General features: G+C 31.4%; 6 protein-coding genes and 1 pseudogene across 19 annotated transcripts; 3 read left to right on the top strand and 4 right to left on the bottom strand.

Annotated features, from left to right (window-relative positions):
* Nucleotides 1–2,208: 2,208 nt before the first annotated feature.
* On the bottom strand, nt 2,209–3,150 carry LOC137832563 (ethylene-responsive transcription factor 12). Its single transcript, XM_068640783.1, has one exon. The coding sequence runs from the start codon at nt 2,965–2,967 to the stop codon at nt 2,461–2,463; it is 507 nt and encodes a 168-aa protein (XP_068496884.1). The 5' UTR covers nt 2,968–3,150; the 3' UTR covers nt 2,209–2,460.
* Nucleotides 3,151–5,641: 2,491 nt separating this feature from the next.
* On the bottom strand, nt 5,642–12,611 carry LOC137832564 (receptor-like protein 4). Of its 4 annotated transcripts, none has more exons than XR_011084591.1 (11): nt 12,248–12,611; nt 10,261–11,316; nt 9,625–9,772; nt 9,034–9,105; nt 8,689–8,760; nt 8,059–8,130; nt 7,904–7,981; nt 7,594–7,775; nt 6,815–6,983; nt 6,286–6,390; nt 5,642–6,003 (listed from the first exon to the last, which is right to left on the bottom strand). XR_011084591.1 is itself a non-coding variant. In XM_068640786.1 (10 exons), exons 1-9 carry the CDS (start codon nt 12,330–12,332, stop codon nt 6,841–6,843), a joined length of 1,908 nt encoding a protein of 635 aa, XP_068496887.1. In that variant the 5' UTR covers nt 12,333–12,611; the 3' UTR covers nt 6,414–6,727; nt 6,826–6,840. The 4 variants fall into 4 exon arrangements, 2 of the variants coding, with proteins under 2 accessions (XP_068496887.1, XP_068496885.1); XR_011084590.1 differs by having other exon boundaries at nt 5,642–6,056; XM_068640786.1 differs by lacking the exons at nt 5,642–6,003; nt 6,286–6,390 and adding an exon at nt 6,414–6,727 and having other exon boundaries at nt 6,826–6,983.
* Nucleotides 12,612–18,016: 5,405 nt separating this feature from the next.
* On the top strand, nt 18,017–32,665 carry LOC137832571 (uncharacterized). 10 transcript variants are annotated; one of them, XR_011084597.1, is made up of 9 exons: nt 18,017–18,251; nt 18,360–19,066; nt 22,261–22,801; nt 22,970–23,175; nt 23,261–23,292; nt 23,377–23,584; nt 23,734–24,593; nt 24,707–24,834; nt 31,792–32,665. XR_011084597.1 is itself a non-coding variant. In XM_068640799.1 (8 exons), the coding sequence occupies exons 2-8, from the start codon at nt 18,409–18,411 to the stop codon at nt 24,734–24,736; spliced, it is 2,535 nt and encodes an 844-aa protein (XP_068496900.1). In that variant the 5' UTR covers nt 18,017–18,251; nt 18,360–18,408; the 3' UTR covers nt 24,737–25,003. The 10 variants fall into 10 exon arrangements, 4 of the variants coding, with proteins under 4 accessions (XP_068496900.1, XP_068496898.1, XP_068496897.1 ...); XM_068640799.1 differs by lacking the exon at nt 31,792–32,665 and having other exon boundaries at nt 24,707–25,003; XM_068640797.1 differs by lacking the exon at nt 31,792–32,665 and having other exon boundaries at nt 18,030–18,251; nt 22,967–23,175; nt 24,707–25,003.
* LOC137832573 (uncharacterized) lies at nt 31,505–32,079 on the bottom strand (annotated as a pseudogene).
* Nucleotides 32,666–35,242: 2,577 nt separating the features above from the next.
* Nucleotides 35,243–36,708, top strand: LOC137832574 (dormancy-associated protein 1-like). Its single transcript, XM_068640800.1, has 3 exons — nt 35,243–35,614; nt 35,724–35,940; nt 36,355–36,708. Exons 1-3 carry the CDS (start codon nt 35,518–35,520, stop codon nt 36,389–36,391), a joined length of 351 nt encoding a protein of 116 aa, XP_068496901.1. The 5' UTR covers nt 35,243–35,517; the 3' UTR covers nt 36,392–36,708.
* Nucleotides 36,709–41,388: 4,680 nt separating this feature from the next.
* LOC137832565 (glyoxysomal processing protease, glyoxysomal) lies at nt 41,389–48,666 on the top strand. The gene is made up of 13 exons (XM_068640787.1): nt 41,389–41,542; nt 41,625–41,671; nt 41,779–41,953; nt 42,181–42,291; nt 42,527–42,670; nt 44,477–44,569; nt 44,714–44,817; nt 45,072–45,157; nt 45,242–45,336; nt 45,425–46,169; nt 47,158–47,362; nt 47,877–47,968; nt 48,183–48,666. The coding sequence occupies exons 1-13, from the start codon at nt 41,477–41,479 to the stop codon at nt 48,428–48,430; spliced, it is 2,211 nt and encodes a 736-aa protein (XP_068496888.1). The 5' UTR covers nt 41,389–41,476; the 3' UTR covers nt 48,431–48,666.
* A 5,449-nt stretch (nt 48,667–54,115) lies between these two features.
* On the bottom strand, nt 54,116–56,055 carry LOC137832566 (squamosa promoter-binding protein 1-like). 2 transcript variants are annotated; one of them, XM_068640789.1, is made up of 2 exons: nt 55,545–56,055; nt 54,116–54,458 (listed from the first exon to the last, which is right to left on the bottom strand). In XM_068640789.1, the coding sequence occupies exons 1-2, from the start codon at nt 55,853–55,855 to the stop codon at nt 54,353–54,355; spliced, it is 417 nt and encodes a 138-aa protein (XP_068496890.1). In that variant the 5' UTR covers nt 55,856–56,055; the 3' UTR covers nt 54,116–54,352. The 2 variants fall into 2 exon arrangements, with proteins under 2 accessions (XP_068496890.1, XP_068496889.1); XM_068640788.1 differs by having other exon boundaries at nt 55,549–55,951.
* Nucleotides 56,056–72,089: the final 16,034 nt, after the last annotated feature.

Below are 72,089 nucleotides of genomic sequence, written 5' to 3' on the forward strand. Positions count from 1 at the left end.
AGGAAAAACATGCTTACGTTGGTTTTGGTTTTGGAAATCATAACATGAAAGGACAAAGTATGATTTGTATATCTATAGCTTTAGATGCTATAGGAGTATAAACACTTGTTGTGCATAGAGAAAAATATTCAATCCCTTGTGAGAGTGAAAGTTCAAAGTCACATTAATTTATTTATTTTTAAAGTTATGATAATAAGGGTTTGTAAGGATTTTGTCACAAGGTGTAGATTCTTAATGTTCACTTCAAAAGACATTTGCAAAAATGTGGGGAAGTCACACATAGAAAGAGTAAGTGGTCACACATAGAAATAGACATATCTAACAATATTAAGAGTTAATTAGTCCAATATTAATAGTTAACAGTTAATTATTGAACTAACAAACTACTAACAAACTACAGAGATAAAGTATTCATATAATTTTATGTTGTTATAAGACCAAGATGATCCTGGTAAAATCATGTGATACGTTGCTCACTGGTCTTGGGTCTTTAAAAGTCTTTGGTCTTCTTTGACTGATATCATTTTTTGTTATGGAGGAATGTTGTGTCAGTCAGTAAAGACATTAGTAATAAATGAATGAAATAAATATTTTCAATTAATTATCTATTCATATTATTATTAATTAGTCTTGACCTATGAGGATATCAGGGATAGAATATGACATTTTTAACCTTGCTTTAATTGTTCTTTAGGTATGATGATTAGTTAAGTAAACATTATACATAAGTGTGTTTAGATATTTTCCACCTTTTGATATTTGAGTTCATGTAATATATTAGTGTATACCAAAATTCGGTTTATAAGGTCATATAATGAGTTGTCCTAAACCTTCTCAAATTATAAGGTCGTACCGTACATTAACTTCAGACAGTGTAATACGACAACTTAAAAAAATATCTTTAAAAAAATGTTATCAAATCTTATAGTACATTTTATTTCATTATTCGTGGTCTATAATTGCTCTTCCATTTGTCATTTACCTTGAAAAATACTTTCCTATTCTAATTATAACTAAATTCATAGAAATTTCTTATAATATAGTAATTGAACATAATTTTTTTTCAGGTTTTTGTTTGATGTTAGCTCCATCAAAATGACAGCAGTGGGAGAGACAGAAGGGTTAGAGGGAAGTTGTGCATACGATGAATACTTGATAAAAGAAGGAAAATGTAAAAGGTGAAAGAAGTATGAACCTTTATCTAAGAAGTGATGAATGAAAATGTGGGGTGATTTGATAACACAGAGAACGAGAAAATAAGTTTAAAAAGCCGGCATATTAACAGTGCGGTGGTGCCTGATTCCTCAAAAAATGCAGTACTCACCATTTCCTCATAAACTATTTCCATTAATCACGTAATACTGTTTCCTTCTTGTGCTATGCCAAGTATCCAAGACACAAAAGTTAAAATGCACACTGTGTTAGCTTTTCATCAACATCCTATGCAGAGTGGGCAAAACCCCAACAACACTAACACACTTTCGCTTTCACTGCTTCAAACCATTTCCTGTTCACCAAAAACAAAACATAATCATTCTTTTAAAATATTATTATGTATTATATTATAAGAATTCTTGGTCTGATAAATTTGATGTATTGTTTAGCAAAAAAACTAGTATTTTTTGTATATTGGGTATAATTCTTCATGAAAATTAGCACTACTATATAAATGCATAATTTGCGTTAATAGTAATTTGGACGGCTGAAAAAGAAAAAAGTAGTTGTTTTAAAATTTGGTTAGAGTAGGTTTGATGTGGAAATAGAAGTACATAAAAGGAATATTAATGAAGGAGGGGAGGTGCGTGAATGGTACGCGCTTTGGATAGCGAATGGGTCTAAGGGTTGGGGAAAATATACGCTGCAAAAATGATAGGAAGCAGAGGTCTGACTAGAAAGGGAATGCCATCATGCTGATACCCACACGCTCGCTTCGCAGTTCCCGCTCCCCACAGAGAAAGCACTCACGCGCGTGGGAAGAGACACGCGCGTGCTTTGTGTTTCGCAGGTGGTCCCAGGCGCATCAACGGTTGGCAATCCCTCCTGGCTTGTCTACTACGCCGCCCAACATTCCAAAAGCGCCAAAGCTGAATAATAAAGTAAGGAGAGTAGCACCAACACAACCAAAAAATGCTTTCAATCATGGAAAAACGGTGAATATTTTCTACTAACAACATAAACCACTTTAACTGGATCCGCGAATCAACAAAGTAGTACAAAATTCGTAGAGTCATTGATAAGGAAAATAAATGTATATACAATATGATATCATATCATAGCGTTTTTCTTCCATTAACCTAATGTTAGATAGACTCACATGGACAGATAGATACGACTCCTCCACCATGAACGTACAAGGCTAATAGGTGAGGCAAAATTTAAAAACATAGTAGATAAATTAGATGCTACGGAACGCAAAACGACGACATGAAAAAAAACCTAGTCAGAACTTCCACCAACAACTCAAAGCCACACCGGTGGAGGCTCGTTCAAGTCGATGGGGATCCCGCGCCGAACCAGTCCCAAAAACGACGCCGTCTGGGAGCTGTCCACCACCTGAACACTGCCACCGAGAGGAACAGAAACGTCGGCGCGGCGGAGAGCGGGGGAGGCGGGAGGGAGAGGCTGCGGCGGTTCGATGTCTTTGAGAACGGCGGTGTGGAGGAACTCGGTGAGGACGAGGGTGCGGGAGGGGACGTTGGGCCAGCGGTGATCGGAAGAGGGGGCGTTGAGGTCGAGACAGAGGGCGGGCGCCGGGGGAAAGTTGGTCTTGGCCTTGGCGCCGCGGAGGGAGCGTGCGGCGCCGTCGTAGGCGAGGGCGGCCTCCTCGGGAGTATCGAATGTGCCCAACCAGACACGTGTTTTCTTCCAGGGGTCACGTATTTCGGCGGCGTAGCGTCCCCAGGGTCGCTTCCTCACGCCTCTGTAGTGCCCCTCGCGAGAAGCCGAAGAAGAAGAAGACGCCATCATGAAACCAAACCAAAGTACCAAGTCGAACTCAAACTCAAAAAACGTTAATGAAAAGGGAACAAACACAACAAATGACTATGTGTGCATATAAAAGTGGAGGGACCCACACAACCTCCCGTAATTGTCGGCTGGCCGGCACCACCACACTTCCCTTCTCTCTTTCTCTTTCTTTGCTTTGCTTTGCCTTTTGGTTTATATATACACGTACACACGCACACAGTCGCAAATATGGATAAAATGGGCACTTTAAACTGGAGCCGTTGATGTTGATCAGGAAGGGGGTGTAGAATCGGACGGTTGTTGATTGAGATTGTGGAGCCGCCGCCTGATGAGACGTGTGGGAAGGAGGAGTGACGTAAGCCCTACTGGGGTGTACGGCGTTTGCTGAGCGGCGCCTGACATTATTTAGAGTTAATTAATAAATTAGTGTAGTAATAATGATGGTAATGGTAAGAGTGTGTTTTTTGGGATTGAGATTGTGAATGAATGAATTGTGGGGGAAGAGGGTGTGGAGTTTGGGAATTTGAGTTGACGTAATGAAAGGGAAAGGGAAAGAGAAAGAGAAAAGGATGGGTGGTGAGGTGAGGTGAGGTGGGAGAGTGGGATTGGGAAGAGAGAGTGTGGGGTTGGGGTTGGTGCAGTGACAGAGACTCCCACGTGGAAGAGTGTCTGAGTTGCAGGGAACAGGTGGTGTTGGGCCACTCTCTCTCTCTCTCTCTCTCTCTCTCTTTCTCTCTTTCTCTTTCTCTTTCTCTCTCAATATGGGCTTCTCTGATCTATTTGTCGTGTTTGACTCTGTTGGGCTCTGTCCTTTCTCTCACTTTAAGAACATACATAACACCAATCTCTTTTTCTTTACTATTTTCTTCAATATTACTACTACTACTGTAAAACAAATAATAAATAAATAATAAATATAAAAAGTGTGAGTGGTGAATGACAGGGGTGGGGGTTGCAGACTTCAGACTCACTGCACCAAGCAGACGGGCACAGTTTATATGCCTACACATACAGATACGGATGTAATAATGTGATAATGTTCACGTGAATCCTTTTCTATTTACTTTCTCCTTTTCCTTTCTTTTATCACACTACTCCTAAATTTCTACACTTTCACACCCTCTATTTAGATCAAAATTACCTTCTAATTAACCTCACCCTATGTCCTATTTCTCTACAAATGAAGAAGTAATTTTATAAAGAAAATGGGGAATGGAGTTATCTGCACACATTTTCGGTGGACTATCTTCGGATGATTCTCTCTCTGCCCCAGGACAACTGGTTTTACATCATTTTTTTTATTCTTACTTTAAAATTTTGCCTTTTGGTTTCACTTTGTATACTCACTCCATGACCGTGATGATGATGATGATGAGATGATAGGACGGCAACTTTTTTATTTCTTCCTTTTTGTGTGCTCCGTGGGATGTTTTCTCATTACCCTTCACTTTCTTCTGTCTATCAAACCACTTTCCCTGCGTCTGTTTGCTTGTAAACCCACTTTCAAGGGACACAACACCTAATGCTGTAACGGCGTAATATACAGATTTACTCAAATGCGATGAAAAAAAACTATAATTTAATCCATAAAAATTGTCAAAATAAAATTTATTAGCATGTAATATATTATAAGTGGATAATATAATACCAGTAATATACTTTAGGTCAAGTTTGGACCGGTGGACCTAAGATAGGGATAGGACATGCAGAGCTGGTAGGTTCAAGAGTCTTCCAAGACAAAAATAACTAACACAACTAAACCAGACTCCTAATAATTAGACTCACCTCACTAAGATAAACGTTGTATCACAAATCGAACAATCATATCTAATGTTGTTAAAATCTCTATAAATAGTTTTTTTTTTACACGTCTAACTAAGATCTCAAGAGTGAAATGAACCAATGAACACCTACATAACGTAAAATTCTCAACAATATTTAAGGTCATTTGTTAATAATGCATGGTTTTTTATTAAATAAGGTTTTGTTAAAGAAAAGAGAATTGAACCATCCGTGGCTGTCTCCAAAATTAGGATTGGAGAAAAAGTGATTCCAAAAGTTTGAGAATCAGGTTGACTGAAATTTGAAATGACCGTACTGCTGTTGCAGAGTCCATGCGCACAATTTAATAAAATGAAACGTGGTACGTACTCCTACGTCTACACTCCTGTACACAATACTGATGCAAGTCCTTTAAATTTCTCTTTCTATTATTTTCTAAATTTCATTACTTATTTTATCATCAAACTGTAGAAAAACAAAATCAGTTCAAAACGACGCCATTTGTAAAATCTGTGAGAAAACATTTTTAAAAAAATGAAATGTATCGTGTTATCATGGACTAAAATGTGTAAGATAAAATATTTAAATGATTTTTTTTATCGGCAAAAAATATTTAAATGATAAATTCGTAAATTATAATAGTGGATCATAAAATGTTCAACTAAACCTTCTTCTTAAATTAGTTATTAATATTAAATGTATAAATCATTTATACTGTTTTATAAAATTATTCTTGGTATTTTAAAATTAATCAACTTTCTCTTTTTACTTAATTGTCTTAATTAATTAATGTTCAAAGAAAAAATAAGGGTAACCTATTTATAATTATTCATTATCTTCCAGCGTAAGTAGAGGGGAAAATTTTATCCCATTAATTTTCAACATTGATTAGTTTTTACTAAAAGAATAGTAAGTAGTTAAGAATATTTTAAGGAAAATAATCATTGTCCATACAATCAGAAAAAAATCTTATAAAAAAGGATAGATAATTTTTTTTAAGTCATACAAATAAAAATGGGAATGGTATTTATATATTACCTATAAAATTCAGATAACCAGAATTAGTATACTGAGTCATCTCTTTATGTTCTCTTGCATTCTATTCTACTGTTTTGGTCAGGGGTACTGTTTATTGGACCTCTCTGGTTTATAGTCTCTTGGGCTTTTGGCCTTTACTTCTGTTGTAATGCTGCCAAAGGAATGCCCCCACCACGCCCGAATCATTTCGGCTAGCTTGCTTCATGTTTCTAAATACTGAACCATGTATATGTTAACAAAGTTATCTCCATGAGTAAAATAAATTTAATCTGCAAAGTCAAATATATTAAAATCATTATAAAGTTATTTAATTTATATAATATAATCTTAACATATGATAATGTGTAATAATCTCACAAAATATTCTCAATAAATATTCTTTATATGTGTATGTGCTCATGCTCACATTTAAACCTAATCATGGACCATGGATCAAGAGATCTAGACCAGACTGGGATAGGTGTGGGTTTGATTTGGTAGAGTGACTTTTTTTCTTACCAACTTCAATTCAGAAACAATCTTCAGCTTATGCAAAATTGGCAATTTGGGGGGTTTTCTTTTCCTTATCAACGCATAAACAACCATACCGCCCATTAAAATGATCTGCAGATAACATAAATAGGATATAAATGAAAACTGTAGAGGCATTATGTAAATTAGACTTTGCTTTTCCTACATTCATAGAACATTATGATTTCTATTTGTACCTGGACTTTTAAAATGTTACAAATCCTCTACTAAAAAATAGAAAAAAGAAAAAAAAATGTATAGAAGTTCAAACAAATGGGAAACTAAAAAGTAAACATGATGTACAAATTTCTGATTTACAAAATTAAGAGGGTTCCCAGCTTGTAAGAAGTTATTCAAGAGGCTCAAAAAACTGTTGTCAATATTTGGAGAAGCACGCTATGGGAAACGGCCATCAGAAGATCGGATTACTCTGCCAGTAGTGCCACATAAATAGGACTATTAATTAAAAGAAGCAATTTAAGATAGGAAACAGAAAAAATGCTACGATTGCACTTACAAGATAGATACCAGAACAATTGGATATTATCGTGAAAGCAAGATAGGCCCAGTCTCCACAGCAGTGTGAGCATTGCCATAATTATTATTATTAGTATTATTATTATGCCTTGCCATCTGGATGTCACGTGAAAACTGGGTCCTTGCTTTCGCATATGGAGCGGCCCTTCCTACAAAAGAAAAGAGTATAAATTTTTCATTCAATGTCAGCATATGAAGCGAACACATTTCCCTCAAATTCAAAGTTCTTTTTTACTAGAAAACTACTGTAAAAAGTAACGTGTCTGTTTGTAAAAATTAAGATTGCATATAGTAAGAGGAAAACTCGGACAAAAATAACACCACATTGTTTTTCCAAGGACAACGTTTAGAAAATTAAAATTAGAAGTGTGACATTATTCATAAATTTATTTGTAGAAAAAAAATATTTATTATTTTTTTATCCATTGCCATTTAGGAGGAAATGATCAGCAAAACATATTACTAAATTTAATAATGGTTTCGTAGTGTTTATTTCAAACTCTCACTCTGTAACCCGTTCTCTGTGCAAATTTTCAGTTAGAAAACTTCAGAACAGACAATAAGACACTGGCCTTACACTCGTTTATATTAGTATCAGTTTTCAAAGCTCAATCTGGGCAAGATTATTGGTCCAGTAAATCTTAAAAATCTGACAATTTCAGAACCAGTAAAGAATCGATCATGAACTGCCGTAACACACACGCTCAACCCAGTGACATTTTATTAAGACAACTATAACCCACAAAATAACATTTTTACCTGCTATTTGCTGAACTCGGAGGATATTCTGCCGCCTTTTCCACCAGCAAACTGAACCAATAATAAGAAGTAGAAAAGTAAAAGAAGCACCTAAGCCAATACCAACTTTAGCACCGGCCGAAAGGTGAGGTCCACAAGTGGGTAATCCAGGTATGCCACATAGACCTGCATTATCAGTAAAACTGCAGCCATCCACAAGTGCAGATTAGCAACCTTAATCACAGAGAAAGTGGAGGAATGGCATATAGATATGCCTCTTCTCCCATTGCATACAAATATTCGTTATACTGTTTAACATTTGACAACATACTTAAAGCTTGCTCCATGTAGAAGTCTTCCTCCTAGAGTCGCTGGTACCCTTCCAGACAGGAAGTTGCCATTTAGGTTCCTGCATGAAGACTTCTTAATAATGATTTATCATTTATTATTTCTCATATGGTCAAGCTAGATACTGAGAAATCTTACAGTCTCTGTAATGATGTCAATTGTCCAAGGCTTTCAGGAATCGATCCATTGAAGAAGTTGTAGGATAGGTCACTGCACGAGTACATGCATTCAGAAATCATATCACCATGATACTCGAGCAAAGATTCAAACCTTCCCATAATTTAACAGTGAAGCTAAGTAGCAAATCTCCTAGAGGTTTAAATCAAAGCATGAAGAGGCCGAGTCACAAAAACTACATAAGAGGAACAGTTTCCTTTTCACTTTCTGTTTGTTATTTATTTTAGATGCTTTAGCTTCATGCATAGTTTTGGAACAACACATGCCTCGGTCTAAGTAAGAAATCCCAATAGTGAGTAGGAATTATGGAGAATAGGAGGGAACTACAAATGTATGTTGCCAAAAAAGTATAAATACAAGTCAGTACTTCATGCTAAGTATATCTTGTCCCACACGTCTTACTGTGCCTCGCCACTAGTGCCTCTAAGGCTTAACTCACAGAAAACGTTAAGATAATAGAAGCTGAAACGCTCTTAATACAACTGTCCTGAAGATGAAAATCCATATTGGCTTGTACCATATATAGAATGACCTAAGAAATAATGATAAAGAAATCCATAACTAAGCTAAGAAGAACAAGAAATCACTCACAGCACTTGCAAGCTAGTTATTGTTCCAAGTGGGGATGGAATAGCCCCACGAATGCCGTTTCCACTCAAGTTTCTGCCATTCACAAGTACAATAACATAAGGAATATGAAAATGAACATCCTCAATGTTAGTATATCTTGAGGAATAGTGAAATAAATTATTCATTGTCATCATATCAGAACTTCTCAAGCAACGTGTTATTTAACAATCAGAGCTTTATTGTGCTATTTAACAATCAGCTTTATTGTGTTATCAACTACCGAGCATAATTCATACATATATGCAATGCCAAATACCATGATACAAGAAATAATATTTTCATGAAAGGAAACTATTTCAAACTCACAGGATTTGTAGATTATGCAGTCTGGAAATGTCATTGGGCAAAAAGCCCTTCAGACCTTGATTGCCAAGACCGCTGTTCATTAAAGATACAGCACCAAGTCAGTAACATATTGAGATTAAATATTCAATACAGCTTTCAAAGAGAAATGCAATGGTTTTGTACCCCAGTGGTACCAATATCTTGGACGAAGCAGAATGGAGTTGTAAGTACATTTGGACTAATGAATACAATCAGGGCAAAAAGAAATTTAATAGAGGGGAGGGCGGGAGGGTCAATGTAAGGGTCACCCCTCAAATAAGGAAACATAAAAAGAATTATTCTTCTATGTGTGTGTATTAGTCTTCGAATATCAGTTGTCATAGTGCACAACGACATACTTATAAAGAAAGTCTTCTATTTTTTTTTATGAGATTCATACTTAGAAGCTCCGATGCTGAAGTAATGGTTTTTATTCTTGCTTTTGTTACAAAAATAAAGAAGTAACGAGAAAGAAAAAAAAAGGTAAAGAATTAACATGAGGAAGATGGAATTAGATGCTACCGCACAACCAAATATACAATAAAAGCCTAAGAATGAGGACAAAGAAATTACAGTCCATCAATGACCCATTTGCTGCTACTTTTGTCTAATCTGCAATCTGCTCCAGTCCACGGGTGTTGTTGGGGAACACATGGATCACCATTCCACCCAAACCTGGGAGGAAGCCCCAAAGCCTTCTTCAACGTTTGTAAAGCCATAACTAGAGTAAAAGAACAACAATCAACAAGACAAAAATTATATGCATTTGTATTAACAGAAATCACATTTACTACCATTACATAAATTAGACAACAACTAAATGTAGCAGTATCATAAAGCAACAAATCAATACTAGGCTTGAATTTCATCCTTAAGAGGAAGAGGAAGAGGAAGTAAGAACAACAGCACAAATTGGTTAAGGACAAATATGACAAGACAAGGCAACATAAGAAGTGTGATAATGCATCTAACATATACCATGGTCAAAGTCTAAACAAATTTCATGTTGTATTCATAATGCCCCAAAGACCCAAATAATTGAGTATCATGAAGAGTGTTAAGTAATAGACCAGAAAATGTACAATTCTATCACAGATAAGTTTATAAGAATGTAATCATTATGTCATCGCTTGTCTTAAACCTGAACAAAATCCAGATTGTGTGGTTATTATAAAAGTTCATGTTGAAAAAATAGGGCACTGCATGTACCTTCATCTGATAATGTTTTTGACTCAGCCGTTATAACCTCCAATATCTCAATGGCACTGATTATGGCAAAACTACCTTTTATTGGGCTCAAAGTTACGGTCAAAGTTCTCCCATTAACAGGAACAGTTTTATTGAGCACAAGGGCAGTATAACGATCCCCACTCAATTTCACAATGTCAACATTTCTAAAAGCAACATCTCCATTTATCATAATGTCAAAGACTCTTTGTCCAGCAGCAGTCACTGAGTTCTCAATCTCAGCAAAATGTAACCAAACAGAATAGTTTTTGTTGGGATCAACATCCAATGTATATGTTAAATCAAGCTGGTTACTAGTACTAACAAGTGCTGATCGATAAAGAGTTTCGGGATAAAAGTTAGGTGGATGCGAAGCCTGTTTGATTCTAGTTTCAACAGATCTTGGCCGATCAGAATCCTCGCCAAAAGTTTTAATACGCTGCCAATATCTGTCCCCTCCCCGGGGATCTGCACCATAATCCACATCAAATTTTGACTGCCCAAACCCACAACTCAATCTTTTGACTGTTCTAAGTATTACCCCTTGACTCCAATCCGGTCCAAAATAATAAGCGTTATTATCAATTTGAAGAATCTCAATTGAAAGAATGGCTGGATCTCCATGACCTGTGCCATGGAAACAGATTGAGACTGAACCATCCTTAAGAAATACTTGGGCTTCAGTAAATGCTTGATCATCCCGACTGGTCCAACCTGATTTCAAAGAATATATTTGAGTTCCTTGAATCGAGATGTCAAATAGAGGTTCGTCGGTAACTCTAGTCTGTGCAACAAGTCCAAAAAAGATCCTGATTGAGTAGCGCCCTTTTGGCACTCTATTGATGTTGTAGCAATTTGAAAGACCTTCAGACAAGGGGAAATAGCGAAGAGTCTTCAGAGGAGGTGCAATGTAACTTGTGGTAGATGCATTGGAGGGAATACCTCCTGTATATCCAAAGTCTTTATACCAAAGAGTAGTGGTTGGTTTTGTTTGAACATCATGACGAGCCCCACAGCTTATGTGCATGCCATATGGCCCTGCAACGAATACAAGGTCACCGAAATTTAAATCAACTCAAAGGGGATAAACTTCTAAAACTAACAAAATCATAATCCTCTGGAATGTGCAGGCTATCATACTGGTTTTGTTGCCACTGAAATTCACCAGCAGCAATTAACAGTGCAATCTAGCAACTACGTATTGATTTAAGTCATTTTGTAGTTTGTAAATAGATTACATGCACACACGCACAAAAGCATAATTTGATCATATCCCTGAGATGTTGCTCGATTAAATACAACATTTCTGCATCATACAACCCCAATAAGAATCTTCAGGAACCATGATAAATTATTAAACTGGCAGAGAGCAAACCGAAGGGAAATGCTCAGTTTCCCCAAAAGCACAGAGAGCACCAGTTCCTGCTGTGAATAGAACATAACATAACAAAAAATGCGTTAAATAAACTTAGCTAGTTCTAAAGTTTGGAAATGCTCAGTTTTTATGTTTTTAAAAGCACTAAACGGAGAAATGTGTGTCGTGACTCGTGCACCATTCTAACTTGACTAACCCATCCGGCCTTTACTGCAGCAAAATAGTAAGTTGCGGAGACTAATTTGATCATGCCATTGAATCTTCCCATTTCCCCCACTTTTAAATCATTCAGCCTTGCCTACTGGCTTTGTCTCGTACTATGACTTAAACCCAAAAGCACTTCAAAAAAACATAACAAGATGAGGGAAACTGCGTCATTTTGCCTTTCTCTAATCCATGAGCAATTTCTTGCGCACCAGATGAAGTCAAAATGTACCCCTACACTGCTCAGATTCAAGCATCAATTACACTACACACACGCGCATTTTCACCTCAATAACTTAATCCAGCAAACCAAAACGAAATTCAAACACATCCAACCCAAAATCCTTATCAACTCAGCGCTCAACTTCAATGAAAAATAGAGAATCTCACCTCGTTGAGCTGCAGGCGAGACAAAAGCAAAGCAGAGGAAGAGCGTCCACAGCAGAAGGAATCCAAACGTTGCTATGTTCGCCATCGTCACTTTTATTCTTCTTTTCTCTCTCTCTCACATCCCAGCTTTTCTAGAGAGAGAGAGAGAGCTCACGAACGTGTCTGCACCTCGCAGCAACACTGCACACACGGTTGGAAATGGAAATTCACAAATTCACATTCACTCGCCACTACTTCGTCTAGTTGACTCGTGAACGAATGAAGGAACAGCTGTAACGGTGGTACTGAGCCTTATCACGATTAATGCAGGCGCGAACCATCTCAACGGTTTTAATGGTCATTTAATGGTTCAGTATTAATTGACGTGTGTGAAAGGTATGGTAGGTCTGAGCTATACGTGGTTACTCATTGTGGGTCCCACTTTTGACGGCTAGATTTGAGTTTAGGGGGAGTGGGTGTAGCGTTGTCCTTTGATTAATGTGCAGTTAACTTTTGCAGTTGCATGTGAGTCCCACTTATTTTATTTTCAATCGGACGGTGGAGAAGAGTTGGATGGTGTGGACTTTGGAATGTTTGGGAATGGAATAGGGCGCAATCACAGGAGGACATAACCCCCAGCGGAAGCAGCGCATTCGATGAAGGGTCAAATTTCAAATGAATTTTTACATGATCCCATCATCATCTTCATGTCACTTTTCTCCACTGGGTCTTCATTTTTTCATTTCGTAACCAGTCAAAATTAATCTTTATTATTTAGACTAGTGTACGTGTATATTCTTCTTTATATTAATTGAATATGATTTGAGTTAATTTAGATAGGTTATTTGGATTATATATTTATATTAGATCAACTTTTTTTAAAAGGAAAACTTTTATTTTGCTTTTAAATAAATAAAATAAATATACTAACTCTAAAAAATAACATATGTGATTTTAATAATTAATTTCATAAATAATTATGCTTTTATATAATCTAACTATTATTATATATTTTAACCAACTTTATTTATCTAATATTACTCATTCACCCGATCCAAATACGACCTACGTCCAAATTTGTTTCAGATTTTTTCTAGTACGGTGGGATGCGTTTCATTCTCTCAAACTTAATTCCGACAATCTATAATATACATGATTTTTTCATGAGGAGTGTTGGAATGAATCCAACATTTTTTTATATTAAATATGAATTAATATATTAATAATAAGTGTAAGGTCTAGAAAATAACCCTAGATTAGAAGATATATTTTAAATAATACCTGAATATTTTATTATTAAAATGAGAATGATATATAAAGAGAAAATTCAGTTATTAAATTTTATTTTAAAATAACCACCGTCTCTCTAAAAGTTTCTCTTTTCTTTTCTCTCCCTTCTCTCTAAGATTTTGATCTCCTTGCTGCTTATCAGTTTGGCGATCGGAGTCTGTCATTTGACTCTTGGCAGCGAAGACTACAAGACTGCCCGATCAGAATCAAATTCAGTTTTCTTTTTCCTTTTCTCTCCCTTCTCTCTGAGATGTTGATCTCCTTGCTTATCAGTTTGACGATCGGAGTCTGTCATTGGACTCCTGGCAGTGAATCCTATAAGATTGCCCGATCAGAATCTCTGATAAAGTAAATGTAAGGGAAGCTAGTTTAAAATCTTTAATAAAACCTTAGGTTAGAAGATTTGAATGTGAGTGTGACGGGGTCACCAATTCCAGATTTTGTTGCAAGATTTCTTGTTCTGAGTAAATTGTAGTTTGATTGAAATTGAAAGTGTTGTGATTGAGAATTGGTTGTTTGATTTAAATGGTTTTGGAATTAGAAATCATATATATATATATATATATATATATATATATATATATGTATAAATGGACATAATATCTCAATGACAATGAGAATGATTGTATCATGCTAAACCGGAACTGTCAATGTAATGTGTAAATTTATAATTTATGAATTAAATGAGATATTGATTTATAATCTAATAGGTATATTAAGTTATGCATAATTTTTCTGCACATTTCACTCAAGCTAGCAAGTGCTAACTCAAGCTAAAAATTATGGGTGCTCTCTGGAGGATTTTAGCCCAAGCTAAAAATTTTGGATGTTATCCGAAGGATTTTAGCTCAAGTTAAAATTTTGGGTGCTCTCTGGTGGATTTTAGCTCAAGCTAGTGAATTCTAGCTCAAGCTAGTGAATTCTAGCTCAAGCTAAAGTAAAATAAAAATAAAAATATTAAACTAATTTTTATTTGCTTTTAAAAGATTGATTTATTTATTCCTATATAGTTTTTCTTATAAAGTATGTAAACTTATATTTCATGTATAGTTAATTGAAAATCTCTTTAATTAGACATTTATATGATTAATCAATGAATTGGTGTGTATTTTGGAAATTCTAAACATTGGTATGATTTGATTGTTTGATGGTGGATATTAAGAGGTTCAAAATATGAATTCTAATTGAGACATAGTATTTTCAGGAAAGAAAATACCGTGTTAAGATTGTTTAGGATGTGCATTGACTAGGGATTCGTCTAGAAGGAGATATCTTGACTCTCCTGAGATAATGAAATCATATAGATGAAGTTATTCAGGTGGTGAGGGTCGAAGGATGTTCATATTACTGGGTAAGTTGTTTGAAAGATAATTAACTTGACCTGTTATATGAATTAACCCTGTCATACTAGGAGAGAGATGATACTGAGATGATACTGAGATGATAATGAGATGATACTGAGATGATACTGAGATGATAATGAGATGATACTGAGATGATACTGATACTAGGAGAGAGATGATACTGTGTGGATGAATGCACGAGTCTTCCGGAAGTAGAGTCAAGTGTTTATGTGTTATGAGTCAGTAGAAATCTGACATGTGAAAAGATGAATTATGAAATTTAATAGACACTTGATGATTTGAGAAATTGTATGAGACTTGATGAATTATGTTGATTAATTTGACATGAAATTATATAGAAAAGTTTATATAGCTAGTTTACCTGTTATTTGTTTGTGTTTGTTTCTTATCTGTGATGATTGTGTTTTACACGGAAACAGATGAGATTGCAGGTAATAGAGTTCAGTGAGGCAACTGGAGTATTTGATAGATTTAGCTTCGTTTCTTTTGTTTTTTTTTCTTTTGATGTATATATTAACCCCCTATGAAGAGAGATATATTTTTGAGATACAAATATGATAACCTAATATATGTTTACATGTTAATTAGATATTGCATGCATAATATATTAACAAATTGGGAAAAAAAACAGGGATGTAACAACAAGTTCTTAGATATCACAATAGTTGTGTCAATAAATGTTAAATATTATATTTTCAACCCATGTCCAAATATTTTATTTTTATTAATTTTGAAAAAATTTATTCTTGTTATTTTTATTGTCCAAAATATTTTCAAAACGTTTTATTTTTGGGAATATTAACGTATTTTTAATTGATTTATTGTTTAATTTTTTAAACAGTGGTCTCTCATATTTTTAAGTTATGAATATAAAATGTTATGATTAGATACAAATTACATCATTTATTTTTAAGTGGTCTGTTTATGATGGGTTTTTTTTTCTCATTCATTATTCGTAAATTAAATTATTCTCTAAACTATCACGTTCGAAGTTTGTTGTTTTTAGAACTTCTCAAACTCAATGAATTTGTTTATGTTGGACGATGGTTAGAAATACACTTTACGAATATTAGTTTTTATTAGATAATGATTACAAACTTAGTATCAAATTCCAAAGGTCAACAAATCGTATTGTCATTTTCTAAATTCATGATCATCGTTTGTTTTAAGGATCGACTCTTCAATGTAATTTTATTAACAATATTAATCTTTCGTGTGGATTTCTTTGCTAAGGAGTACTTTATAAAGTTCCATAAAAAATCAATTCAAAATATAAATATTTTTTTCATCATCTTAGTTTTTTCCAAGTGCTCTCAGAATATTCATAAAACCAACACTTTTACTCGCACAATAACTTTCACAGTTGTTGTTATACTTGTATATGATAGGGTTTAAATATTTTTTTTATCAACAATAAATAATAAATAAATATGAATCACTTTATGAGTGATTTAATCCTTATACAATAATTCATCCATAATCTTCATCACAAAACTTACTCCAAAATTATGTTTTAACAGAATTTTCATAGCTAATCTAGAGGAAGACATTTAGAGGAAACAATCAAACAGCTTGAATAAATCATCCTCATACAAACCAATAGATCTATGTATCAATCGTGTATGTCTTACATGATTCTAGATAATTTAAAAAAAAGTTTGGATGAATAGGTTTAATAGATTATGAATTATACGGGTAGGTAGAAATGATGTGATTTGATAAAAATACATGTTTATCAAACATTAATAAAGAGTTCTATATCCAAATGAATACGATCTTTAAATTTTTATTAGTTATTATTAATCAAACATTGTTTATTAATTTTCCATTAATAACTTGATCTACTATTTTATTTGCCTTGTGTATTTTATTAATTTAGTTACATATTTATTTTTTCTTACTTTAAGCACATAATAAATAAATTCCATACGAATAACTACATTTCAAAAATTTGAGCACATTCTCATGCTAATCTTTAATAAGTGTATCAAATAAGAAAAAATTAGAAAATATATTAATAATGTTTAATTAATAATAACTAATAAAAAATTAAAGATTGCACTTTAAACATATTGCATTCTGCCATTAATATTTGATATACAAGTGGTTTTGACAAATAACACCATCCCGCACTTATAATTCATAAACCCATTAAATCATATATATATATAATATAAAAAAATTACCTGGATTATTTTTGCATTATATCAAAACCAAGTGTAAATAAAGGAGCGTGCTTACAACTTTTATGTTTGATTTATTTTGTTCTTTTGAGTATTATATAGTTTACCTGTGGTTAAAACCCTGCTATTTACGTTATCAATGTTTAGGTAAAATTAAGAATGCAATTAGTTAAAGTTGAAAAGTTAAGTAAAACACGTTAACATATAAATATGCCATTTTATCTAAATGGCGGTTCAAAAGTTAAGTAAAACATATTAATAACTGATTATGCAATCTCCACAAATTAAGTAAAACATGCTAACAATTAAATATTTCATTTCATCTTGTGAAATTAATAGTAACGAAAAGGTTAAGCAGAAAATATTTATAACTAATTACGTAATCTCCAAAAATTAGGTAAAAGACACCAACAACTAACTATATTATTTCATCTTATTTTAACAATGGATTAAAAAAAGTTTGACATATTAACAACATGGGTGACATGTGATTAGGGCAGCTAGTACATTTTACCATTCCCATTTAAACTAGAAAAAAAGAAGTGATCTATATAATAAATTATGCATTTAATCTTTGTGTAAAATGATAAAAATACTTTGAATATCAAAATACATTATGATATTTCTTTTAGGAATTCGTTTCTATAATTTAGATTTCTGAAATACTTGTTTAGATTTTGGATTTTTTTTATAATATGTTTCCAGATTTTATCTTTTGGATTTTTTTTAAAAGGTATTTTTTATTTATTTCGAAATTACTTTCAGAATTGAGATTTTCAAAGTTCCAATTCTATTTCAGAATTTAATTTCTGAAACAGAAAATTTTATTTTGAATTTGTTTTTCTGAAATGTATTTTTTTTAATTCAAGATTCGAATGAAGGAAAATTTTAAATTTTTTAAAGTACATGTGAAGGTCACAATTGATAAGGGTGGTGGTCATAATTTATAAGTTGCAGAAAGAATTTGCCCCAAAGTTTTTAGTGGTGTAATGTTTGTGGTGTGTTAGGCCCAAAACTTGTTGAGAAAGGTAGATACGCCTGCATTGATATGAAATAGGGCGAAAGAGAGGGATTAGGTTTATCGGAGCGACACGTCGGAGAAAAGACGTGGCGGTGAGTGGGATCCACCTCTGGAAACAGGATTCTGACGTGCACGCCAGCGGAGCATTCCTGAATCATTGTGGTGTTGTGAGTGTTCCTTACCGTTTGTATTGTGTTGTCACATATCATCATGAGTTTGGGTTTCTAATGTGTATCTCTGCGCCCTTTCTTGATTCCCGATTCGAATCGAATTAGGGGTTTTCTTCTCATTAACCTCTCTCTCTGCACGTTCAAATCGAATCCAATGTCTCTCCCTGATTCTCCTGTGCCCGATGATACCGAAACCGATCCATCCGAAGACGAAGAGCAAGTCGAAGAAGAAACAGAGGAGGAGGAGGAGGAAGAGGAGGAGGAAGCTGAGGAAGAAGTAGAAGAGGAAGTAGAAGAAGAAGAGGGGGAGGAGGAAGAGGTTGAGGAAGTAGATGAGGAAGAAGAGGTCGAGGAAGTAGAGGAGGAAGAGGAAGAAGTAGAGGAAGTGGAGGTAGAAGAAGAAGAAGTTGAGGTAGATGAAGAGGAAGAGGTAGAACAAGAAGTAAAAGGAGAGGAAGAAGTCAAAGAGGAGGAAGGAGAAGAAGAAACATTGGAGGATAAGAAAGAAAGGCAAGAACAGAAACAAAAAGAAGCAGTGGAGGAGGAGAAGGAAGGTCAACCACAACAACAAGAAAAAGCAGTGGAGGAGCAGAAGAAAGAGCAACAACGACAAGAAGAAGCAGTGGAGGAGAAGGAGAAAGAGCAACAGCAGCAACAAAACGAAGCAGTAGAGGAGAAGAAGAAAGCGCAACAACAGCAACACGAAAAAACTGTGGAGGAGAAGAAGAAAGAGCAACAATTGCAACAGGAAGAAGCAATGGAGAAGGAGGGACGACAAAAAGAAGAAGTGGGGGAGGACAAGGGTCGAAAAGGTTTTTCAATTCATAAATTAATCGTGATTTTCATTCTTAATTTTGTCCGCTTCACACATGAACTTACATGCTTCTTTTTTCCCTAATAATGATTTCTGTAACTTCGTTTGATGCCGTGTTGCTGATTGCTCTCTCTGGTACTGTTTCACATGTTGCCATTGAGTTTATGTAGTTTTTGACTTTTTGTGTGTTTACATATCAAATGCCATATTGATGTTTTTCTTTTACTTTGTTATTCCATTCTTATTGAACTGTTTGCTTGGGGATGGGGAGAGGAGGATAGCACGTGATAGGATAGAAGCGCATTGCAGCCTACCCTAAAACTTATGTAATAGGATAGCACGTAGGATGGCTGCGATTCTGAAATTTTGTACGTAGTATAGAGACATAATTTCTTAAAACTTCGAAGAATTACTAAAATTCAGAACTGGAGAAATATTGGTGGGTGGCACTGGAAATACTGCTGAATGTGGGTAGGTGTGGGTGACAGCGTGGGTGTCACCACGTATAGAAGTGTGGTAAACTCATAGTAGTCAATCCCAAATAGAGGAGTGGCTGACATGTTATAGTGTGAGGGCCACTATTTTGAACCCTAATGTATGTTTGTAAAACAGTTCAGTCTCAGTTCAACGAGATGGGCCTTCGTAATTGAACAGGAAAAATCAAGAACCAAGTCTGGACCCTGGAAACTGGTCAGAAAAGAGCTATAAAGTGTTGTGTAATTGTATGAGGTGCGGGAAACTCGTGGAGGGGTGAGTGTGGACAAGGGACTCTGGGTAAACAACATCCCATATGCCTTTTGAAAAGAAAGGAGGAGGGAAATATCAAATTTTGTCCTAAAAGAACCTTCCAAATTAATGCTGTTTTTTGATGGTAAAAATTGTGTTTTCCAAAATGCCTTACTCGATCACTGTGAACACAATGTCTGTTATTAACAAAACACTGCTATTCAAACTTTGTGGTGGCCATGGTTGCTCCATGTCGCCATGTTGTTTGTGAATGCGTGGGAAAATGGAAACCCTAGGAGTATGAACTTAGTAGAAGAGTTGTGCTTTATCTTTCAGGGAAGCAATTTGATATGGATATATTGGTATGAGAAGTAACATAGAATTTTAGACCAATCATGGAGCTAGTAATCATACATATGGGTTTGGAGTAAAAATTAAGTTTACATAAAATTCTTCTGCATTAAAATTCATACCGTTTCATAATTAACCTCTACGTACTAATTATCTTTTTTCTTTACCTTTTTATAAAACCATATTGTACTTTTAAGATAATTTGAAGGAACTTGAGGCCATACAGACACATAAAAAGCAATCTGTTGAAATCCAATCTTTGTCAAACTGAGATTTTGCGCATACCTGTATATTCTATAAACTTTTCTTGAATATGAAATACGAGATTGTATTTTTAAAATATAACGTGCTTATGTTTAATATATCAGTAAAGTCATGGAAAAATTTAACATAGATCTCTAACATGTAATCAAATTGGTCCACTTGTATAATTTTTTATGTAAGGTGAATAATAACGATAAATTTTTACAGTCCTTTGGTGAACCTAGACGTAGAATATGTTCACATCTTTGAGGATATATATCTGCTACTAATTTACCATCGAATATGATTTTGTTGGTTTTTGGTTGGTTTTTGGTTTCTTTATGGTGTTCTGCCCATGGCTGCTTCAAAAGAGTTGTCATTCTAAATGTATAAACAATTGGCTAGCCACACTCCTTTTTGTTCCCTGCCACAAGACCTATTTATCACTATTATCAGAAGCTCGTGAATTAAGAATGACTAGATTAGCTAGTGAATTATCTTCTTGAAGATGTTTTGTTGGTAAAAGGCTACTTTCATATTTAGGACTTCTAAGTATCAATTGGATTGACACAGACTGATTACCATTGATGCAATGTTGTCAGAGCCTCATAGGCATTAAGTGGAGCAACAAGGTCCAAAATTGGTGGTATTGAAGCATGTTGTCAATTTGGGATGAAAAAAAAGAGGATATTAGGCACACTCATACACCAAAAAATTGAGAACTCACAGAGGAAGCAAAAAGAAACAATGTACTTTCCATTTTATAGAAGAACATGGATAGAGAGTGTGATAGTGTCATAGAGTAGTAGTTCTAGGATTGATTTCCATATCTCCCTATTAGCTCATGGTTTGTTTCCTTATTTAGTTAGGGATAAGTTATTGTATTTAGTATAAATAAGGTTAGTGCTTTATGTTTTTGATCATTGTAACACTTCACATCAAATCAAGCCAATATCAATCTCAATGTTTTTAGTCTTATTCCCTTTTCCTCCCTCTATACCTAAAACCCTATAATATTAACATGGTGTCAGAACATAACATAACCATTCTCCGTTATCTATGTTGTCACTACTTTGTTTCGAAGTAACCTAAAATCCAGAGGTCAACTTCCATGATTCTTTTTCTTTCTTCAAATTAGTTATCTCTTGTATGCTTTGTTTGGTAGAGAGGAGAACCACGTTTTGGTGCAAGGCTGCAAGGTGCTCATAATGGGTTTGCCACACACCACTTCAGGAAATTCTTTTCAACAACTCAGTTTTCAGTTTTTCTCAGTCATTGTCTTGGACATGCTCTTCCTCAAGTATTTGAACCAGTGCACTAATGCTTCGTCAATACACAAAATCTAGCGGCACTTTCAATTCTGGTTTGGTATTTGGGTTTTTAAAAAATTTATCAACCATACCCAACCATCCAATGGGATAATTCCCATCAAAATTAGTCAGTTCCACTAATAGGAATCCTGAAACAACTAAGATCTATGCATGATAAAGAAAGAAAAAAAGCTGCAATGCAGGGATCATGTCCGAGAGAGAGAGATGTAGTAACTAATGGCTCAGTTGTCATTGGGTAGAATAAAAGAGGGGATTCTGTTGTATTGATTTTATCGCCTTTTTAGAAAAGAGCACAGGGTGGATAGGGCTGGGATTTTTGGGAGAGAAGAGCACTCTTAAATTGCCCAGAATATTTCCTCTCTTTTCTTTTTCTTTATGCCTTCATATTCTTGATTTAATTTTTATCTTCCAATATGCAGTGTGAATTGGGCTGGGATTTTTGGGAGTCCTGGCACTCTTAAATTGTTTAGTATATTTATTTCCTCCCTTTTCCTGTATGCATTTTTCGTATTCTTGATTTAATTTTTATCTTCCATTCTAGATTTGAGCCTACATATGGAGTCTAAGGAGCAAGACAAAAACTTGGGGCCAGATTCTTCTGTGGCTGAAAACTCTGATGTAATTCCATCATCTAGTGTGCATTGCATGGAAGAGAATGATAACATGCTCAAAATATCTGTTCCTTCATGTGAGATACTGACATCGAAAAAGGAAGAGTTTCACCAGAAATATGACATTTCAAGTCATTCGAAATCAAGAGAAAATCTGACTTCTGTTGAAAATAGCAGAAGTAAAGGATTAGAAGTTGACGGTGAAAATGCTGGATCCCTTCTCCAGAAGGAAACACACAGGGGATACAGTGAGTTAGGTTGCAATAGCAAAGCTAATTTATGTGATGATAATGATATTGATTCTGGGGCCAGGGCTTCCAAACCATCTAGTGATACTGGACAAGATATGGTCATTGGCCTCTTTCCCAAAGATTGTCTTGTTGAGGATGCTAATGGTGGTCAGAATTCTAGGAACAATATCACACAGTTAGAGATGGAGTCAAGGGATGATATGAAGCAAATGCTGACAAGGTCTGGTCATTTTAGTTCAGTATGTTCTTTTACATTGTAATATTACCAAAGTTCAATTCATACTGCATGCTGTCTCTTCTAGAAGTAGTTTTCTGTCTTTTATCAGTGTGTTTAAATTGGTTCATATGCTAACCATTAGGTTTTACTGATAACTCCTCCGAATAGTAGGACTAGAAGTCTGTCTCCCAGTGCTGAGAATAAAAACAGAAACAAACGACCAAAAATTATATGTGATTTTTTTGCTAAGGGATGGTGTATCAGAGGTAGTTCTTGTAGCTTTCTTCATATTAAAGATAGTGTGGATAAGACAGATCAGGAGGTTGAAGCTGACTTAGCTACTGTTCATCAGAAGAGAAAATTGAAAGTGGAAGAAGGTATACCATATAACTTGTTTGGTCATGTTATTCAGGAAATTTGTTCTGTAATCATATTTCTAATGAAGATATTGTTCTGTAACAGGTGTTAGGGAAAATGTTCAGAGAATAAGGATGGTTAGTACTCTAGATTCATTTAATGCTTAGCTTTAAAGCATATATTTGCATTCTTCTGAGTTTCCTTTAAATATGAGCACACAGAATGAGCAAGAAGAAACCCCTAGTTGGCATCCATCTCAAGAAAAACAGAACTTTAAGCTGAGGGACAACTTGTTTCCAGAGAATAGATTTGCATTTAGTTCAACAAGCAATTATTTCAGCCCGAAGCAGGATGGAATGGCCACTCTTCGGAACCAACATATGTACAAAGGATATGCTTCCACTTTTTTGAGCCATTCACCAAATTCAAGTATGTCACTCTCTCTCATCGAATTTCTGCTCAATCGGGATGTTCATTGTCTTTAAGTTCATCTTTGGGGGCTGGTAATCTGAACTCTCAAAAGCTTTTGAGCACTAATAAAGAATATCTCACATCTAAGTCCACTTTCTCTGGTACAGGGCAGGAAGATTTTCCTCTAGTTAGTTCGTCCAGGGCTCCATCTTATCCCACTGGATATAAATCAAAAATCTGTTCTTATGATTGGGAACCTTCTGTGCCCTTCCGGCCATCCTTTTTTATTACTTCCATGAATGTATCATCTCCTGGAGATCTTTATGACCCTCTTCGAGATAGCATTGAGATACCTAATATAGGGGATGGGTCTTTGAAGGCTTCCCTTTTAATTCAAGGATCTAACAGACAGACTTCAACACAGGCTCCGATATATGGTGATTCTGCTGTAGTTGGGAAACACATGTCCAGTCTTAATGATGACAAAAGTTCTGTATCTTCTCATAATAAAGTTTATGAAACTGAGACAAACAAAAATTCTGTTCCTCATGAAAAAGATTATCTTCCTACTGAAACAGAGATAACATCGGGAACTTATGTAAACTATCAAAATGGTAAAATTGGCACAGGACAAAATACCTTTGGTGTTGCAGATAATACAAAAAAAGAGGGAGACATGACTGAGCATGATACTAGACATCACAGCGAAGGATCAGGGCACAAAAAAAAGAGAGGAGACAGGGATAAGAAAAATCATGAAATGGATGTTGACTTTCCTATGGATGGCAGCATGCAGAAGGAAGTGAAGGCACTAAAAATGTTACGTGCAGCTCTTGTTGATCATGTAAAAGAGTTGTTAAAACCAGTTTGGCATGAGGGTCGTCTCAGCAAGGATGAATATATTATGATAGTCAGAAAATCTGTTGACAAGGTTGTTAGCAGCATAGAGCCCCATCAGATTCCGACCATAGATACTGCCAAGCAATATGTTTCTTCAAGTCGGGTGAAAATTGCAAAGCTGGTCAATGTAAGTCTCTTTTTTTCATTTCTAGCAGTTATAGTGATTTTCCAATATGTAAGTACATGGATATTGTTTGATTGTGATGTCCTTCATTTAATAGAAATATCTTTGATTTGCAGGGATATGTCAACAAATATGGCAAATCTTGATATGCAAGCCAGAACACCTTTCTTGTACAGTTTCTGATCAATTGCCTGATCCTAGTTCGTGAAAAATTCTGTCTGAGGCTCTTTTTTTCATAAAGAAGGTTGATTTGGAATGTTTTGGTTTTGAATTTTCTTTCAAAGTATTTACTTATCTTTTTATATGTGCCTTCTTTTGTTTGTTCCATTCTAGAGTAAACTTGCATGAATTGCATGGTTTATGAGGATATCTTATTTTTCCTTAATTTACATGATTACATTTAATTGTTTAAATAGCAGTTGGTCTAATTTTCAAGCGTTTGAAGATCTTTGGCAGCTACCTGGAAAGACTGATGGGATGCATTCTGTTTTTTGTTTTCATGTGTCCGAAATCTGGAAATTATTGTAAATGTATTGATGTTCAATACTTTTTATAGTTCAGTGCTTTAAAACCCGGATGACGGTGGGTATTGCCGGCTCCAAAAACGATATAGCAGGATAGCGAAATAACCGCTATATTGAAATATTTATGCAGTTTATATAAAATATACTGTGTACATAAGTCTTAAAATGATAAAAGTTATAGAAAATTCATGACATTCATCATAGCAAATGCTTCCCATAATGGCTATTGATTTTGTTCCTTATATAATTAGAATAATTAGTCCTAGAGCAAATATATTTTGTTCATTATAATTAGAATACTCACATGTACAGGATATACAATTACAAACAATCCTTTGAATACGTTTTCCAAGTGGTACCATCTTCCTGTTGATTCTTTTTCTTTAGAAGCATTTGCTCTAACATTGTCACCCCAACTTCTTCTCTTGGTTAAACAACACCCATTGCTACATTTTTGCTCTATGGCAGTTGTCATGCTCTTATTTGCTCTTTGGTAGTCATCAAGCTCTCATTACTTTTGCTCTTTGGTAGTCGTTGTGCTCTTTGAGCATTTTTGCACTCCAGTGTGGTCTTCAAGCATTTTTGCTCTTTAATAACAACTATTGTACCCTTAAACATTTTTTCTCTTTAACAACCGTTATGCCCTTAAACATTTTCGCTCTTTAACAATCATTATGCCCTTAAACATTTTTGCTCTTTGGTGGTACTCCAACCTATGAGCCAACCTTGTGATCAAGGTTCCCTTCTTTGTATCCACTATGTTGCTTGGCTCATGGCCAACTGTTACCATGTGCTTCAATTTCTATGCGTGTCACGCATTTGCATCCAATTGATACTTGAAGCTTTGCTAGTCCCTTGACATGACATCTTCACACACATACACCAAGTCAATGTGTGAAACTTTCTCATTGTTTTGTCAACTTTAACAACCAACTAACTAAAATGTTCATGAAGTCACTCAAGGTGACACTTGCAGACATGCAATATCGTTTAGTGTCTTGTGAATAACATTGATACCCTTTGTGAAGACAAGAATATCCTAACTTGCAGACATGTAATATCGTTTAGTGTCTAGTGAATAACATTGATACCCTTTGTGAAGACAAGAATATCCTAAAAGGATATGTTTGATAGACGGGGCTGAAAGTTTATCCAAACTGGGACACACATCATGTACAAAACACATACAACCAAAAACTTGAGGAGAAATGTGAAACAGAGGTTCATTTGGAAACACAATATAGTATGGAACTTTATTGCCCAAAGAAGAAGAGGACATTTTATTAATAACATAATAGACAGTAGGAATTGCATCACCTCAATGATGGGCGGGTGTATTGGCACCAAACAAGTTACGAGCAATTTCAACGGTGTCCATTCTTTCTCTTAGCAATACCATTTTGCTAAGGTGTATGAGGACAAGTGGACTGGTGTAAAATGCTATGTGAGTTTAAAATAGTGATAAAACCTGAAGAAAAGTATTCCTTGGCATTTTCACTCCTTAAGATCTTGGTTACTTAGTAAACTCAAGTACACTAAGAATATCATCAATAAAAGTGACAAAATAATGAAACTCGACTTGGATCCCAAATATCAGAATGAATTATAGAAAAGACAGAGTAACATCTTGATCCAATTATATATTGTAATTGTCTTATAACTAGTTGATGTGAAATATCCAACAACATCCTTTGTATCATGGAGATCTTTCAAACTACTCCATTGTCATGCTATGTCAAGATTGTCATCAGTGGTGTAACCAATCCACAAGAAGTAACGGATGCTAGCAAAGCCTTCTTTTTTTAGAGGATCATTCTAGGTATGAGAAGAAAAAAGGCAATGGTCATTGAATTGAGAAATTGATCAAGGTCCATTAGAGAGAATAGAGAAGAGTATCTAGACAAAGTTGTTAGAAACTCTATTGACCACATGCTTGATGCTTTTGTCGAAGAGAAGAGAAATTAGATGTAGGAATTAATCTTTGTCAGCCGTCAAATAAACCAAAAACCACTATATGGAGAATAGAAAACAAAGGCAGAGAAGGTAGTTGTTCGATAAGACAAAGCAAAAACAAGTTTGTTGGATTAAGAGATATCATACACCTCAACAAGGGTTGGATTGAGAGAGAATTTTGGAAATTGAAATTCCAAAAAGCTCCCCCAAGAAGCCCTAGTGTCAGTCTTCAAATTTTTTAATGAGCACACAACACTACTATACCTATGCTACAATCATTCTTGTTCATGATGGGCACTACATTAAATTGCAATGCTACAATGGTCACACTATAGTTGCCTAGTGCAACTCCACCACATCACTATAGCAATTTATATAAAACCTTTATGTAGTTTAACAAATTCTTAGCATTTCAAGATACTAGAGTTTAGAAGCTGCAATTTGTAGAAAAGGTCTTTTAAAGTCACATTTGTTAATATTAACATTCAAAGTCACATTTGTTAATATTAACATTCATTTTTCTTTTGCTTCATCAAGGTTTTTTGTTATACTTATCATTGACTATAGAGAAAATTTTGGTAATAACTGCTGGTTTAAGTCCCCTACTAATCTGATGTATTGTTCTTTTATTTTGTTTATCATAGTTTAGTTGTTGATTTAAGCTTATTTTCTTTATGGATGACATATTTTTGTTACTCTTCAACCATGGATTAGCTAATGTTAAGAGAAATTATGAACTTTATCAGTAAGGTAATCATCTCATTTTGCTTAATCATCGATAATTCTTTGTTCCATCATTTAAACCTATGCCTTTGTGAATGTCATTATTTAATTTAAGACATGGGTCAATATTTTCTTATAGTTTGTGGCATGTGCAAGGGTTTTCTCATTCCTTCTATCTGCTATGTTTCTCTTAGTCATTGGCAAGGTTGATTTTTGTTAAAAGTACCTAGTTATTTTATTAGATTTTATGAAAATGTATGTAATGTAGGCTACTCACTATTGCATTTATATTTGCATGAGTGGGGTACAATAATGAGTTCTTATAAAGTCCTAATGATATGTTACATGTGTTGAAAACTAGTTAAACATGGGATGTTTGTATTGCGTAGTCTCCCTCAAGTTAGAAATATATGCATCCTTGCAACCCTTGAGGAAGTTGGTGAGGATATGACCTTTTCACTTAATTGATGGACTCAATTGTAATTTCACTTGCAGGGACCTTTTTTTTTTCACTAAATAACAATTGATTTCTCTATATTTAGTTCTCTTGCGAAAGATTGGATTCAAAGCAACACAAAGAACCCTTGGATATTACAAATCAAATTCATCATTGGCATACCCTAACTTTAATGGTTAAAGTAATTGTCAAAGTCACATTAGTCACATGTTGTGGCTTCCATAGCCTTATAATTAGTCTTTGCTCTAAATCTAGTAACTACATTTTATTTATTGCCTCTGATGAGATTAAGTTTCCTCTATGAAGAACACAATAGCTTTAATATACGAATGACTGCATTTCAATGATCAAAACATTGGGAATTAAGGAATTGACTCACCACACTAACTGCAAATGAAATATTAGAACGAGTAACAATAAGGTATTTCAATTTTTAACTAATCTTTTTTACTTCTCAGGATCTGAGAGAGACTCTCTCTGATTAGGTATGAGTCTGACGGTAGGATCCACATGTGTGTCAACAGGATTTGAACTCATTAATCCAGTTTCCTCCAAAATATCCAAAGCATACTTCCTTTGAGAGATAACAATAACATTGTTGGATTGTGCTACTTCAATCCCCACAAAATATTTAAGTTTGTCAAGATCTTCTGAAAGTGGTGACAAATATGTTGTTTTATTTCAGAGATGTCATGGTGATGATTACCTGTAAGAACAATGTCATCAACATATACTACTGGATAGATACACCCAACACTTGAGTGACGGTAAAAAAAATGAATGATCTGCCTCAATGCGACAAAACCAATAGGTTGCTCCATATAATTTTTTTTCTTCAAAACCCCATTAAGAAAAACATTTTTGACATCCAGTTGATAAAGAGGTTATGGCTACAAATAAGACAATCAAAATCTTTTTGTAAAATAAATAACACAATCAAGGGAATAAGTTAGACGACTAATGGATAATAAGTTGAAGGGATACCTAGAAACATAAAGAACATTATCAATAGATAAAGAAGGAAGGGAATGAATAGTTCCAACACCATGGGATAAGACCCTAGAGCCATTAGTTGTGGTAACAAATGGTAAACAACTGGAGGTAGACATAGAAAAGAAAAAATATTTATTACCAATAATGTGATTTGTAGTACCTGAGTCTAGAACCCAAGGACCAAGAGAAATGGAGCGGGTGAGGCCATCAAAAGATGTACTTGAATGTGCAACAGAAACAGTGGAACCAAAGTTCTGACGATCCTCATACCATTTAAGAAATTCATTCAAAATTGTAGGCTGGCCTAAGGTATCGGATGAAGATGAAGTAAGGTCCACGGTAGAAGGTTGCACAAGAGCCATTTGGAAAATTGTACCTAATCTAGAAGGACGGCCATGTAAGGCATAACACCTGTCGGTTTTATGGTCAAGCTTGCCACAATGGTCACACTTGTGACGCCCTTTGCCTGACTTGTGAGGGCAAGTGCAATCATTATGCTGAGAGACTAAACTAGAAGAGTCATCCGCAAGAGGAGGTATATCAGTAGTGTGTTTACCTGACACCCATAGAACAAATGGAAGTAAAATTGGGAAAAACTAGAGATCCCAAAATCTAATCACGGACATAAGAATAATCATCATGAAGGTCATGTAAGCCAAATAACATGAAGAACTTGGACCTTTGTTCTAGTTCTTGAGAAGGAGTGGTGGAGGCAGGAGGTAGGAGGCAATAACTCATTAAAATCATGAAGAGCATGAAGTTTATCCAGATATTCAACCATTGTACCTTCCAAGACGTTTGGAAGCAACAACGGTGAGGAGATTTTGACACACACCATAAAGACGTCGAGTATCATTGGTGTATAATAATTTTCGCCTATTCCCAAACTTTTGAACACGTCTCATAAGCATGAAAAATTTGTTTTAAAGATGAGTGAATGATAGATTTGATAACCTTGCATAATTGAGCATTAATTTTCAACCAACGGGAAACCACACATTTTCAACAACATTGGGAACACACTAGGTAAGATGATCAACATAACCTTGACTCTTAAGCCATAATTTAGTATCCGAGGCCCGGGACCCAAGTGTCATAATTAGTTCCATCCAATTTTTCAATGAAAAGATAAACAGTGACTTAATTAGTATAAATAGACGAATCATGTATAGTGACGGCAAAAGAAGCCATAGATGACAAGGGCAGATCTAGTCGCCAACCCAATCAATGGCGACGACAGAGCAGCAGAGGCGGAGGAGCAGCAACGATGGCACGGGAAAACATCGATGAACAGTGGGTTCACCAGAAAAAGTTGAACCCTAACCCTATGCTCTAGGGTTGTTTATTTATAAATGGAAATAATAATAACTGAATAACCGAAAATATGGGCTAAGCCTGTTACATTCAACAATTAGCATTGTTATCTTATGCTACATTTACTTCGTGAGTCTTTATATTTCCTGTATTCAGTTTTTACATTTTACATAAACAATCAATTGCACTCTAAGAATGAAATTTGGATGAACTTACACATAATCATGAATTTTGTATCAAAATGCATGCACACCTTATTTATGCATCTGAAAATTTTAGAAGCATAGAAATCTTAAGCATTTATTCTATACCTAGCCATGCAATGTGAATACTGCAGTTGCTTAACCATTTTTATGCTCCAGTGTCATCAGCTATCATTCTGATTTCTGAGTTTTATTGGTCAACTTCTACAATTCACCTTTCAAAAAATGAGCATCCTTGCACCAGGCTTTAGTAGCCGTTGCTTATGCATGATAATTTAAATATCACTATTATCAGTAGTTAAGATAGTAGGCACATCCCCGCATCTTAAGTAGGAAGAGATTTTCTTTCTTTAGAGGCTCGAGATGCCAAAGTGCTGGAGCTTTTCTTAGTAATGCTCAACATGTAGATACTTAAACCTGCAGGTAGCAGCACCTTAAATGTGTATTTGAGCATATTAATATCTTGAGCTGACAAAGTAAAAAATGGCAAAACTTATAATAAATGGCGGAACAAGTGCATAGAAGTAGAATCTTTTATAGTTTTAATCAACCAAATAAAAACAAAAAATGATAGATATTATTCCTGGTGTACAGGTTTATAACGTTGATCATTTGGTGTTACTGACTGACTTTGAAATGAAGCATGTCACCGGTATTCTCCTTGGACACCATTTAGCTATAAAAAGATAGATTTCTGATTACATTTTTGGGTCTTGCATGAACGAATCACAGAGAATAAACCTTGTGTCAGTAAATTTTGAGATTTTATCTTGGTATATTTTGAGCCTTAACAGCACCTTGCTTAACAGTCCAGCATTGTCGGCATGGTGATAGAAGAGACTTCATTTTCTGGCCAAACCATTTCCTGGTCTCCGGCCTTTTCTTGTTTATATGCTTTCTTGCTTTGTTATGTTCATGACATTTCATATTGCTGCCTGTTTTACCGCATGACATCTTACTACTGCTATGGGTTGCTTGTAACGAGCTCGAGGAGCTGGGTGGATTTGTGATCAGAATCTGATTTGTTTGGATAGGGAGTGCTTGTGGTCGAAGTTGACCATTGGAAATAAGTTTGTCTGCTGGAGTGATCTTGATTGGACTGACAGCAGAATTCAAGTTTTAGTGCTTGTAAATTCAAATTCGCGGTCATGCTTGCTTACCAGGTAGTGTTCAACCCGGTTAGGAGAAGAAGGGGCCTTTGGTTGATGATTTTGAATAGAAGAAACAAGGCCACTAAAAGAGAGCGAGTCCAATGAATATGCAATGCTGTCATACGCAACATTGGAGGTGACCTTGTTCCCGTCCATTGATTTATAACCAAGACGGCAATGCTGGTTGAAAACTTGTGTATGTATGCAGAAACACGCAAGACTTAGGGACCACTTTTTAATTCAGTTGGAATGTGTTTTGCCGGGTTGAGGTTGTTATTGTTTTTTTCATTATTTTGTTGTTGTCCGCTATGTGGCGGCGGAGGGGATACACCAATACGCATATTGAAATTTTAAGGGTAATTCCTGAGAAGTTAACATGTTGGATCAAGAAAGAATGATAAATCATAATGGGTGAACAAAGATAAAGTTACACAAGGGGCATGATCTGTACATTATCTTTCATCAAGTTTCTTCGATGCATACGTAGCCAATTGCCTCAGTTTGTGTATGAAGTTTGTCATCTTTAGTTCGAGGTTTATAGCATCTTCCGGTTGGCCCGCATATTGATTGAGGAGTCTTGAATTGCGTGTATTGGTGGATATTTGGAAGATATAGTGTGTATGTACATATGTATAATCTTTCTGAATGCCTTGTCAAATCTTAATCAGCTTACTGGTTACACAGCCTAGCTTACTCAAGTGGCTTCCTACGAGGATATGATGGAGAAATTATTTCTTACTACTTTACTCTGAAATCAGTTAATATGTTTCTCTGTCGTTTTCTAATCTGGTTAACATGTTAAATATCCTACGTGCGACGATTGACATTGGGCACTAGCCCAAGTTGTCATTGAATTGCTTTGATAATTTTCAATTGGTAACAAGTGTATACTTGCTTTCTCGAAGAGGCACTATTAAAACTGCCCGACCCTTCCTTGGATTAGGAATGAACACAAGTTTTGAAATTGTGCATGCCTTTTTAATAATCGGATAGAAGTGTACTGTGATGTTTTTAGAGGTTGAATGATAAAGAGGTCTAATGAGGAATATAACGTTACTAGTATCGAAGTATGATAATATGAACAACTAAGGAAAAAGGTAAATTTAGATTACTACCTTCATGTTTTCACATTATAAAAATATGAATTTCTAGTTATTTGTATTTTATAATTTGTGGGCTTGAAATACGAAAGCTGGTTTAACCCTTACTTTATGATTTTGGGCTTCTTTGGATACAAAATTAAGATACTAGAGTTTTTGTTCTAAATTACATTTCTAATGGAAAAACTCTAGAGTACTTCCAGTATCGAAATAGGTCCTTTATGTGGCCGAAAGATTAAGGTTATAGCCTATTTTTTTTGCATTGCACGAATGATGGTTGATGCCGAGGTGACTAATTATGCTATTCAACTATTGAACATTAAATGTTTTGAGTCTTGAATTCAAACCTGTAGTAAATAGCCTAATTATGCTTTTCTAGATATGAAGTCTCTATATTTCATTAACCAATATCGAATTCATTAATTACAAGCAATTTATATGGGAACTCTACGTGCACAATTTTTTTACTCGGCCCAAATCAAGCTAAAAATGGCCGAATGTGATTCTTGTTAAGTTGAAACCCAATATCTCATCGAGTAAGGTTAAGTCAAGTTGTGAGGAGCTCAATGTTTGGACTCTTTCTTCCTACACCTCCATACCTTCTTCTGCTACCCTCATACTAAATGTAAAAATACCATTTTCTCCTCTTTTGTGCCACCTCCATACATAATCCGGAAGTTGTTTTTGAATCCGAAAGTGTTCTTGAGATTTATAAAATCCGTAACTCTTTTTTGCATTTGAAATAAGCCTATGGATTATGTAATCTGAATATATTTCTGGATTACATAATCCGGAAGTCAATCTCATATTTAGAAAAAACTTCTGGATTATGTATTCCAGAAGCTAATCACTTCTCTGAAAAAAAAGGCTTCCGGATTACATAATCCGAAGCTAATTTTATGTATAGAAAAGACTTCCAGATTATGTAATCCGGAAGCTAATCACAAAAGGCTTCTGGATTACATAATCCAGAAGCTAATTCTGGATCTAGAAAAAGACTTTCGGATTATGTAATCTGGAATATTAATAAAGGGTATTTTTGGAATATAAAAACTATATGGGGGTGGCACAAGAAGGTATGGAGGTGCAGGAAGAAGCAGCCCAATGTTTGTCACAAGCTACAGTAGGTTAGGCCCTACATTCTTCAACTTTCACCTTTTTCTTTTTTTAAATTAAAATCAAATCACAAGGCTTGGGCTATTTCTTCCTCCCCTCATGTTCTTTTTTTTCTGCATCTCTGTGTCTTGTTGGAAAAATATAAAATATGTTTTATTTTGGATTGTGATATTCATAAATGTGCCTTAAATTGTAAAATATAGAATATACCTCCAATTGAATTCAGAAATAAATTACATCATTTAGAATCTATTTTTTTTATTCAAAAGCATAATTTAAAATTATATTTTAAATTGTATAATACAAAATACATTTTCAGATAATAATATAGAAATATATTTCTAGATCACACAGTTTATTGCTAGGATTTGGGTCAGTTGTGAACTTGTTATTTTTGTGCTGAAAAGTCCAAACTCAAGTTTAAACCAAAAATAAAAAAAAATTGTAAACATCCCAAACGAAGCTTAAAATATCGTAGCATAACTTTATATTGTAATTGTAATTAGTCACGACTTAATAATTAGATAATTTTTCTTGTTTGATTGTACTTAGGATATACCCATCCATAAAAAATATTTAACAACCAATTATATTAACATTTGAATAAAATGTTCTATTTTTAACTTAAAATATTAACATATATTATATTATTAAACTAATTTTTTAAGTCTTATATTTTGCCAAAATGAAGTCAAGATATAATCTTACTTGTATTTATTACCAGAACCAAGAATAAAGAACTTTATCTGCGAGTACTTTACTGTTAAAAAATTATTGTGATTTAGAGCCATCAATAACATTTAATTTTAGAAATATGGTCAAACATTAAAAAAAAATGGAAATTTTCCAATTATTTTTTTTAGTTATTTTTTTAGATGTATAACATAAAATAATTATTTTATCCCAGATCTAGATGATTCCCCTTTGTAGTATCCATACATAGGCATGCCCAACATCACATGACCACTGCATGATTAAAAGAAACATACATAATAGGAATCATCAAAGAATGGGGCCCACCATCAATTAAAGTCCTTATCCCATCACCACATACCCCACATCACTGAGAATAGGACAAACCACACATCTAAATATACATTTTTCATCTTTCATCTTTCATCTTTGTGAGGAAACCCATTCTCCCACAAATTTACCAAATCTTCATCCTTATCCACAATTGTGAGGAAACTCATTTGTTTTACTATATCCACTCCCCATCATCACATCCTAACCAAAACAACCTACACTTGGATGCACCACATCACTCCATCCCATTTTGGACAAAGATATTTTATATTTAGACATCATCATTCTCTATATATACAGTGTCCACAACCACTTTTAACATCCCCAATTACTCACTTTTCATCACAATTCCTTCCTTCCTTCAAACATGGTTCTGCTAGAGAAACTCTGGGATGATGTTGTGGCTGGCCCTCAACCCGAGCGTGGCCTTGGCAAGCTCAGAAAACTCACCACCCTCAAGACTGGTGCACCCTTTTATACATACACAACAACAGATGAATAATAATCATAATATATATAGATACATGTTGAGATGTTCTAGTTTTAACGTTTCTGAAATTGATGGATATGTAGATGAAGGAGAAAGTAGCAGGTTGCAGAAGAGCTTGTCGATGCCGAACACACCGAGCACCCCTTTGACTCCCACCACACCGACCACACCGGGATCGGGACGCAAAGCTGACAACGTTTGGAGGAGCGTGTTCCATCCTGGAAGCAACTCTGCCACCAAGACCCTCGGTGCTCAGATGTTTGACAAACCTCTTCCCAACACTCCCACTGTCTACGACTGGTACGTGTACACACCTCAAACCTCAAGAACAACAATCATCAATTATTACTTATATTTTCCTAGTCTTCTCTTCAACTTATTACCCGTTCTAGGTTTTCTTCATCATATCAACGTTGCATGCATACAAATATATAGAGAGATGATAACAAGTTGATTCATAATATTATGACAGAAGATTAGTCATGTTTTTGTCAAAAAAATTCAATGTTTTTTTCTTTCTATTAAGTGCATTAGATCTAGCACTTACTTGTCACATATAACACTGTTATGCATTTGTTTTTGTTTGTGCGATGCATTTTATTTAGAACCCACGACTGGGGTGATGTAGACAGTTAGATCTAGTGAGAAATCAACGGCTGATCTTGTATGACTTAAATCGACGGCTGAGATGAAAGTGGTTGTATTTGATTGCAGGCTGTACAGTGGAGAGACCAGGAGCAGTCACCGCTGAGGGGTGTAGGAGGCGCGTGGGTTGCATGTAAATATTGTCGTTTTTCGTGGATCGCATGCCACGTTGGCATCTACTATCATTATGTGTCGAGAATTTATTGGTCTGTTACTGACTAAAGTGTTACCAGTGTGTATGTTTTTCGTGAGCAAGTGAATGTAAAATGCTAAATAACTAGCATGTTATGTTTTGTTTGTTCTTTTAAGTTTTGTTAATTAGCCAGATATGCCTTAAACTTTGGCATTGGTTAATCTTTCTACCCCTTTTTGTTAAATATTAATATTAAAATAAATAAAATTGTGTTAAAATATTATGTTTTATGACTTTGAAAGTTTGTAGTGATAGAATCTATCTAGATATCAGAATATTTCATTGTATATAAGTGAATGCAAATTTTAATTTTTTGAGCCGGTTTTATGAAGTTGAGTTAGATTTAAAGTCGGTTTTATGAAGTTGAGTTAGATTTAAAGTCTGTTTCGTCTTAGTAAGTATTTATTGTACATCGTCATATCCTATCCTACTGAGTGTTTATTAGATCAATTCGTCATATCCTATCCTAATGAGTGTGAGTGTTTATTAGACCTATTGATTAGGATAATCGGGTGATATTTGTTTTGGATAAACATATAGATGAATTTAGTGGGTTATAGTAATAACGCATTGATGAGTGTTTATTTGGTAATAATTGATTTTTTGGGGTTCACTAACAGTAATTTTAAAAATAAATAAAGGATGTAACAATGATAGAGATATCTTATCGGTAGTTTGAATATCGAAAGTTTAATATCCCAAAACCTTGACTTTTCTGTCTTGATATTTAACTTTAGGAAAAAGAAAACAATAAATTTGATATTCTGTCCTTTTCAGCTTTTACGATTGATTTGTATTTTGGACAAACCTTTATCAAAGCTTATCCTTAGATATTTTTTTAATTTAATTTTTAAATTAAAAAGAAATGAAAGCTGAAATTAGGTTATTGTCTGTATTTTTTTTTCGCCATTGTCTTACTTGTGCTTATCCAAACCAAAGGGGCCTACCATGAAGTCTTATCCTAGACTTTAGAGACAAACAGGAAATAGAAAAAGGTTGGTGGGAGTTAAAATTCATTGCCAAATAATTCCAAATGTCGTTTTTAAGAAAATATTTACTATTTCGGTCACTTTTTTTAATTCTTTGATATTGTTTTTTAAATAATTATTTAAAAAATACATAAAACACGCATTTTAAATGGTGTATCCATGAATATTTGTTTAGAGAATATGTATTGATATGTCAGATATGCGTCCGTTTTATTGAACACCGATATTTGTAAGATATTTCTTAAATAGGTATATGTGAAATTTTCAAGTTAAAAATATTAATTTTTTTAATAATTTTAACATAATTTTAATACATTAATTTTTTTAAAAATTTAAATTTATTATATAAAATTTTATTATAATTATAAAAATAAATCATAAAAAATATCTTTCTATAAAAATAATTCTACATAAACATACTTATATACATTATTATTAATTTGCATAATTTATAATGTATACCTTCGTCTTCTACATTTTCTTATAAAATCTTTATTATTAATTTACATAATTTAATTATATAATATAAATATATATCTTCGTCTTCTACATTTTCTTTATTTCTACATTTTCTTTATTTCTACATTTTCTTTATGTCTAGTAACGTATAAGTGTTTGTCATTTTAAAAAATATACATAAATGTGCTAGATAAAAGGGACATCGCTTAATGTCAATAAACTGTTGATACAAACTTGCAATTCAGTGAAACTATTTACTGTTTGGGTTAATAATATCATAATAATTTTATAAATAACAGAAATATAAATATTAATAATAGTAAAATTATAAAATAATATTAATAATATTATTATGTTAAAATTTTATCATTTTTGTTATTAACATCTATTATAGACTGAAAGAAGACTACCGAATCAGTCTTAATTTTATTATTTTAATATTTTATTTTTATTATTTATTATATAATATAAATAATTGATTGTAAACATAATCAATTGTGTTATAAGATAACATAATTAATTATGAATATAAATATAACTAATTTTGTTACCTTATATACCTAACATATTATATTAGTTTTATGTTGGAAAATATATAAGTTCATTATTGTTACTTTCATTTTCTTCTTCTTTATTCTCATTAGTAAGAAGACGTGAAATATAACTTTCTTCCAAATCTGTCTTTGCATCTCATTATTGAGCAAGAGATACAAACGTAAATTAGGTATTGGTATTTTATTTTTTAAATCTGCAAATACAACGATGCAACATGTTAATGTAATACACATTTTAATTATTATTTATACATTATATTTATATAATTTTAAAATTTTAAAATAATATTAAAATATTTAGACTTTACACCTATGTAGCATAGATACGGATACAGACACTGACACGACACGGATACGGACACAGAGATACATATCATCTCTAAAATGTAGGACACGGGAACACGAATCTATATATTATATAATTTTGAATTATATAAATTAAAAATAAATATTTATGTGTAAAAATATGTTTCAGATTCTTTTGAGAGCAGGTAAGATATTTTTCATGACTGGTTTAAAAGAATTTGTTCCTTATTTTTATAATCATAATAAAAATTTATATAAAAAATTTGAGTTTTTAGAAAATTATTGTATTTATACCTTTTAAAATTGTGTTAAAACTATGCTAAAATTTTCAAAAATCCAACAAATATTTTTTGAATTGAATACTTAACCGATAAGTGTTCTACGAATGTCGACACTGATACGTATGTCCGACACAGATACGTCATTTTAAGATAAATGTCTGAGCCTCTAGTCCGTATGGAATATATTCTATTCAAGTCTGGCAGAATTATATAATGTGCATCTCTAAAAAAGAACTCTAAAAATTGAATCCCAAAAATTGATTATTTAACACCAAAAATTCAATCAGATTTAATCATTAACTATATTAAAAAAGTCTTATGATGTTAACCTGCTTTTTTTTTATTAGGTTTACATAATTTGGAGGTCGTTTATTAGATAAAAATATTTAATATGTTATTATTTTATTTGAAATCATGTAATATAAGAAATTTCATTTGTCTTAAACTATTCTTTAATGCCAATACCTCCAATAATTGTTTGTTTTCATGTTAATAGACGTCACAGACTTAGGAAACAGTTACGAATGAGAGAGCAAAGCAACATAACAATTACATTAATTTAAATCAAGATTTGATTGTGAATCTACTACAAAAGAAGCAAATAATAAATTGAAAAGTAGAGTACCATTAACATTTTTTTTTATCGGCAGAATACCATTAACATGGTATCAAACTTTTATCACCACTAAATAAAATAGAATAACAAATATCCTTCACTTCCATTAAACTTTTCCACATAATCGGTTCCCTAATTCAACTATAACCCCATTATCATTTGTTAGTGATGATGAGACAAATATTTATTAAGTTAGATATTATTTTAGATTAAAAAAATTATTGATTTTTAAATTAGTTTTTATTATTGATAAATAGTTTATAAATTGATATCTAATTAGTTATAAAGGTTTTTGTTATCAAATTTAAAATTTAAATTATTGGTAGTTAAAACCTTGATAGCTAATTAAATACCAATATAAAAACTATCAACAATATAAATTAATTTAAAAATCAATAATTTATTTAGTTTCTAAAATAATATTTAATTTAATCAATACAACAACTAATTATTTTTATTAACTAATTATTTTTATTGAATAATTTTCTAACTAGGGATGTCTCAAAATTCAAGCCACTCTAATTTTCTTCTTCGGTTTTGTATCCTAAAAACAGCAATGATCTTTTCTCTGGTGTCAGATCTTATGCTACTCACTGGCAATGGCATAGCCTCTAAGCCCATTAACCTTCCTACAACACCTGGTTTACACCACACCACACTCTCCCCTGCTAAAGACATACCCTCACCAAACCTAAACTTGGAGGGTGACTCCAACTCATTATTCTCTTGTACTCTTCCATCACAACAACCTGATCTTCTTCCTTCTATGTTCCCTAAACTTGGCCTCTTCATGCCATCCCTACCACCATCAAGTGACAACCTAGGGTATTCATTCAAAGCTTTCCTTCTGGACCTCAAAGTGCAGTCATTAACACATGATATCTTTTCCCTCATATCACATAAATCACCACTAAGCTTAGCCTGTAACATGAGATCCTGCAGTGCTAGAGAGTTTACCTTGCTAGTATCGTCTTGCTTGTTGAGAGTGGAGGTTGAACCTTCACTATAGCAGCAACTTCTGATATTTTTCTCCATCTTGGTTAGCTGATCTTAAGGTGAAATAAGGGCATAGGCTTGATTAATTATGAGTGTAGAAATAAAGAGAAGAGGTGCAGGAGTGATTGAGTCTGAATGAGGTTTTGAGTTTTATTGGCATTGAGGGATATTGTTAGATAAATTAATGCATTGAAAATGAAATGACAATGGAGTAATAAATTGGAACAGTGTGGCACTTGATGGAGCATTACTCGTCAAGAAAAAAATCGATGAGCCTTAATAGCACCCACGTCATAGATTCGGTAGAAATTCAGCGGTAGTTCATTTCTTGGGTACAAAGTTGCTTATGAGTTTATTTAGAGTGAACATGTGACGTGTGTACTGCATTATTATGGCCTTACTAAAATATAAAATGTTTGTTTTAGTAAAATAACTTTTTATTTTTAAAATTCTAATATATATATATATATATATAAGAATTTAAAAGGGTTAAAATCTCATGTTAATAAAATAGTTGAAAGCTTATGGGCAAATTTAAAAGTAAAATATTTTTTACACATTTTAATAGGACAAATTATTGTTTACAAAAATGAATTTTCGATTGATTCAGTGGATGGAATTTAAGAAAAATAATGTTTGAAAACATTTCATTCATAACAAATAAAAAAAAAAAATTCACTTAAAATCCAAAACAATGCATTGACTAATTATATAATAGGAACAATAAAGCCGAAGCAGGATATATAGCTTGAACTTCAAATTGAAGGCTTTCGTCTTGGTACTCATCACTCTCCCAAATGGTTCCATCCGAAACGGTTAAGTTTGCTCGGAATTTCGCAGTTATGGTCAGGGTTCGCGGTCCTGTGAGTTTCTCTTTTTCTCTCTTCTCAAACGCACCGCGTAATCTATTATCATCGTTCACTCAGCTTGCAATTAACTTTTCAGGACCCGAAAGGGTTGAAGATGAGGAGACACGCTTTTCATCAATACCGGTTTCTAATCCCACCCGTGATCTTATTTTGCTTTTCTTTATCAGAAGTTTCGTTTTTTATGAACTTATGATGGCGGGTTTTGGTTTTCTCCTTCTGGGTATGCGTAGTTCTGGTGAAACAACTCTTTCAGCTTCGGGGATGCTTGTACCTGATACCCTTTATGATGCTCAAGTAGCTACGCGTCTCTACGGTGATAACTGCGAGGATAGGGTGTTGGTTGTGACCGTTGCCTCAGTTGTTGAGCCTTTTCTGTCACCTCAACAGAGAGAAAATATTCCTAAGGTTGGTGTTCGTAGATTTTGTAATTAATTAAGTTGGGAATGTTTTTGGCCGAAACCTCGAAGTATTTGGGTTGTTAATATGGCCGTGCTAGTCTGCAATTTCGTGCATTATCTGTAAAAAAATGAAACTGCCACTACAACATAAATTTAAATCATTTATTTGTTTATTATATTTTCTAATTTGTTTTGTGCGTGAGTATTTTAAATTGTGTAAGTTGTGCTTTTCAGGGGAGGCCAGACTTGATTTCTGGTGTTAGGATTGATGTTATGACTGAGAAAACCAATGTAAATTCTAATCAGGGAACTCCTTGTTGGCTTGTAGCGCAGCTTTTGTCATTGGTAGGCATTTTGAACCATTTAGTTCCTTATTGTGCTATTTTCTAAACAATTAATGATCTGATGCGTCACGTGTTTTTGGACAAACAAATAATGTTTGGATTCATGTGATGTGACTTCTATACCGTCGTTCATTTAAATTTGTAACATTTGATTCTCAATAAGCTAGGATGGTTTTTCTTTTATTATTAACCACTATTTTCTAGTTCAATGCTAATAAGATTTCTGCATCATGCAGGTTGATATTCCTACTTCATCTGATTGTCTCCAATCACTTATTGAAGCATCTTTGGGCTTACCAGAGTTTGAATGGGAGGTTGGTTGGTCTTTGGCATCATACAATAATGATTCTCAACGTTCTAGAGATTTTTTTCAAACTCAGGTTAGTTTGTTCTTAAAAAGTATGCTTTTTCCTGTTGTGATGAATTAGTCTACTTTATAAATTTGTATTTGTACGTGAAGAAATGTCGCTGTTGAGTAATAAAATGGGAAGTATCATACCAAATTTGAAATGCCTTAGGTGCATTTCTGCACCCATCAAGAATATATAAGGTGACTTTTGCCACATTCGTATTATATTTGACTAAAAAATGTAGTTAAACTCTGGATTGGATTACTGTAGTGCATGTATGTGAGGAAACAGTCAATTTAAAACCCTGGAAATTTGTGCTTGTTGGTCTGTATGCCTGAAGGCACTGTAATCTGAATTTTTATTCTAGGCCATGAGATCAAAGAATGTAAAAATATAATAATAAAACGAGAGTTGACTGAATTCTATTGAATCCATGCCAAGACTTTGGGTATTTGCTGAATTTAATTGTCATTTATGTTCTGGATTTTGTAATGTCACTTAAAGTGCCTAGCCTAGCAAACACTTTAGCTTTTCAAAAGATAAAACGGGAAAAAAGGAACCTAGGTGGCATGTACTTTTGAATCCAATCACTACTCAAGCTCTCTAGCTTATACAGTTCTTGCATGCCTGCAATTTTTTCCTCTTTATTTTCCTCCTTCATATCTCCTTTAAATACCTGCTAGTCTGCTACGTTATGTGGAACTGAATGTTGGGTGGAGAAAGTCACCAAGAGAATTAATTCAATTTGACAGATGAGAATGAGGCATTGGGTGAGTGAACATAATAGCCAAGACAGGATTAGGAATAAACGAAAAATATATCATGGAGAAAGTTGGGGTAGTACTTACTGTAGAAAAGATGGTAGAAACTTGTCTTCTCTGGTTTTTGGATGTGTGGAGACTGGAGCCTTGTAGAGAGAGTAAATCAGTTGAACGGAAGCTCAATTGCTAGAGAAAAACTATAACCAAACAGTAAGAAAAATTTAGAGGTCAATGATTTATTTATATACATAAATTATGATAGAACATCCATGTAGCTGATATCATATAACAGAAAAAGACTCTGGTTAAAGGTTAGAAAGGTATGCATTGATAAATATGTTTAATATTCATATTATGTTTGTGGTTGAAAATAACATAGATTACGCATAACCTCTGTATTAGATGCACTGGTATTTTGGATTTACCTTTGTCAAAAATATGTATTATTTATGTAAATGTCTTGGTTCATTGTTTTATGTAAATAGTAGAAAAATTGTATGTTGTATTTATTAAATTTATAAATTAAATAGTTTTATGGTACATATATGTGTAGTTGAAACACATTTTCAGCATATGCTCCTCGTTTCTATCTATCTGTTTTTCTCAACACGGTATCATACCTTCTATGACGTAGTAGTCTACTAGAGTGATGCTTTTGGCTTCATTCTAAATAAGAGTTGAATAGACAGAACAAGGTAAAGTGAGGCTTTGCTTTGTTAATGATTGAAGTGCAAAGGGGGTTTTTGGGCATATATAAAGCTATTCACGGGTATTTATCTTTAGCTAATGACTCAAGCTTATGGGAAAGTTGGTTCTCAGATGACCGGAATTGTAACTATGTCTATAATAAAATTTATTGGTGCAACTGCAAAATATCCAATTGCTCATTTGTAAATGGATTTACACCTCTTCTTAAAATTGATCCTTGTAAACTTATAACCTGCTACTTATTAAAGTATCATTCTTCTTCTTGATGGTATAAATTGCCTTCGGAATAACATCTCCAGGATCATGATATGCAGAAGCAAAAATAATATTTTCAGATGAAGAATGATGAATTTGAATGATATTACAGGAGAGATTGGCCATGGGAGGATCTGGCAGTGCAAGTCTTGTGCACAAATCACTTACTAGAATGGCAATTCTGAGTGTTTCTTTATCTTTCAGGGTATCTTTTGTTTTTTTTCTCTAGTTGAATTCCTTATACAAACTATTGTTGTAACATACTAGTTACATGTGAAATGATTTTCTGTTGGATTTCTTTGTTGGTCCATTTAGACTCTTGAAAATAACTTGTTGGTGATTTTATCAGGAATTGCTGGATAGTAAAGTATCTGCCATGAATAAAAGGGGTGATTTTCTTCTGGCAGTTGGGTCTCCTTTTGGAGTCTTGTCACCTATGCACTTTTTTAACAGGTATGTATATATATTATTGTTTCGATAAAAGAAAAAAAGTCTGGCAGTTACTTCAAAAATGGTTAAACTTTTATCGCTTGTTAGTGTCATTTTATGTCATACTATTTTCTTGAGCTGTTGGGATTGCCTCTGTTGATTTGTATACGTAGTTATTGTGTCTATTACTGTAGACAGTGCAGTGAATTCGATGCCAATGTTTGGGAATTTTGTGTCATTCAATCCTTTGATATGGTATGGTTAATTGCTTGAATCAGCATCTCTGTAGGATGCATTGCAAACAGCTATCCTTCCCATTCATCTGATGTATCATTGCTGATGGCTGACATACGGTGTCTTCCTGGTGTGAGCCATTTCTCTGTTGCATAATCCATTGGTCATTTATGGAAGTGGTTCTGGCTCAATTTTGATACTCTCTATCTACCAGGAATGGAAGGGAGTCCAGTTTTCAGTGAGCATGCATGTCTTACTGGTGTCCTGCTCAGACCATTGAGACAGAAGACATATGGGGCGGAAATCCAGGTACTTTGATTGCGTTCTCCTTATTTTGACATTATTTAAGCCCCCTCCAATTTAACACATCATGCAAAACTATAGTATTCGGTAACAGCTGGTGATTCCATGGGAGGCCATTGTGAGTGCTTCTAGTGGCGTGCTGCGCAATAGGCCTGAGAATACAGAGAAAGGTTTATATGATCAGGGGGGTGACCTTAATGCTGCGGGCACTGGGTCTTTTTCTGACACTGATAAATTAGATTTTTGCTCTAGGATTAAACGTGACCATTTATATTTGGGTAGTTCCTCACCATTACCAATTGAGAAGGCAATGACTTCTGTCTGTCTTGTTACTATTGGTGATGGAGTATGGGCATCTGGTGTTTTACTAAACTGTCAAGGTCTCGTACTTACAAATGCTCATCTGTTGGAACCATGGAGATTTGGGAAAGAACATGTAAAGGGTGGAGGATATGGGACCAATTCAGAAAAACATTCTTCCATGTCCGAGGGAACTGCCTATCTTGGTAACAGAGTTGAAAGCAACCAAGTTAGTCAAACTTCACTATTAAAAATGCCAATTATTCATCCTTTCACTGCTAATGAGCAGGGGGGATATAAGTTGTTGAATCCAACTTATGACAACCATAGAAACATACGAGTACGTCTTGATCATATCAAACCTTGGATTTGGTGTGATGCAAAAGTAGTGTATGTTTGTAAAGGACCATGGGATGTTGCCTTATTGCAGCTTGAATCTGTACTAGATAATCTTTTGCCCATAACAATGAATTTTTCTAGGCCATCCACAGGATCAAAGGCATTTGTCATTGGCCATGGACTATTTGGCCCAAAGCATGGTATGTCCTTGCTGACCCAATTGATCGGTTTCTTTATTGGTTAGATGCTCTGCTATAAAATGAAAGTTAATGTTGCTTATGATCACATGTCTGCAACGCTGAAAGTTCCTTTAAAGTTTTATTATTTTTCATGTTTATGTGATTTTATGTTCGTGCTTAAGCAGCTCCATTTATATTTAGTGGGAACATCAACAAAGTTGTGCAAAAAATGAACTAGTGCTATGTCTGTGCCTCTGGTTGATACTGGTTCCCTCTTACATGTCATTGAGTAGATCAACCAAAGAATGCTTCAAACAACCAAAAAACGAACCTTGTTATAAACCATAAAATTGATCAAGTAATGGAGAAGAATCGTTACATCATGTCACGCTTACCTTAAACTTTGTTAGACATAAAACGATTTTTAAAATCATAAGCTTTTTGGATTGTTGGTCCTTGACAAACTTGTCTAAAGAATATTGGGTAATGAATTCATAAGGATTGAGATTTTCCTAGTTCCTAATATTAATAAACCCATCAATAATGCTTAGATGATAGTTTAAAAGTTTAGGTACAACCCAAGACCTAGGGCTGAGATTTCAAATATAAAAATTACTGAGGGATACAAGGATTAACAACATATAGTTAACTGAAATAGTAGTGCCCTAAACTGTAAGTTCTGAGAGTATTACTGTCAACCCCAATACTTGGGTATTTTAATCTTTAGGCTTTTGCTTATTTTTTATTCTATTGTTGTTTGTATGATTTTTTCCTTTTAAAACAAGCTTGTTAAAAACCATCAAGGGTCATATGCATCAATGCAAATGATTCATTGGATGTTATACTTGAAATTTTTTTTGGCTATGCCATATGTTTCTATTATGATAATTTGCTGTTGAGGTGATTAGTCTGCCGTGTGGTATCCAATTTTATAAAGACCCAATTCAATTGTAGTGGGTTTTCTTTCTATTTCTTTTGTTTAACCTCGGAAGTCTTCTATTTTCATTAGGATTCTTCCCATCTGTTTGCTCTGGTGTGGTAGCAAAAGTGGTTGAGGCAAAGACTCCTCAATCTTATCTGTCCATTCAAACTGAGTATATGCACAACCGTGAGTACTTCCCAGCAATGCTTGAAACAACAGCTGCTATTCATCCTGGTGCTAGTGGTGGTGCTGTTATCAATTCAGATGGTCACATGATTGGTCTGGTTACAAGGTATTGCCACCAACTTTCAATATCACCATACCACCTTCTCCTATTCCTGTAGCTCGGTGTGTGCCGAACCACTAGATTTAAGTTAGTTCAATTGCTAGTCATTTATCACATTGATTCAATTGGTATTGTAGCTCAGGGATCATTGTTTTGAAATAAGAATATACGAATAGGTGGTTCTATTATTTGTTTTGGAGTGTCGCAATATTTTGCTCTCAAGAAACCAAGAATCTGCAAATCAAAATTGCCTTACCCTTTTTCTAAATCCATGTTTTGAAGGCAATAATGATTCTTTTCGATGAAATACTTTAGCTTAGAGACTTCCCGTCTCTACAGTACGAGACAGTCTTTTCTTGATGCTATTTTTACTCATAGGAACTCAGCCTGCTCTTCTTTCTGGTTCAGTAGTTTCTCTGTAATATAAGCTTTTGTAATATTAATTTTCTTTATTGATTGTTCATGAATGGTTGTAGATTATTAACCTTCCATCTTTAATTATATAATGTTTTTGACACAGCAATGCAAGGCATAGTGGAGGAACAGTAATACCTCATCTTAATTTTAGCATTCCATCTGCTGCTTTGGCACCCATCTTCAAATTCTCAAAAGGTGTGTTTTTTAACCAATTATTTGGTCCCACAATGAATGTAACTCATGGTCTCCTTGTCTAACAAGTACCAAAAGGAACACAACACTAAATGACAACATTTACAATTCAGAAATCAAGGAAATCTGGTCATAACCGTTGGCAAAAATACTAATTATTTTCTACCTCGTACCCATGGTATGTTGAAATCTGATGATGTGGCTTTTCCCACTGCAGCCATGGAGGATTTATCACTTCTACAGATTCTAGACGAACCCAATGAATGCCTTTCATCTATATGGGCATTGATGCGGCCATCATATCCTAATCCCCATCCTATGCATGATCCACCTCAGTCTGCTACAGACAATAAAAGTAAAGAGAAGGGTTCTCGTTTTGCAAAGTTTATTGCTGAAAGAAAGGACGTTTTCAATGTTGGAAAGAGTGGAGTGCTTTCGAAGGAAGTTGTTCCAAGCAAGTTATGATCTCTGATAGTTTACCTGAATGACCATAGCAAAGGATTGCCAGAAAACGACTTGTCAGCAAAAAGAAAATCAAGAAAATCAATTTCAAAACGAATATACTTGTACTTTATTGAAGTTTAAAACTGATTTTACAACAGTTATTTTTGTTTTGTACTTTGGATCAGCTCAAGTAATTCAAGTAACAACTTTGTTGGTAATCACCATAGATGAATGGATGAAGAGTTATTTGATGAAAAGATTAGAGAAAATGTTACAGATTCGATTCACGGGTTGGAAATCGTTCAATTTTGATTCCGGGCTATTATATGCTCTCAAAACGTGATTTGAAAATTGGCATCTTTATGATAATAAAATAGCGTTGAATTGAAGCCTATTTGTATTTTGTGGTCACCAAAATCATCTTCATTCACACCATCATACCTGTTGCTTTTAACTCTTTCATGTCATATGTTATCATATATTTTTAGTTTCTTAAAAACAATACCTTTTTCATCTCTTTTGTAAAATGCAAGAGGTATTATCCTTATTATTAGTACCATTAACTGAAATGAAAATGAAAAAGTATAATGGAGCTTCACACACTTTTATGATGAGATAAAAGAAAGTATTTTTATCTTTCTATTTATCTAAGATCTCTTTACAAAAACTTCTGATTCCGTAAGAAAAAATAAAAGTAAAATCATTTTTTTTATAACTTACAAATTAGTTTTAAGTAAGAGTTAATCTGTTAAAGTTATTTTCCATAATTTCTCTCAAATTTAATTTTTAATCCATATACAAATAAAATTCTATAAAAACTAAATTACACGTTCCTGAAATTGTAAAGACCAAAAATATTTTTTTTAATTCTTCTCTGAAAATAGTTAATTTTCCATTAAAATAAGTCTTGGTCTTGTTAATTTTCTCTGCCCATCATTTTCTTTATAACCTTCAATACTTGTGGCAAAAAATGGGTATAGACCGAATCATTCCGATTAACCAAGTGAAGTAAAATATAGTTCATTATCATAAATAAAAAAGCATCTTTTTATAAATAATTAATACAATTATGTAATTAAATTTAAATTTATAAAAAAAAATCATATCAATCTATTCATGTGATACCCATGCTTTGAACTCAATAAAGTTCAAGTGGGTATTTAAAAGTTAAATTCATGCATCGAATCAGTTTAGCAGAGCTATTGGTTCAAGTTTTTATCCGACCATATTACATAATTAAGGTATAATTTTTTTAAAAGCAAATTGCTTAATTTAAAAATATAGAAACTTATTTTGCTTAAACATCTGTGAGAAATTAAAATTACATATATTTAAATTATAAAATATAACCTAAATCATGAAAATAAAAATAAAGACATTTAGGAAGTTCGGATTCTAATAACAAGGTTACTTAAATGTTGAACACAAATGATTCACGAAAATTTTATCCACTCAATTTTTCATGGGTTTAATAAATTTTCATGGGAATTTTATTCTATTTTTTGAAAAATTCATTTTTATTTCTAACCATTTTCTTGATTTCCAGTTGTACTAAGCCACTTAAAGTGGGTGGTGTTATTCATTAGTGATTGAGTGGTTAAGAATAAAGTGATAACTGTATGCAAAGTTTTAAATGTAGATTCTATGGAGTCGTGAAAGGAATTGTAGGAATTTGTCAGTATTAATTAACAAGCTTCATGACAAAGTGAAGTCATTTTCAGAATAAGCAAGTGCTAGGTTTTAGACTTCGTTACAAAAAATGTGGAGCATAGTTTACATATATATTCGGAATAATATAGTTTTATGTTCTCATTTGCTTGTTTGTCTCAAAACGATACTTTACAATACCTTCTCCAAATGTGACAAAAAAAAATTATAAATTAAAAAAGTTAAGTGCTTTAAAAGAAAGAAATAAAAAATCCCATCTCTTAAAAAAAAAATTAAATCATATTACATATTAAAGTTATTTTTTATAAAATATCTCTTATATTTTGATACAATGTCAGAATATTTCAAAGAGAAAAATGCACGCACGTCAGCAAGGACATGTGGATTAAAATGACGTAACAAACGTGGAGAATCCACAAGAAAATGGTTAGAGCCTAAATGGAAAAGGAATTACATGAATATGAGGCGTGGAGAATAAGAGAAAAGACAAACAAAATATGAGTTCTCTCATTCTTTTTTTTGAATATTTTTCTGGTCCAGTTTTTTCCTTCTTTGTTTATGAATTGTTAAGTTTTGTTATAGGTGATTGAGAATTAACTTTGAAAATAATTGTGCATATGGCTACATAGAATAGGAATTACTCATTTTTTTTTCTTTAATTCTATTGTGAACGTTGGAATATTCCATTACCCCAATTGTGGACTTATATAATTTATTGAAATAAACATTTTTCAGCTATTTGATTATTGTTCTCAGGTGTTTCATATTTTAAGATTGTTTCTTAACTTAATTTTTTTTACACTTTTTCTGTTGGTTTTGTTCTTGTTCATCGTCGCTAACTACGATATTTCTTTACACCATTTTACTCACTTGCAGATTTCTTCTATCTTTATATGCAAATGGCCTGTGATTATGATGCGCTTGGATTGTTGTTGGATTTTTGTATTGTTGTTTATGTACAAACTTTGGCTAAGAACTAGGCCTTTTGTATATGGGTTGGAGTACCCCAAGTATTCTCATTTATATTATTCTTTATCGCTGATTAAAAAAAAATGGTGCGCTTGGATACTTTTAAAGGCTTCATACAACAAGAGGGAACAACTTCCAATCTTTATTAATTTGTTTCGGTTTAGTTGTTCGTAAATCCAAAAAAAAAATAAAAATGGAACCATCTCAACTTTTCTTATCATTTGATATTTTTTTTATGATTGGATTACTCTATTTTTATTGTTTGTTGTAATTAAACATTGTTAATAATTGATTTTAACCATGTGCATGTTAAATAGTTATATACACTTAAAAAAAAAACTATATTGCTAATGAAATATTTCCTACACACGAGTAATTTAAATGACAAAAGTATCATATAAATAAGTGACCATCTTAACAATGTTGTTAGAGAAATTTCAAAAAAAAATTCAAAACTTTTGTCAACAAATATAACTCATCACATTCCCCATAAGAATATTTAATAAATTTAATGAACTTTAAATGACTCTTAATATTATATTAAAATAAATAAATTTATAAATAAATTGTAAACACAGACTTAGTTTTACACTAATAAAATAAAATAAAATTTGAACTCACTTATATAAGATGATAATATAACATGATAATATGTGTCTTTATTTATTGTTGATGTTAAATTTTTAAACATAATTTAATAAGAATAAATATACAATAATTAGTTGATAAAGTGATAGTAAGAATTTTGAAACTTTTGTAATTAAAGATTAGGTTTTGAAGAATAAAATAGTCAATGTTTCAAGACTTCTGGATCATTAAGCAACAATATTAAGAACATTAGCTTATTAGCTTATACGGAAGTAATTTTTTTGTAAACTTTTGTGTTGGTAAATAATAACTTTTATAAGTTTTTTTTTTATATAATACATATGACTTAAATAGTGATACGAAAAAAAATTACCTCACTAACAGAATCATTTTTAGTTAGCAAAAAAAAAAAATCTTATATTATATTTTAAATTTGAGACATTTATTGATACTTTTGTTTCGTATCTTCCTCGTAAGATAATAAAAACAATAACTAAGAACAAGTAACAAGATGGAGAAATTAATTTAAACTAAATTTTTTATAACTATTTGATATCATCACCTTATTTGGATTTGTGGTTGAACTTGGTGATATCATAAGATTAAAATTTATTAAATGTGATGGTGTATTTCTTTTATTTAATAGGTTTAATTTTTTTAATTACAGCATGCAAAAAATATAATTTTCCACAAGTTTTTTCTTAGATAATATGAATTTGAAACAACTAATCACGTTGATATATTAGTGAGAAATATATTTGTTTTTTTATATATTTAAGGTTATTGATTTATAAATTAATCACTAATTTAATTAAAGACTAATTTAAATTTAAAATATTTAGTAGCTAATATTTTTTTAAAATATTTTATAATTTTTTATGAATAATAAAAATTATTTTATATATTAATAGGTTTTTATTTATAAAATAGTATTAACTTAATCAATGACTAATTAATTTTTATTTATAAATTAATTGTTATTTAATAAATTTTTTTAGTGTAAATATATATATATATATATATATATATATATATATATTGAAAATTATTTGATTTATTTGTAAGTTTTATTTTGATATTTCAATAGACATGATAAATTAGATATAACATTTTAATTTTAAAGTTAAAATTTTAGAAGGAAAGTTGTAATAATTTGATAAGATATCTTATATAATTCACTACAAGAAAATCATGAGATAGAAACCAAATTGTAAAAACCAAAATAATTAGTTGCAATAGTAACTAAATTAGATATCGTTTTAGAAACTAAAAAGAAATTTGGTTTCTAAATTATTTTCTATTATTGTTAAATAGTTTCTAAATTGGTATTTTTTTTTATCGGCTCTAAATTGGTAGCTAATTAGCAACCAAGATTTTTTATACCAAATTTAGAAACTAAATAGTTGGTAGTTAAAACCTTAGTTGCTAATTAGATACAAATTTAGAAACTATTTAACAATAATAGAAACTAATTTAAAAACCATTTTTTTTTTAGTTTCTAAAATGATTTCTATCTTAGTTTCTATTGTAACTAATTATTTAAAATTGATTTTTATTTTATGATTTTCTTGTAGTGATTATAAGACTATAAGGGTTTTGGAAGTAATGTTGCGAGATATTTAATATCTCATAATTATAATGGTAGGACGGAATTAAAAAAATAAATTGTTACATTTAGGTTTAATACTAAGTGATTTTTTTAAAATTTATATTACATTTCCTAAACTACCATTTCTCACATCAACTTCATTTATCATAAGTGCAGTGTCAATTAATTGAAAGTTTTTGAAAAAATGAGTGTCTATTTATCATAACCTAGGATCCTTGGCACTCTAATTTTTTCACACTATTACTTAATAACCAATAATATTATTGTTTTATTTTAAAATTTTATTTATTTTTATTAGTTAAATATAATATTTTATTATTAAAAAGATTGTAAAGTAAAAATGTGAGAAAGAAAGGAGTGTGAAACAAACTTTATCCTATAAAAAACAAGTTTTTCCATTTTTAAGTGAAACACGATCTCTATCTAAGGTGAAAGTTGAGAAACTGAGTATAATTGTTAAGAGATAATAACATATTGCACACTTGCTTCATTTCTCAAATATTACTTTTTTTAAATAACTGTCAAAATCGAGAGTATGTGTTTCAAAATATTGCATTACAGGAAAAAAAAAAGTGTTTTAGAAAATAAAATATCTGACTTTAAGTAATATTTTTTATGGAAAAACATACCGTAAATAATTTTTTCTCAAAAAATAATAATGTAACAATATTTACTTAGAATTAGAATGTTAGTGACAAATAACTGTATTTTTTTTTCTGAAAAAAGCATGTGGTTGAATTCTTATATTCATCTTTTGGCAATGTTTTTGTTCTAGTTTTGGGACACTGATTGTTACCCTTTAAAGTACAAGATGGTAGAGAAAGACGTATGATAACAAAAAATGAACAAACATGTACACATTTCAAAAAGTCTTGCGAAACAAAATATTTTATAATATTCTCATGGATATAACAAGCACAGCAATTCTAGCATATAGTAAATATATATAGGAAAAAATTGATAGAAGATAGAGAGCTTGTGATAGGCCAATAACATGAGAGACATTATTTAAATTATTTGTTCTTGCTCGCTTCACCTAAGACAAATGGCTTTTCTGTTGTTGTTATTGTTATATTATCTTCCATCAATACTCATTCTTCTCCGATTCATCAATGTCCATATTCAGATGCATTTTTGCGACGCCTCTCGTTATGTCCAGCCAAACGTCTTCTACAACTCCTTTTTGATTCATCAAATTCTGATAGTTCATGAAACCTGCAAAATCATAACATTCTTTACTCAACTCATCGCAAATTTCTAAAACATCTTATTTTGTTCCAACAATAACACATTGTAAATTAACTGATTTGATCTTTATATTAAAAGATATATAGCTGCTTTTGTGAAAGTAAGATAATTTGTGATTTATTTATTTTCTTTTATAAATACCTGTAAAGAAAATTATTTAAACATACCATTATGCAATTTGAACCCACATTTTTCCAGAAGAGAAAAGAAAAAATATTTTATATAAAATCATTTGTGAATTCATGTATAGCTTGAAATTCCAAAATAGTTCGTTCTTGATTTACATATTTTTAGTTTGTTTTCTTTTATAATGGATTAATGAATGTCTCACTTGTTGTCGATGAGCGTTTATTACCCTAAATCATATGCCTAAATCAAAATGATTGATAATGAGATTGTGTGAAAATCATCCCAAAATTTGCCATCTTCATGCAAGATCCTGCGATCTGATGGATTGAAACAAGATCAGCACCATTTTGTCTTGTCAACTTCATGGATTAAGAATGATGACACCAAAACTTAAGTGAAAATACTATTCATTCTAGATGGAATGGTAGGTGCCGTTTAGGATGATTCTATGTTATTCTTGAACACAGACAATGTCCCTGTTTTAGCACAAACAGTTTGCCATCAAGAATGTATCATACCTTTGCACAGAAAGTTGGAAATAATTGGATTTCAACTTGAACACATTCCATAACTAGTTTCGTAATAGGTGCCCATGAGGTGTATAAATATAAAAATGCACCTAATGCACAATAATGTGCACAGCGTCAAGAGTATGTTTAGGAGTTAATCCTTTTTTGGAACTAAAGCAATAGAGTTAGATTGTATTAGTTAATGTTTCCCATAAGCTCTATGCTAGCTAGGAAGTGAATAAAATTAACGAAATGCAAAACCCAAAACAAGCTTAGACAGTTGAAGCAAGTATACCCTAAGAGTTTTGTCTCAGACTAGGGTTGATTGAAAAGGGCAAAAGGTATAAACACTGAGTATAGGTGGATTGAAAGAGAAAACAAAGGAAGAGTTAAATGATTAAGGTTGTGAACGTACCTACTGCATTGTTGGCAAAACCGTTGGTGGTGCTCTGCAATGAGTACAGCAGGAGCCTTGGCATGGTACTCACAGACCTTGTGACGCCTGTGGTAGGGCTTAGCATCACTTAGATCAGCATTACAGCCATCAACTTGACACGAAGGTGGCATTGAGCCACCAGCTTTGGAGGCTCTCTTGTTAGGCGCCACCCTCTTCTTCCTACCATCCTCGCCGTACTCACTGCCCTCCTCCTCTTCCTCTTCCTCATAATCATCCTCATCATCCTTGTAATTCATGCTCCTTTTCCCCTCACTCCAACTTTCATCCATAAGTTTAAGGAAATTTTAGAGAGGAAGAGAGATTGATGAAGATGATCTGGCTACAAAAGGTTACGGAGAAGTCAAGGAGCAGTCCGCAACTACTTGATATAAATAGAAAAACTAGAAGCTAAATAGAATGAGAGAATCAGTGTGGACCACTTAACACCTTCAGGGTAATACTCAAACAACATTCAATATTTTCTCATCTTACTTCTCTTCCTTTTTAATTACGCCATTAATCACATCTAATACTTTTACCATTTTAGTTTACTTTTCTTTCACATCACAAGAAAATAACCTCTTTGTTGCAAATCACTTTATATTAAAAAAACATCATAACTTATATTTTTCTTCTTATTTACATGCATCTAAACAATATATTACTTTACACTTTATTTTTATTTCTCTCTAGTTCTTTCTCTCTTATTTAAATCAAATACAAACAAACCAGATACCACTACAAGGATACCAGAGAAGCTTTTTGCTTTGGAACAAGCTAGCAAGATAAGAGAGAGAATAGATGTAGAAAGAAGGAGGTAATAATTTAGATGAGTAAATATATAAGAAAAATTAATGAGAAGTTAAACTTTCTTCACAAAAGAAAAAAAAAGTGCATAAATAATAATATATCACAATATAAGTGATTGTGTTATACATATAAGTGTTGTTATATAACCATAATCACAATCAATGGTACCAATCGATTTATAATCATTAGGAATTTTTTTTAATTTTGATTTTTACTTTTTATTAATAATAATATTAAAAAACAATATTAATGAAATTATTCTTTCCACTTATTTTTTTGTTTCAAAGCAAATAATATTTTTCACTTATTTCTTCTTTTTCTTTTATCCTGAGTTTTTTTTTTTCTGAATTAAACTGAGAAAGCTTACAATTAGCCAGCCAACTAAAGTGCAAGAAGACCTAGGGAAGACTGCAAAACCATTAAGATTCTCTCTCTGCTACACTTGGATGTTTGTTTCAAAAGAATTTTATCTAGATAATACATGCTGATAGCCTAGTTAGAGATGGACTACATTGATTCCTTTTTATTTCATAAAAAACTCGTTTCCATTTTAAGTGGCTCTCAATCACCCTATCAGATTCTTTTGAGACGTGTTTGGTTAAATATAAAGAAAGGAAAAAAAAAAAGAGAAGATAAAATTAATTTAGATGGTGTGGTGTGCCACAAAGATAAATAGAATTGATTTTTAAAATAGTCATATTTACTTTGTTTTTCATCTTTAATATTTATTTTATTTTTCAACCAAACACGTTTAATTTAAACTTTAATTTTACACATTTTTACCCATCTTTGTTTCCATCTACTTTATTTCTCTTCTGAGTACTACAAGAATCATTAATTTTCTTACGACAGCAGAGACATAATTATAGTCAACATTCAGGAGAGCAGGGGAAAATTGAAAAAAACAGAAAGAAAACGAAGAGGAAGGACTTTAATTTAATGAAGTTCAATAAATAAAAAGTTAATGACAAATTTGATCTTATTTTCTATAATTTGAAAGTAAATAAGTATAAAAGTAGAATAAAGTATAGAGCATAATGGAGAGAGAAAGAGAGGGAAAATAATTTATGAAAAATATTATATAAATAAAATAAGTAAACTCTATTTATTATAATTGTAAATAATATTCTGCTTGAAAGTATTATTATTAGAAACTGAAAAGTTTTTGCCTTTTATGGCGGCTGAGACAGGTCAAGTTGGAAAAAAGAGATTTATTTTGATTAAAAAAAAGTGTTATATAGCGTCATCCAATCGTGTTCTTTTCTAATGGTACGAATCATCCAATCACGTTGAAGACATAAAATCCAACAGGAATATAATAAAAAAGAAAACAGCAATATCAATGCAAGGTTTAAGTAGGTTGTCGTCTGGTTGGACAAAATTTGTTCTGTCATGTAGCTACAAAGCAGTGGTAATTATTAGAAGACAACAGAAGCCTGTGCTCAAATTTTTCAAGAAATGAAAGTGGGGTCCCCTCTCTCCCTCTCTCCCTTTCACCCGTATATAATATATATTCCATCATTCAATAATAATGTTTTTACAGTAATCATTTTTTACTTCACTCACTTCTTATTATACTATTTTTTATTTCCTCTTCCCCCAGTAAAAAAGAAATAGAAACGAATGAATTAATCTGAGAGAAATAGTGTTTCTATTCTCACTTTTCCTTTCAGATATTATATTTAGGTCTACAACCTTATCATTGTTAGTGTAAGATGTAATGAATGTTAGAAAAATTCTGGGTACATGGAACATAAATATATGAAATGATAATGAAGAATAAACATAAGATAACAGAAGATAGAGAGAGTATTAAGAAAGATGATAGTGGAAGTGGAGGGGTGTGGGGGACGATTCGTTGGTGGTGAAGGAAAAGCATGCATCTGCATTATTGAAAGGAAAGGAGAAGATACGGTGAATTGATTTAACAAGTTTTGGCCTATGTGACTACGTACGAATAGGAACTATTGCATGGTGTTGGATGTTTTGGTTTTTGGCCCTCTTGGTGAGTTTGTTTGATCCCATTCACTTTGCATTTTGGGGCAGAAGTGCCAACTACAGTGCAACAAATTGGCCATACTCACCTGGGTTACCGTCCTTATTGCTTCCATTATCTCCTCCCAACCTAGCTAGGACCACTTTTATTCATTATTATCTTATGCATTGGTCCCCACTCGTACTAGGGAAACATCTCTGAAAGTGAACTCTTTTGTTTCTTCTACAGAATATTCAATGCCTTAGCTACTCTACTCTACTATCCTTCATTTTTCTATTCATTCCCACTCCACTTTTCTATACCATTCCTCTATGTAATTTTATACCTATATTCAAAAACAACATTTTCTGTTGCTTTTCCTCTGCCCTACTCGACCAACATTTTCTTTGCTAGTACACCTTTATCTCAATTCCAATGTTTCTATGGAGTACACAATACCAAATTCAGCCCATTCCTCTACATATAAACTACACTATTTTCCTTTCAAATTTTTTAAATCTGGTTCTAATCCCATAAAAATATTAATACATTTTCAGTCTTATACTTTAACACCAATCTATTTTTTGAGAACTAATACCACGTTCCTTTTCTATAAATATAGAGATAAAAATTCATTCAATTTTGTAGGAATTAAACCTAACTTATATATTGAGATGTTAAATATATATTCTACCGATAGGGTTTGTGTGGAGGTCCTGACTCGACAAGTTGAACGATACTATAAAAGTTATTACGCCTACACAAGATTAATGAACCTAATCAGCAATCAAACACTATATATGTGTTCCTAAGCATAACTCAACCCCTTAATCCAATTTAATAACAAAGGATCCATGATAATAATATAAATGACACAGATTCCAAGAATCAGGTACGTCATTATACAATATTAATAACATCGAGTGCCGAATACTGAATTTTCACTTGAACGTCAGAGTGTCTTTTGTAGATACCAACCGAATCTGAACTTTGGGAGGACGAGAAGTAAAACTGCGAAAGAAGAGTGGAGTCTGCCTTGAAAGGAAGGAAGGAAGACTTGATGGAAGAGTCAAATCGTTCTTTTGACCCTAACCCGTTCCAGAACATTTATACTATAAAAAAATTATTAAATAAAAATTAATTTTAGAGATAAAAAATAAAAAATAATTAATTATTAAATATTATTTTTTAAACTAAAAAATTATTAATATCTAAAATAATTTTTACTATTAATAAATAATTTAAAAATATATTTATGTACATAGGTCCGTCAATCCTTAAATAAATAAATTTATATTTCAAGTTAAAGGGTTCCAGACAGTTATGGTGAGTTTATAAATTCAGAAGCTATAGTTAAAAATTACCACCAAAAAGAGGTTTTTTAAATCTTAATTTTGTGTCTAATTTATATCTTTATCTCTTTTTTTTTTATATATGAGCAAAGTATTATCAAATTTATGCTATAATTAAAATAAATAGTCGGGGCGTAAGTATCTTCTACTTGTTCAGTTCAATTCAATCCAAGTCACTTACATTTTTTTGTTAAACTGGATCATTGAAATTTTTTTAAAGTTTATTTAATACACCCAATTAAAATAAGGTTAAATAACATGTTTATGAGTTTCAAACTCAATTAACACACCCCAATTACGTAATAAATATATAAATTAAAATATTATTCGTTTAACAATTCTAGATATAAAGATTTTTTTTTATAGTAGATCACATTAATGTTATGAGTAAATATTTCATACACACATGCCTGGTATAACACTATAGTCTCCTTACATTCTCCTTTGGAGTTTCATATTAATAATAAAAAGCCAAATTTAATTTTTTGAAATTTTTTGAATAACTTTAAATGAAATATAACCTCGATTGCATCCCTACACTCTCATACTCCCTTTTAGCCGCAACATTATCATTCTTCTTCAATCCCAATATTTGATAGAACAGTTCCATCATTTGAATATGTATGATTCATTTATTCTTCTGTTGATAAAAAAATTTTATTTTTGCATCTTGATAATTTTTTATTTTTATTTTGTTGCTTTCAAAAAAATTAAAAAAATAAGTGAATGAAAATGTAGTCACCATCAGTAAAAATGTCAAAAACTTACCTCAATCATTAACCATCACAAGTAACCACCACCACCACTTGAAAATAAAGAAGAAGATACCATACTTAAAAAGATATTGTTGAAATTAAAAAAAAAATATGGAGATATAGTGGGTAAGCTATGGAGGTGTATGAAAATTTTGCACAAATATTTATTTCTTATCTTGGAATCACATCAAGTAAGTTATAAAACACATTTATAATTATTATTTTGATACACTGACATGATAAGAATTATTAATATTTATTTGTTACAAAAATTCTTGTTTCTTTATAAATATTAAAAGATATTGCAAAATATTGATTCCAAAACTCTTTTAAGTTTTTTTTTTAATTATTTTACTCAATAATCTGATTAAACTCGTGTTAAAATGAAATTCCATATTTACTTTCTATATCTAATATGGAAAGTCATTGGTTTTAGGTTACAAAATGTATATATCACTATATTATACACTATAACAAAATATTAACGTGAATCAAAATGCAATAATATTATTAGAGTCTATTAACTGAAATTTAATGTGACTAAAAAATTGTTTTTATTTCTAAATTGAAAAGTATAAAATTGTTTTTAAATTTAATTTTATATTATATAAAATATGTATGTCAATTAAGTCGATGTTTTATAATAATAAAATTGATTTAACCAACTTTAAATCGATACTAACATTTTAATAAATAAAAGATGTTAGTATCAATTTAGTGTTAATTAACTACCATAATATATTTTAACAATTATTTAATTTACGGCAGTTATGTCGATGATAATTTATATGTTATAAATTTGTATTTTGTCATGAGAATGAATTTAAAACATAAATTATTTTTAATTTAAAGATTAAGATTTAAAAGTAACAAACCTTCTTATTTATAATTTTTTTCTCATTTTTCTACATAAATCTCTTTACACTCATTTTTTTTTATGCACATTCATCTTTTTCACTCATTCTCATCTTCTTCATCAACACTCATCTCTTTCATTCACTGAAAAAAAAAATTATCTATTTTTATTTTTATTTTTTTAAAATAGAAGTGTTGTACGAATTTCTTTTTGAAGTAACCCTCATTAGGATATGCTGACACAAATTCATTAGTAAGTTGATACTAAATTTTAAAATAAAAAACAAATTAGTGTTGACTTGACTGACACTAAACTACTTTAATTAAAAATAAATTTAAAAAATTAATGAAATAATAATATCATCTTTGTCAATACTATTTAGAGTCAGGTTGACCGATACTTATTAAAGTTTACTACATAACATTATTAACGACGACTTTACTTATTAAAGTTGGCTTTTAACTGACACTTACAGTATAAAAAAATCCTATAGTAGTTATCTATAACAATATATAGAGGGAATTTCCTCTTCCTGCCCTGTACACAATTTATTTTTCAATTTTATCCTTTATAATATTAAAATTTAATAAATTTAATTTTTTTCTTTTATATTAAAAATTTAAATTTTAAAAAATTCAGAGAAATTTGAATTTAAAATAAAAACAAAGAATCCAATTTCTTACAATTTTACCCTTTAAATAACTAACCTTTTTAAAAATTCAAATAACTATTCCCAATAAAAAATCACCTACACAATAAAAAAAAATTACATACAACAAAATTAAAAAAAATAAATTTATTTTTATAATATTTTTTAATAAAAATATTTTTATAATTCAATAATATATTTTTATTTCAATAGTTATTATAATAACAATAAGTTTGTGTCAAAAAAGTGTAATAATTCATCTTTAAAAAATAATTTATTTATTAAAATAAATAATTGATTAATTATCTTTATTTCAAAATAATTAAATAATTTATTTTTAAAAAATAACGGTTACATATATAAAATAAAAAAATTTATCTTTTCATATATGTAATTTATTATTTAAATGAAGAATATATTTCATTATTATTATAATTTAATAAATAAATTTATTAACCAAAATTTTACTTCTTATAAATTGTTATAAATTATTTGATCTCCTATTTAAAGAAGAATTTATTGTTATAAGATTATAAACTCTAAATTAATATTTTATGTTTATTTTTATTTTTTATATAGAGTAAAATTTATAAATTTACGTTAGATATTAATTTAATAAAATTATAATTATTATAGACTTATAATATAATATTTATAGTAAAAAAATAGAACAAAATTTTAAAAATATTTAAAAAATATTAACAGACATATTTTGGCTAGTTTATACATAAATTTGATAAGGTATATAAAAAGAAAAAAACTTGTTTCCAGATAAGTTGGAACTTATAGAAAACCTAGATTCATACTACATGGATATAGGCCACGTGATTAGAAGATTAGAAGATGGTGCTACCTTTAAACTACATTTTCAAAAAGTGAAAGCAACTCCTCCAATTACAACCACTTGGTTTTCTAATCTACTCATTACGCATGACTCATCCACCACAACTAATGCAAAATAAAATTATGCTAAATTTCCTGTTCAAATGTAGCTTTCTTTATCAACAATGTGCTTTTGCATATTACAAATACAATCTTTTAGTTTACATTATGTATTCTTGTGTTGTAAGACATATACTAGTTTTTTTTGTGCCTAACAACTCTTGAGTTATTGTCATTTAAATGTACTCTATTTTACTAATAAAACACATATTGTGAAATGAAAAATGGGTTAACATATAGCTCACTTTTAAAAGTGACAACATGTTTCATAGTTACCCAATTTTTCTACAACAAAACAAATGTTAAATGAGTTAAGTTATAATCAAATTATAGTATTTAAATTACTAAACTTTTAAATATAAATAATTATATTTTATCTTTTAATTATGAACAATTATATTTTATCTATTAACTATAATTATATAATAATAATTAAATTTAATATAGTATTATTGTTTATATATATTCTTTGAAAATGTTTTAGACGAATAAAGTCAATAATAAATGTTATTTTCTATTAATACATTATAGATTATGTTTACTACCTACTTAGTTACTTAGTTATTGTTTATAATGGAATCTTATTTTTTTATATATAATTTTGAAATTTAAATTTTAAAAGTATATAACATAATGCTAACCTTAATATCAAGCATAATGTTTTGTTATGTTTTACTTCCAAAATATTATGGAATACAGGAATGTATTTACTACAGGATATTTCATAAAGCGTCAAGTTTGAGGAGTTAAAACTTGGATAGACATGATACAAATAAATTTTGTTTTTTTTTCTTTAGTTTTGTTCTTTAGTGTAATGTGAATTATATATGTATCTTTAGTGTAATGTGAATTATATAATTTATTTATAGAATTCTTTCATAGATAAATTGGATTTTTCTTTTCTACTGTTGAAAGATCAAATTCACTATTTATTTATTTATTTATTTTAATGGGTAATAATTAGTTGGATTTGTTAACATTTTATGCGAGGAAATGTAAAAATAAAGGGAATAAAATGAATATAAAAAGATATAAATTGAAGAGATGAGAGATTATTGGTGACATAGCAATGCAAAGTTGATGCATTTGCATGAGATATGAAGGATGTAATGGGGAATCAAATTCTGAAAAACTTTGAGTTGGATGAGATGAGAGAAGATGAAGAAAGATGTGTTGGGAGAAGCATTTGATGAACACATTATTGTTTCTTTTGGTGTTCTGTGGTATCATCCATGGACTTGACACAGAATATGTTCCCCACCAAAGATAGCATGGATTCAAAAGCTAGTGGAATCCTCACATGTGATCGACCACTCAAACCTCATGCCTCTTATACTTTTGTCTCCATCGTCTTTAGATTAATACCATTTAATACACTTTTTTTTATGTTTTTATTTATTTAAAAAAAAATATAAATACTAACTAAACTTGTGGTAAAAATGAAAAAAAAACAAATAATTGTATGTGTTCTAATAAAGATGAATATCTCTTAACTAATACATTTAATTTAGTCAGAAAAAGTATTTCTTAGTGTTTTTATGTTTGATCAGATTATCTTCTTTTCTTTATATATAATAGTTTTTTGTCTTGTTCTTAGTATCTGATATTGTTTTTAAGTTATATTCTAAATTAATTATAATTTCACTCCATCTTTGTAAATATTTTATTTTCCAAACTTTATAAGGAGGAGAGTAAATAAAACTTTTTAAAATCATTTACATACATCAATATCAAGTCTGTTTTTATTTTATTATTGAACTCAATCCATGATATTTGAGTATGTTTTTCAATTATTTAAACTAAAATATTTTATGATGTTTTAATAATGATAAATAATGTTTACTCTACTCTTTATTCATTTCCTCACATGAGTGAAATCCATATATATCCTCCATATGATTTTATTCCTATTTTTAGCATCTCAGATCTAAAAGAGTGAAAACTACTAGTTCATGGAATCTTATCCCTCCCTAGCTTGTTAGATGTAAGTTAAAAAGTTTATTGTCTTTCCTTTTATCACATTTTCTAATTTTCTATTTTATAACATCTCATATTTATTTTTTCTTTATTTTCTTAATTTTTGGTTTTTTTATCAATAAAAAAAATGAATATTTTGGAAAGGCTCCAACTCATAAAAAAAAAAATCCATGAGATTATTCATGAATTATTTCTGATTATTATTTTCTTAAAACTATAACTACCATTCTTATTTTATTTTAAGCAATTTAATCTACCACTTATATTTTTTTTATATTCGTGGTTACAATTAGGGATGACAAAGTGGGGCGTGGCGGGTTGGCCCGCTAACCCGCAAGAAAAAAAAAATTGGATGAAAGTTCTTTTAAGGTGACATCCAATGTTATTGAAATGAAAGAATGTCAATAATGTTTATATTTAATGTTTTTGAATTAATGTTTTGGAGGTGGAAAAATAGTGATATTTGATATTTATCTTAATGTTTAATGTTTTGATGTTTGACTATGTTTGAAAAGGAAGAAAAATTAATTTAGGTTTGATAGTAACAAATATATAGGTTTAATTTGACAATTTTTTAAGAACAAAATGTAAAAAAAAAAAAAAATATTAAAAAAAAAAGAATGCGCAAACTCACGGGCTAGCTCTTATACAGGACGGATCGAGAATTCTAACCCGCAATAACTTTGCGGGGTGGGCCAACCCGACCCGCATTTTTGCGGACCAATGTGGGGCGGACTGACCCGCTTTGCCACCCCTAGTTACAATATTAGTATTAATCACAACGGTTACAGAAATTAGTTTTTTTATTATAACTGTCAATGAAGTTTTTTCTTAAAAATATTACAATTACATTGCATCCACGCCATATTTAAAATGCTAATTTAAAAAATACAAATATAGAAAAAGAAACTTACAGAAGTTTCATTTCATTTTTTATATAAACATTTCTAAGTGCAACTTAATTATAATGATTTAAACGAATACATGCGACTTTCTACCGCACAAGATAAAACTTAAAACATAATGTTTGAAGGTATAAAAACATTATTGTCAAAACGGATCGTGATTTCTTTTATTATATATATATATGCTCTAAATGCGAGAAGGATTTAGATCTCTACATATTTTTTAACATAAATCTTTTATTTAGAAAATATTTATTTATTTTTGTTTAATTTTTTTTTTGTTGTGAAGGAGATTTTCTATTTTAGTAATGTTTTAAAAATATAATATAATAAAAATTATATTAAATATATAAATTAGAATATCAATTATATAATTATTTGTTTACTAAAGTCACCGTCTCTCTAAAATTGCTTTTATTTTTTCTTCTATGCTATTATCAATAAAACGATAAAAGAGTAAAGATAAATCATGATAGATTAAAATTTCTAATAAAATAAATATATTTTCTTTTATAAGTTTTTTTTTTTTACTTTCTTTCTAATTTTGCCCGTAAAGTTTAGAGATTTTAAAAGTTGTATGAAATAAGACGATGTTTTATTAAAATTAATCTTTAATTTTGATTTTTTTAAAGTTAATTCTGTCTTAAAATATTTTAATTATATTTTATAGACAAAAAATAATATTAATGAAATGAGACATTTATAGTTAAAAAAAAGAGAGTTAAAGATAGCAGCACTACCTTTAAAGATATATAAAAAAAAAAACTGAATCTCTCAAAAAATAAATACAGCATGTTAATCACACTTCCATTCCATACTACAACATAGTCCAAAAAGGCTAAAAAAAAAGACAGAAACAATTTCTCTGTTACAAAAAGGCTTCAAACTTTTCTCCCTATATTATTTATGTAAAACTAAAAACAAAATGTTTTACACAAGAAAAAATAAAAGTACAATTTATAGTTTTAATAGAAAATAAAATTAACATAGATTATTAATACCTTGTTATTAAAACATAAATTATTCAAGGCTATACTTTTATTTCATAGATGTATAATTTATAGTAGTGTTAGTTTCATCATTCTTATACATTAAAGAACAGTTGATCCGCAAGCCAAGGAAGAAAACATGGATAAATTAATTGATGGATATGTTTAGAATTAATAATTTTTGTTTTGTCGGAATGAATAAATCAATCTCTATAACGGTAAAAGAAAGTCGTTGTTTGTATAATTCTAAGCCTTTTTAAAGTGAGTCAAACTGGGCCGGATCCAAGTAAAAAGTTAGATAAAATTAAGGGTGGAGCATTGCGATGGCCCAATTTGTATGAAAAAGATGAATCAACCCATTTACGTTGATTTAAACTACTAACTACCGACACAGCCATCCCACAAAACAGATGTGATACCCACCACTTGTTTCTGTGCTACATAATGCATTTCTTTTAATTCACTTCTCTGAAAACTCAAAATAATGAGACAGAGAATTTTGTATTTGGTATGGCCATTGTTGATGAAGCTGTGGTGGATTGCGGACCCCATTACCAATAATATAGTATTATTATGTTTCAAATAGCACCTTAACACTGCTTCATTAATGGCTTTCTCTTCAGATTAAATCGCGTTCAACCATGGAAAATTGGTTCCTCTTTCACCATTGCTTATTTTATTTGGTGCACAACCTGTTACCCAATTTTTCAAATTGTGGGAGGGCTACCTGCTATATTGCTATATATATAACATTTTCAGTATCATTATCATTGATGAGACAATTGTCAAATTGTGTACTTATTAAATGCAGAAGTTGGTGGATGATTGAGAACCCCATCCCAAAACTGTTCCATACCAGAAACCAACAATTATATATGCTAAAATGTAATTATCAGGAATAGGTTTATATGACTCACTTCCACAAAAGTCAAAAACTAATTAGCACACGCATGAGGTGAAGTTACTTTTCCAATCTTGCACACGCACCAGTTATTCTATCCAAACACTTTTTGGGTTTACAATTCATTATGTTTTTCTTGTTTAATTATACCTTTATCTTTTTATGATCAGTTTAGTGTAAAAACTAAAAGATAATCATTTACAAATTATCATAATTAGTACAAATATATAACTTCTTAAATGCATATAAAAGAGAATAGTTTATAAAAGAATGGAAATGTTGAATTCATCATATGTATAATTTTGAAATATTTGATTATTGAATAAGTAAGAATGTAGTAGAAGGTAGAAGAAAAATGGTGGTGAAACAGTAGCAGTGGTAGTGAGGAATAGCTGTAACGATTACACAGTGAGGGAAAGAAAGGTGGTGGGATATATGGTGTTTAATCATTCCTCTTAGTCCTACATTATGATCCCAGAATGATTCTCTGGGACACACAAAGTAAATAAATAATTAATTCCAAGACGAAAATGAAGTGGTAGCTTATATAATATGTATAACGCATAATAATGATGCCAAATCTCATTTGTACTAATAGGCAAATCGGAATGAGTTAATTTTTGAAGTTGTGTGAGATGATCAACATATATGCAGAAATGCCAAGGAGAAAGAACTTCAGATTATTACTTGTTATGTAAAACAGAAACACTTCAAAATATACATTACTAAAAAATTATTAAATAAAAATTAATATTAAAAATAAAAATAAAAATAATTAATTATTATATTAATTAAATTAGATATTATTTCACAAATTAAAAAAATTATTAATGTCTAAATTAATTTTTATTATTTATAAATAATTTTTAAATTGGTATCTAATTAGTTATTTAAGTTTTAATTATCAATTATTTAGATTATAAACTTGATATATAAACTAATTAAATACTGATTTAAAAATTAATTTAAATATTAATAATTTTTAGGTCTATATATAAAATAATATTTAATTTAATATAAAACTTAATTATTATTATTTTTAAATTAATTTTTATTTAATAATTTTTTTATAGTATCACATTGTATTACTTTAAATAATTTTCAAATAAAGGAGTGTTTCGGAGATTTATTTTATCAAAGCCTTAGAGAGGAGAAATTTATTGAATTATGGAGGTAGAAAATGTGGCATGTTTCGTGAACAGGGAAGGTAAAGAACTCTCATGTAGCGGACCTGGGTGTTTCATGAGAAATTAAGTATAAATATCCTACTAAAAAATAATTAAATAAAAATTAATTTAAAAAATACTATTTTATAAATTAAGAAGTATATCTTTATCTTTATATTAATTTTTTAATATTTTATTTTATTTAAAATAAAATAAAATATTTAGTTTTACATAAACTAATAATCAAATGTTCTATAATTTAAATACTGTAAGTACTTTGGCATTTAAATTTCAACTTTATTTTAATACTTATACATTTGACTTTAAACTTTAATTTACTAGTTATAAATTTATTACACTTATTAAAAAATAATTTATCAATAAAAAATAAATATAAATTACCAAGAGTCACCCAATCTTATATAGAAAAAATAATATATTTTTTTTAAAACAAGAAAGAATTTAGTATTACATACCAAAGTAAAGTAAGCAAAATTATTAAATAAATTTCATAGATATTCTAGGTCCAAATACCAATTAGAACAAGTGAATTTTACTATCACATTTTTAAAGACACACTTTGATGTTTCCAAATTTCACTTACAATTTCAATCCAACTCCCTCTCCAAATTCTGGATAAAGATCCCTTAAAATTTGTAGGATCAAATATCATGAAGTATACTTTAGCATCAAAGTTGTTCAGAGACAAACATCCAAATCAGGATAAACGTAAACCTTAAATTCTCTATACAACTTTACACTTAAAGAATAGATGGGAAACAGTTGTTAGTTGTTGATAAGGTATAATAAAAATATTAGAATTTCAAAATGTTCATAAATGTTGTTCAAAAAGTCTAACAATATATACTTTGATTTAAAGTGAAAAAAAAAAATCTCTTCCAAAATTGATTTCATTTCTCACTCTCCTTATTCTAAGCTTAGAAACATGATGACTGTGAAGTTATCTGATGATGGGAGATTATACAGTTCAAACTCTGCTCCAGCGCATTTGTAACTAAGGATATAATTATTATGGAAATGATAAAGAAAGAGGATGCAATGTGTTTGAATAATGTTTAATGGAAAGTCGGGAACATGTGAATCTAGGACATGGATTTTCTTATAGGTACCAAACCAATCATAGTAACTCTTCTTGGTTAATTACTCAACTTTCTTCATTGAGTGAACCAATTTTAGGTTTGTGCATAAAGAGTACTAGTCATGTAAATACATACTTTTATCTTCATAGAAGTTAAACATATACAAAAAAATTACAATAATTCACTCAGTCTTAAACTAACATTCTCTAGTTACCTTCGTGTTTTTACTACAAAATTTTACTTAACCAAAGCCATCAAAAGAACAAGAATATCATATTTCCCGTTAGTTTAAAACAAGTTTACGATCCTGTCCCTGTAGTTATCAGTAGTCACAAATTTTGGCTTTTAGCACCCGATGTTCTCAGCAGATTCACATAATCTAATCGCACTTAGGTGGCTCATTATTATATTTTTGGACTAATTCTATTTTTATTTTATGATTTAGCTCGATTCTTATTTATTTCTATACTCTAGAAGGTTAGCTAAATTGGACTCTTATAGAAATTCCATTAAGATTTGATTTGAGTTCTTATAATTCATTCAACATCAGTTTTGATGTTTTTCTGTTCTAGAGTACATATGGCTTATTGCAGGGCAGAAGGACCCGAATGAAATTATAATAGCTAAAGTCCAAACTACTAAGTTTAGAGACTAAAATCAGGTCAATTATAATCACAAAAGTATATTTAAAACTATATAACTAAATTTATTTTAATAAAACCAGTTTATAAAAGAAAAATTACACGTAAATTTGTCTTCTGATGTAGATGAGATTCCAACAAATTTTGATTATAATGATGGGCTTATCACACCTTAGATTCCTTTTTTTTTTTTAATTTCTTAGGTTAAAAAATAATAGTATGCACTTTTAATTATTGTTATAGATAGGCCAAAAGGAGACTTACATACAGAATATTTAAGTTAGTAAAAAATAAGTGTGCTTTTAATTTAAATTGTGATATGTTTATATGTGATGTTTTACTTAGTATATATGGAGTCAATCTTAATTCTGTGTCTGCCGTTATGATTCTTTCTTTACTGTCTGGTTAATGTTAATTAATCCAAATTTTCGTCCTATACTATTTCCTTTACGTTATTCATTTACATTGATCTCCTATCTAAATGACCAAAGGTCAGTCCAAGACCCATAACCCGACATGCCCTCCAGCCTTATGCGTAGACAAATAAGACTACTGTTGGCTTAAAGTTGTACTCGATCACCAGGTTAGGTTATACCCGCGATAATTAAATCAGCATCCTTCCTTAATCGCCAACGGTCGACCCAAGCCCATAACCAAATAATTACCAAACGAGTGCAGGTGATTAAGTAGTGGTTTAGAAAGGAGTACACCTATAACTATAACTTGTGTTGGAGTTTTGTAGGAAACGTTGTAGTGTAAGGTTTGTGGACCTAAGTTGAATAGAATTTGTATGAAAATCATAATGAGGACCCATTGGTACTAAATTGATAACACACTGAAAATTACTTTCTCGTCATACATCATGCCTCGCAGCAACTGTGTATAACAGACAAGAAGAAGAATACAAAAGAAGGGAATTTGAGTAAACACATAATTACGAAGGTGTGATCATTAATCATATAATAATGCTCACACACAAATTTTATATTTCCAAATAACACGACCTGTTCACAGGTTGCTTCCGATCATTATCCTTTCGATTTTCTTACTATTATTTTCACACTTCCAATAATACCAATCAGTCTCTTAATATTGTCAAAGTGGAAGAATATTCAAACAAATAGATTCCGTGGAAAAGATTAAAATAATAATAGTGTAAAATAATCCCTATCCAACATTCTCAAAAGACCGTATACAGGAATTTTATATGGTTGATTCATGCCTGTGGTCCTTTTTTCTGGTTCTGTTATCAAGTGCCTCTTTTTATACTGCCACTACTCCATTTATAAGCAATTAACAGTACTAAAAGCAGGAGCCACGTAACACAAATTTACCACCTGTGGAAAAATACCACTTTAGAACATTTCATCGGTTAAAAAAATTATGTTTCAAAAAGTATATTTTTTTTTTTATAAAATTTTCGTATTAGGCATCACAATATCATAATTTTCACCAGCGGTTGTAAAAACAATTGATATAATATAATATTTATCTTGTCTTCTTTTA

The sequence above is a fragment of the Phaseolus vulgaris genome, chromosome 6 (genome assembly GCF_000499845.2).
Source record: "Phaseolus vulgaris cultivar G19833 chromosome 6, P. vulgaris v2.0, whole genome shotgun sequence".
NCBI lineage: Eukaryota > Viridiplantae > Streptophyta > Magnoliopsida > Fabales > Fabaceae > Phaseolus > Phaseolus vulgaris.

Excerpts from the sequence above, each read along its gene's own strand:
- LOC137832563 (XM_068640783.1), bottom strand. The coding sequence starts at position 2,967 with ATGATGGCGTCTTCTTCTTCTTCGGCTTCTCGCGAGGGGCACTACAGA.
- LOC137832564 (XM_068640786.1), bottom strand. The coding sequence starts at position 12,332 with ATGGCGAACATAGCAACGTTTGGATTCCTTCTGCTGTGGACGCTCTTC. Across the intron at positions 11,317-12,247 it reads CTCGCCTGCAGCTCAACGAG|GGCCATATGGCATGCACATA; the intron begins GTGAGATTCTCT and ends TATTCGTTGCAG. Across the intron at positions 8,131-8,688 it reads ATAACTAGCTTGCAAGTGCT|TGACCTATCCTACAACTTCT; the intron begins GTGAGTGATTTC and ends GTACTCGTGCAG.
- LOC137832571 (XM_068640797.1), top strand. The coding sequence starts at position 18,409 with ATGTCTCTCCCTGATTCTCCTGTGCCCGATGATACCGAAACCGATCCA. Across the intron at positions 22,802-22,966 it reads ATGAAGCAAATGCTGACAAG|TAGGACTAGAAGTCTGTCTC; the intron begins GTCTGGTCATTT and ends TCCTCCGAATAG. Across the intron at positions 23,293-23,376 it reads ATGTTCAGAGAATAAGGATG|AATGAGCAAGAAGAAACCCC; the intron begins GTTAGTACTCTA and ends ATGAGCACACAG.
- LOC137832574 (XM_068640800.1), top strand. The coding sequence starts at position 35,518 with ATGGTTCTGCTAGAGAAACTCTGGGATGATGTTGTGGCTGGCCCTCAA. Across the intron at positions 35,615-35,723 it reads ACTCACCACCCTCAAGACTG|ATGAAGGAGAAAGTAGCAGG; the intron begins GTGCACCCTTTT and ends ATGGATATGTAG. Across the intron at positions 35,941-36,354 it reads ACTCCCACTGTCTACGACTG|GCTGTACAGTGGAGAGACCA; the intron begins GTACGTGTACAC and ends ATTTGATTGCAG.
- LOC137832565 (XM_068640787.1), top strand. The coding sequence starts at position 41,477 with ATGGTTCCATCCGAAACGGTTAAGTTTGCTCGGAATTTCGCAGTTATG. Across the intron at positions 42,292-42,526 it reads TAGCGCAGCTTTTGTCATTG|GTTGATATTCCTACTTCATC; the intron begins GTAGGCATTTTG and ends TGCATCATGCAG. Across the intron at positions 45,158-45,241 it reads TGACATACGGTGTCTTCCTG|GAATGGAAGGGAGTCCAGTT; the intron begins GTGTGAGCCATT and ends TCTATCTACCAG.
- LOC137832566 (XM_068640788.1), bottom strand. The coding sequence starts at position 55,855 with ATGGATGAAAGTTGGAGTGAGGGGAAAAGGAGCATGAATTACAAGGAT. Across the intron at positions 54,459-55,548 it reads ACGGTTTTGCCAACAATGCA|GTTTCATGAACTATCAGAAT; the intron begins GTAGGTACGTTC and ends ATGATTTTGCAG.